General features: G+C 37.1%; 3 protein-coding genes and 1 pseudogene across 4 annotated transcripts; 3 read left to right on the top strand and 1 right to left on the bottom strand.

The window, feature by feature from the left end:
• Positions 1–20130: 20130 nt before the first annotated feature.
• LOC113274207 (extensin-3-like) lies at positions 20131–21158 on the top strand. The gene is made up of 2 exons (XM_026523668.1): positions 20131–20189; positions 20347–21158. Exons 1-2 carry the CDS (start codon positions 20133–20135, stop codon positions 20986–20988), a joined length of 699 nt encoding a protein of 232 aa, XP_026379453.1. The 5' UTR covers positions 20131–20132; the 3' UTR covers positions 20989–21158.
• Positions 21159–22748: 1590 nt separating this feature from the next.
• LOC113274206 (pollen-specific leucine-rich repeat extensin-like protein 3) lies at positions 22749–23893 on the top strand. Its single transcript, XM_026523667.1, has 2 exons — positions 22749–22882; positions 23073–23893. The coding sequence occupies exons 1-2, from the start codon at positions 22826–22828 to the stop codon at positions 23808–23810; spliced, it is 795 nt and encodes a 264-aa protein (XP_026379452.1). The 5' UTR covers positions 22749–22825; the 3' UTR covers positions 23811–23893.
• Positions 23894–52574: 28681 nt separating this feature from the next.
• Positions 52575–58788, top strand: LOC113276385 (GPI ethanolamine phosphate transferase 1-like). 2 transcript variants are annotated; one of them, XM_026525983.1, is made up of 18 exons: positions 52575–52863; positions 52964–53158; positions 53253–53408; positions 53501–53794; positions 53972–54189; positions 54310–54384; positions 54548–54614; positions 54949–55265; positions 55428–55661; positions 55780–55967; positions 56178–56319; positions 56414–56522; positions 57000–57102; positions 57202–57376; positions 57577–57675; positions 57786–57844; positions 57946–58051; positions 58274–58788. In XM_026525983.1, the coding sequence occupies exons 1-18, from the start codon at positions 52605–52607 to the stop codon at positions 58436–58438; spliced, it is 2961 nt and encodes a 986-aa protein (XP_026381768.1). In that variant the 5' UTR covers positions 52575–52604; the 3' UTR covers positions 58439–58788. The 2 variants fall into 2 exon arrangements, with proteins under 2 accessions (XP_026381768.1, XP_026381769.1); XM_026525984.1 differs by lacking the exon at positions 52575–52863 and having other exon boundaries at positions 53075–53158; positions 53276–53408.
• A 418-nt stretch (positions 58789–59206) lies between these two features.
• On the bottom strand, positions 59207–60709 carry LOC113274205 (annotated as a pseudogene).
• Positions 60710–62977: the final 2268 nt, after the last annotated feature.

Here is a 62977-nt window from a genome sequence, read left to right as displayed (position 1 = left end):
TCCATTACCACATCATTGCCCCTATGAGAATGCGCCATGTGTCAGGACAACATAAAATCCTCAAATAAGAATGAGCCACGTGTCAAATAAAATCTCATCATGAAGTCACCATTTTCTTTATTTGGAAAATATATTATCCTTTATCTCCTTCTTTATTTTGTTTATTTTCTTCATTAAATAAAATATATTCAAATATCTTTTATCATAATTAATCTCTTATAATGGTCTCCACACTTCTACACACGCCGTGACACACTTTTACTTGGCATGCTTACCACACTTCCATATTCAAACAATTGACCCAATAAATCTCCATGTTTCCTTTTGGTCCTATCTTATTAAATTACTTCATTCCTCCATTTTTCCCGCAGAATTTCGCATTTCAGTCCATCGAGCTTTATTTCCTTCAAAATACTTAAAACAAGTTTATTAGCAATAAAATGAGTCCTAGCTAATATAATTATGGGTGAAAAATTGTTGCACTTATGTGCTTATCACTTGGCACGGTAGCTACGAAGATGATGTTGGTCAATACTAAGGGTTCTGCCGTGGAACATGACACATGTACATAAAAAAAGGTACCCTGGTAATTCTTACGTAGGTATGTTGAATGATTCAATAAATGCGCTAGTGGTTGTACCGACGTCATGTCATATGTAAGGTTTTACGATTTTAACCCTAAGGTAAAAACCACCATCAACAATAACAAAATATAATGCGGAAAATAAATAACACAAACACCATAAATCTTGTTAACGAGGAAACCGCAAATGCAGAAAACCCTCGGGACCTAGTCCATATTTGAACACCACACTGTATTAAGCCGCTACAGAATACTAGCCTACTCCAAATTAACTTCGGACTGGAATGTAGTTGAGCCCTAACCAGTCTCACACTGATCAAGATACAATTGCGCTCCTTACGTCTTTGAATCCCAGCAGGATTCTACGCACTTGATTCCCTTAGATGGTCTCACCCACAACTAAGAGTTGCTATGGCCCAAAGTCGAAGACTTGATAAACAAATCTGTCTCACACAGAAAAGTCTATTGAATAGATAAATCTGTCTCCCACAGATAAACCTATGAGTTTTGTTCCGTATTTTGATAAATCAAGGTGAACATGAATCAATTGATATACCAGACTTATGTTCCCGAAGAAAAACCTATAAATATCAATCACCTCACAATAATCTTAATCGTATGGTAGGGAAAGAAAATATTGTGGAATCACAAACGATGAGACAAAGATGTTTGTGACTATTTTTTATCTTGCGTATCGGAGATTAAATATCGAGACAATCTTAGAGAAGATAGTACTCAATCACGATAGAAAACAACAAGATCAGATCACGCAACTACAAAGAAAATAGTTGGGTCTGGCTTCACAATCCCAATGAAGTCTTCAAGTTGTTAACCTACAGGGTTTCGTGAAAAACCTAAGGTTAAAGGAGAATCGACTCTAGCCGCAAATAATATCACACATGAGGTGTGGGGATTAGGTTTCCCAGTTTCTAGAGCTCTCCTTTATATAGTCTTCAAATCAGGGTTTGCAATCAATGTTACCTTCGTAACAAAGCATTCAATATTCACCGTCAGATGAAAACATGATTAGACTCAATCTAATATCTTTCAACCGTTAGATCGAACTTAGCTTGTTATACACAAATGAAATGTATCTTCATTTAGATGTGAGTAACCATACCTAAACGTGTACACCTTGTTGGCTCAACAATAATTAACCGAAGTTAGCCATATGAACACTTTCATATCAACCATATTCATCTTAACCATAACTAGTTCAAATGACTCAAATGAAACTAGTTCTAGAGTTGTTCAATTGTTTATATTCTCATAGAATTATACAGGACACAATTGAAGCAAAATCGATTTTGATTCAATCGAATCAAGTCATGAACATTATAGCCACGGTTTGCAAAAGATTGCATTCCTTATTATATAAATGTATTAGTTCATGAACAAACCGATTATAGAACATTATCCACTCAGGTATGCAAACGGGTACAAATACCTCCAAACTTAGCAGAAATTCCCGGACCGGAACCTTATGCCAGTACGTGTACCGGTATGTGTACAAGGTTCACGGACTTTCTCAAACCAACCAGTACGCATACATGTATGCATACTATGGTTCTCGGACATGGATTACATATATGAAGGTACACATACTATGCTTAAATCCAATTGTTCTAAACTCTCATTTCAACCATTGAAACATTCTCGGAAGACGGGAATAACTGTCTCACACAAACTATTAGCTTCAAAGCAATTTGCAAGTGATCGAATGATCAATACGAAACATTCCGAGTCTACATCAAATGACTGTCTCATACAAATCATGCAAGATGTTACCAAGAGATTTTCACATGATCATCTTTTGACTTTCGTCAAGAATATAAGATGAACTTGGTTACAGCGAAAGTTTACCAACACATATTTCGAGAAATATGTAAGCGAGTTGAACTCAGCTCGAAATATCAAATGTGCATGATTGAAGTCTATATAGCTATATGACTTTTGTCTCAAATAGGAGATAAAGTAGATAGAATTTTGAGTGATATATGAGTTCAAGTCTCCACATACCTTTTGTTGATGAAGTTCCACAAGCTCCTCTTAGTAGTTCTTCGTCTTCGATAGATGAACCCCGTGAATTCTTGGCTCAACTATACTTTCTATCCTAATCCGAGACTTAGCTATAAGTAGACTAGAAATCAAGACTTATAGTTTTGGAAACTAAACTTGACAAACAAGCTTGAGATAGCAACACTTGCGAGTTCGACCGAGCAGTGCTCTAACATCTCCAAAATATCTTCCATGAAAAGTTTTCATTGTTTCTTCCATATGTAGAGGATTTGAAGTCTTGTAATGTTCATGAAATGATTTCTATAAGAGTCTGTCTTTGGTATCTTCGTTTTCATCACTTGGTTACATATTTTAACTGACACAACCTCCCAATTAAATATGATACTGCCTACAAGGACCAAGTGAAAAATATCTTCATTAGAAGACCAGAGAGTAGAAGAGGATATTATATCAGTTATGACATCTGATCTAGGTTTTAGCCTTCCTCCAAAATCAACATTGTTTCTCCCCTTCCATATTTTCCAAATGATTGCATATGGAATCAAATTCCAAATCTTCTTATTTCTGTCTTGTAATGGACAATTTGTCCAAGCCTCCATGTTTTCCAATACAATTTTGGAAAATATTATAAGATTTGAATGATCTGATAAAGTGGGACCAAATCTTTTTAAAAAATTGATAATGGAAAAATAAGTGTTCAGCATCTTCGTCTTCGACAATGCAGTGTTTGTATGTTGTATTAGGTATCTGTATTCCTATATGTTACAGATTTATAAGTGACGGCAGTGGGTTATGGAATGTTGACCAGACAATACATTAACCTCCGTTGGAATCTGTATCTTCCATAAGTGTTTTGAGAACGAAAAAGTTGGAGTTATACAACCTTGATTCATGTTCTTAAAAGTTCCATAACTTCTTTTAATTGGAAGGTCACTGCTGAACTTCCAAACCATGGCACTGAATCCTCACCTCTTTCAAACCATGACATCTTTAAACAACGTAAGTATTTGGCGTCCACCAACTTCCTTGTTTGTCCAAATACAAACATTAATTAAGAATGTCGTAGCAGTCCAGCTTATTTCACTAGGGGATAAACCAATTGCTCTTTTTGCATTCTTCTTAAAATGGTCCCTCAATTTCTGTTATCCTATAAAATTTCAATTTCTTCTCTTTATTCTTAGGTTTTCCAACCGGGTTATCTGTAGGCAATTTTGCATCAGACTTGAATTGAACCTCTATTTCGGCTTCATCCCCGACTCTTTCAAGGGCTTCCAATTAGTTTTGGAGTCGTAACCGGCCAACTTGACATTGTTTCATGTAGATTGTGGAGCTTCAAAATTCCAACGTCGTGTTTAGGATTCTCCAAAGTGTGAAAATACGTTGGTGAATACGTGTAATATATCTACACAAATTTTACCAAAAACTACAACTTACCTACTACCCAGCGACGCCAAACTTCGGCAGTGATGTGGTCTTCGTATCCAAATAAAACTTCACTATTAATCCCTGGATAACCCATGACTGACTTCTTCAATTGGTAACAACTGGTTAACAATGTTTTTCTTAGTCTTTTTTATTAATTTTCTTGTTTTCAGACCCTTATATTGAATCTGGTTCCTCAGTCAGTTCCTCATGAACTTGGTAACCAAAATTTTATGACTGTTGTTCCTCGTCAAATGCATCAGTTTCACCAACATTAAGCCGTGAAGGTTGAACATCATCCGGTGAACCGGAAGGTTCTGCACTTGATTCCATGATAACATTTTCTTCCTCATTTGAAATAATTTCTCCCTCATTTGAAACAGTCTCTTCTCCGCGATTGCTAGTTTTACCACCAGATTCTTCGGTTATATTCCTTTGCTCCATATTTTGAAATTGGAATTAAAAGATTTGATTTTTTTTTTAATTTACTACTAATAGGTTAGGAAAAGTCAAAAATTAAAATTAACTGCTATAAAAATACTACAACTCAATGGAGGGAGTGGTAGTGACTTGGTTCAAGTGGCGAAGTGGGAGGCTTCAAATGATTTGGGTGGTACTATCAAGTTGAAATCACAGAAATACATGTCGTAGATTTTATATCCCTTTTAGAGTGGAGATAAATTCGTTTGTTCTAGAAGAAATCATGGCCGAAACTCAACCACGACCATCACCTTAGATCAATCAACACATATTCTTTTTAAACATTTCGAATGAATCGACAACTTGGGAGTTGGGATGCACAAGTTCTAAATATTCATGTTGTCTCTTTTAACTCTGTTGACCAGTCAAACTTATGGGTCGAATATGATCGAAAACCTAATTGGGCGAACACAACATTGGAAATAATTTCAGAAAACAAATGTTTTTCATGTTTTGTGGCGTTCTTCACTAAATGAATGAACTACATCCACTATTCATGGTCGCCCTTAACCAAATTTTGAAGAAATTTTACAAAATCACTGAACACATAACAAAAAAAAAAAAATGAAGTAAAATCACCTCGGGCTTCATATCGGTGCCATTTATTCCTTTTATCTGCTCGCCAAATATGGTGTTTCTCCTAATCTTTTTCGGATCGACTATAAAACCAGAATGAACTACTACTCATTATCAATCTGGATCGTTTTTTTCATGATTTTAATAACAAACAGAAGGATGGTTCGGATTATTTTTGATCAACACTATTCTTCGAATCAAAGATAAGTTACAAAAAATTTGATTTCTCCTACACTGGAAAGGTTTAAGTTGTGGAGAATTATGTGCAATGAAATTCAAAGTAAATATGTACTATTTCATGATAAAGCATAAAATCGGTATTTTATTTCCTACATAACACCCCTTAACATAATTTTTGGCGGGAATTAGTAGGTTTAAGCGCAAACCATGTTTTCATGTAGCGCAAACCATTTGTCAGTATAATGAATGACAAAATACGGATCTTTTTTAAACCTAGGTTAGTCCCTTACCAAGTCCGTCCCCGCTCATATTTGTTTAGGAAGAAAAACAGGAAAACATACCAGCAGGTATGGTGGAAGGAGGAAAGTCGAGTAAGCTTCAAGCATTTTCTTGGGGGGATACATCAGAAAAGATGGCGGTGACAGGCGAGTAAGGATATTTTACTCGGACCACCATGTTGTGTCCAATTTCTGTTTGTGGGTCTTAATAGAAGATACTTTGCCTTATTTACGGTCACAGGATATTCTCCTTAATTGACCAAAACCATAATAATATATATGGCCATTTTTATTACTCTGACTTGGTTTTTGTTCGTAAATTCACCACTGATAATCATGTGTCTGTTGAATTTGATCCGTCTGGATTTTCTGTGAAGGATTTGAATTCGAGGAAGATTCTCCTTCGATGTAACAGTTCCGGGGAGCTTTACCCTATTACTGCTTCTGCCGTATCACCTTCAACATCGTCTCTGTCTCGTCCTATATCCCTTGCCGTGTGCTCTCATGATATTTGGCACAGCCGCCTTGGCCACCCAGGGAAAGCTATCTTAGATAATTTACGTGCAAACTCTTCAATTCAATGTAATAAAAATCAGTCTACCAAACTTTGTCATTCCTGTCAAGTTAGTAAACATGTTCGTCTGCCATTTTTTGAATCAAATTTTGTTACTTTTTCTCCTTTTGATATCATTCATAGCGACTTATGGACCTCACCATTGATGAGTGCCAAATATTGTATATATTTATCCTTTTTTTGTTGGCATTTAACTCATCTTTTATGCATTAATTCTACATTTTATCCCATATTCTGTATTTTCATTGTTTTCAAGAATAAATATTTTTATTAATTAATTTTGCATTTTTAGGTAATAAATAAAGTTCGGATGAGTCGCGGAGCGAAAAGAGCAGAAAAGTAGTGAAAAGCCGGGAGAAATTACGCAAGGAAACCGCGAAGAATGGTGCGCACAACCTCATTTTCTACACACAAAAGCGCCTCCGTTCTCAGCCATCAGATCAGTTCTCAGAAGCATCCGACGGTCGCTCCTTCATAGATCATCAAAATATGATGTCTCTGCCGAGCACCACAGCGCTGAAATTCCAAGCCTTCAGATTAGATGGTAGTTGAATCCAACGGTCGCTACCTTGCTGTGCATCAAAGTTTGATATCTCCGCCTAACACTACATTACCTAACTCCATCAAGTACCGTTTATTTGGTTGTATCATATAATCCAACGGTCTCTCATCGCTTACCTCCGTATCACCGTCCGATCTACCTACCATCTCCGCATCTCGCAGCTCAGAGTCACAGATCATCAAGACTCGATGCATTCGCCTTACACCCTAGTACCCGAGCCCATCCACCTAACCCAAACACACCCCCTACCCAAACACAGTCGAGCCATACCCTCTCCACCATCTTCTCCACAGCGACGCTGTCGCCATCACCACCACCATGTCCGTCTCCATCACCACCACCTCATCCCAAATCACTCCACTATCTTCTCCTCAAATCACTCTACCTATACCCATCATCTCTATCACGTTTTACATCAACTAATCTCCTCAATTTCTCATCTCTGCTCACTGAAACCCTAGGTGAGAAATTGAAGATATAAGTTGATGTTAGAGCAGCAATTGGAGCGGGAGATGACTCAGGAAGAGAAATAGAAGATTGGGTCGACGAGATGGAGCGAGAATTTCATCAACAGTAGGTAATTGGCAAAACCTAATTTTACTGACTTTGGGGAAAATTGGGGGAAAACCTAATTTTGTGTAATGGGTATAAATTGGTGTTGGGGGAAGCATTAGGAAGACACTATTACCTCTCTGGACTAGCCAGTAGAGAAATTGCTACAAATTTGTATGAACTTAAAATTTCAGTGCTTGTATGTTAACAGTTGCAAATTGCTTCTGTTGTAGTTATTTGTTATGCTGCAATTTGTGTTTAACTTATCTCATATGATGTATGTGTGTTGCCATAGCATGGTTAGCATGAGCTAATCAGCATCAGGCCAAGGCTCAGTGAAGCCTTGTGCACTGTCAAGTGTAAGTGAGCTAGGATAGTTCTTCCCTGTATGTTTTTGATTGTGCAAATGAGAGATGCCAATGCTCATAGAGCCTGTGATTGGCTGTACTGTCAAAAGACAGCCAATGCTAGGGGTAGACTAGTGAGCAAGTTGGTGTTCTTCCATTTCTAGTTGTATGCTTAGGAATGAACACAACCTAGAAACATGTCACTTGATTAGGACACAAGGTGGATCATAAGCCTTGGCTTACCCACCAATTCCCTCTCTGTCACTTTTATTTTTCAGTCCTGTATGCTTGTATTTCAGTTACTTTTCTTGCCTTTCATTTTCTTGCACTTTGTAGCTACTTTGCACTGAAGTCAGTGCACTGAACTCACTCTGCCCTTGGCTTCCAAGCCTTGGTTATTTGCTGCTTCTCTTAGCTGTTTCTTTGTTGCTTTACTTTCCAAGCCTTGGTTCTTTGCTTATCTTTCCCTGCTGTGGTTCTAGTCTGTTTTTCATTACTTAGCTTGGTTCTTTGCTGATTTGCCCTGCTTTGCTCTCTGCCATAGTACATTGTCACCATTGTTAGCCTAGGAAAACTTCTCATATGCTCCTCTCCCTGTGGACAAACCCCTACTCACCATTTTATTACAAATCTTGACCTTGTATACTTGCAAGTGTTTTGTGTGCATCTTAATCATCACACCAAGTTTTTGGCGCCGCTGCCGGGGAGCTGGCTGCCATATTTTTGAAGTTTTCATAGCTGTTGTGGCCTTGTTGTGCTTGCATAGTTGTGTGTGTTCATTGCTATCTTGTTCACTTGCTAACTGCTGCTGGAGCTGTGCATTATTTGTTGTTGCTGCCAAGCCTGCTGCAAAGCCTGCTGCTGCTGTTGCTGCTGCTGCTGCTGTTTGCCAAGCTTGCTGCCAACTGAAGCTGCCTAGCTGCTGCTGCTGCTGTTGCTTCTGTTGCTGCTGCTGTTGCTGCTGTTGCTGCTGGTGAACCAAAGCACTGCTGCTGCCAAGTGCTGCTGCTGCCAAGTGTGCTGTTGCCGCTTTGCCAACTTGCTGCCAACTCTGCCCCCCCTGCCAACCTCTTCTGCTGGGCTTGTGCAACAATCTCTGAACTGGGCTTGAACCAACTGAGCTGGGCTCAGTAACCTCAACTTCTGCTGGGCTTGTCAACTGGATCCTTCTCTGTGGGCTGGCTTGCGAACTTCAGCTGGGCTCCGTTGCTGCTGCTGCTGGGCTTGCTCCACCTGTTCTGCTGGGCTTGGACTGAGCTGCTAGGACGATCCTAAAGCCCAACTGGGCCTTGCAACTAAAAGGGGACTAAAAGCCTATTTTTGGGCTTCCCTCCAAAAACAAGTAAGCCTAACCCATGAGTTAACCCACTTGGGCCTCATTTAAATTCAAATTTGGGCTTGTAATAATTTATTTAATTATTTATTTGGGATTGTAATAATTTTTATTTTCTTTTTCTTTTTTTTATTATTTGGGATTGTAATAATTTTTTATTTTCTTTTTGTTTTTCTTTATTTTTCTTTTATTTTTCTTTTTCTTTTATGGGTTTGTTTAATTATTATTATTGTTTTTTTTTCTTTTATGAGTTGTGATAATTTATGAGGTTTAGTTCAAAAATTTTCAAAAACCCAAAATTTTTAAACCAAAAACAAAACCCTTCTTTAAACCAAAACCCATTCAAAACCAAATCTTCATAACCCTTGGGCCAAATTGTTTCCGATTGCTCTGTCTGACCAACATGTTAGTTAAGGTACCTACTAGGACATGATTGTGACCTACAGAGACCAGACAAACAGACTTGTTAGAATTAACCCAGACGAACCTATCGAAATTCTAAGTTCTGAGGGAGACAGTCCAGATCAACCAGAAACAATGGGAGAACCACGTACCCTCAAGGATTATATGTACCCAACTAGAGCCAGTCAACCTTCTTGTATTGTGCTACCCGAGGCTAATGGCCATTATGAGCTGAAATCAGCACAATACAGATGCTTCCTATTTTTAGAGGTGTTGAGAATGAAAACCCGTACCACCACGTGAGAGAATTCGAGGAAATTTGTGGAACTCTGCGTTTCACTCAAATGACCGACGAAACCCTGAAGTTAAGGCTTTTTCCTTTTTCCCTGAAAGATAAGGCAAAGGCCTGGCTCTATGCTTTACAGCCTCAATCCATCATGACATGGGATGACCTCATAAAGGAGTTTTTCAAAAAGTTTTTCCCGAACCACAAGACTGCGACAATTCGTCAAAGTCTGAATAGCTTTGTGCAATTAGAAGGTGAGACCTTAGCTAGATACCTGGAGAGATTCAATGAATTATTGCTCCAATGTCCCCATCATGGTTTTGAAAAATGGAGACTTGTGCAAATTTTGTATGAAGGTCTAGATGTGTCCACCCGAACAACGGTTGAGTCGATGTGTAATGGTCTATTCGTAGATAAAACTGCTGACGCGTCTTGGGACTTCTTATTGAAGTAGCTGAAAAGACGCAACAGTGGGAATCCATCCGTGAAACCAGAAAGACTACATCCGAAGCAAAGGCTTTTAGGATTGAAGCGGATTTTGAGGGTAGAGCAAACATGGCATCAATAGTTAGGAGATTAGAAGAGTTAGAACTACATAAAAATTCAAAACCTTCCACCACTACTCTCCGAGAACATGTCGCTTCATCTCTGTTTGTGCTGCTTGTAACGACCCCAACCATCAATTCCAAAATTGTCCAGATTTGCTTGCAGTCCAGGAGTCTAGGCTTGAACAGGCACATGCCATGTTTCAAAACCAGAGCATAACCCTTATTCACAGACCTACAATCCAGGATGGAGAAACCACCCTAACTTTTCATGGTCAAAAGGACCCACTCAAGGAGGACCATCTCAACCCAATCAGAGCTATCAAAACAATCAGGGATATCAGAACAATCAAGGTTATCAACACCCGAGAAACCCTCAACAACAATCAAACTCTCAACAATCATATCCTCAACACAATACCGACAAGAGATTCCACCTAGAGGAAATGTTCCAGAGTTTGATGCAAAGTCAGAAAAATCTAGATCAAAAGATGGATCAAATATGTGAGAGAGAAAAGGGTAAACTTCCGAGCCAACCCCAACAAAATCCAAAGAGGATATTTCAAACAGGCACAACATCCTGCACTGAAACCTCACCTGATCAAATCCATGCCATTACCACCCTCCGAAGTGGTAAAGTCATCGAGAACAACGTGGCGAACCTAATGAGTCTGATACAAATTCCACGTTCTCCACAACCCCAGAAAACCAAAGAATCTGAGCAAGTTGGAAAATCTGACAATTCTACTGCTGTGAATGTCCCTTTGCCAACTCATCTTCCTGTTGCTCCATTTCCTCAAAGATTGATCTATCAACAGAAAAGTACCCATTACAATGAGATGTTAGATCTGTTCAAGAGAGTCAACATCAACATTCCTTTTCTTGAAGCAATCAAGCAAATCCCTGCTTATGCCAAATTCCTCAAAGACTTGTGTACTCAAAAGCGCAAGCTCAATGTGCAAAAACGTGCTTTCTTAGCTGAGCAGGTGAGTTCCATCATTCTGAACAAAACTCCACCCAAGTTTAGGGATCCAGGATGTCCAACAATTTCTTGCACTATAGGAGAACACACGGTCAATAAAGCGTTATTAGACCTAGGTGCAAGTGTTAACCTACTGCCATATTCTGTTTATGAGCAGTTAGGTCTTGGGGAGTTGAAACCAACATCTATCACTCTACAACTGGCAGACCGATCTGTCAAGATTCCTCGTGGAGTGGTGGAAGATGTTTTGATCAAGGTTGACAAATTCTATTTTCCCGTAGACTTCATTGTCTTAGACACTCAACCTGTACAAAACCCAGACTGTCACATTCCTGTCATCTTAGGACGTCCTTTCTTGGCTACGTCCAACGCGATCATCAACTGTCGGAATGGAGTGTTGAAACTGTCTTTTGGTAACATGACGGTAGAATTGAATGTGTTCGATATTAGTCAACAACCTGTGAATCTTGATGATGATGATGCATGAAGTTAATATGATTGAAGGATTAATGCAAGATTCGTTGACTAACATTCTATCCGTTGACCCCTTTCAAGCATGTATGGAGAACTTTAACCCTGATTTCTATGATGATGCATACTGTAGTGACGTCCTATCTCTGCTCGAATCTGTACCTCAAATGGACGTCACTGAAAGGAAATATGAAGTGGAACAACCCCTATTCTCTGATTCCAAGCTTATTCCATCCATTGTTGAGCCACCCAAGCTTGAATTGAAACCATTGCCTAGTACGTTGAAGTACGCATTCCTAGGTTCTTCTGATACTTTACCTGTCATTATTTCATCATGTTTAGACACGGAACAGGAAAGTAAGCTTTTAGAAGTACTTAAGGAACACAAAGAGGCCTTAGGATGGACCATCTCAGATCTCAAAGGAATTAGTCCCACCATTTGCATGCACCACATTAACCTTGAAGAGAATGCCAAACCATCGAGGGAAATGCAAAGGAGACTTAACCTAACATGAGAGATGTAGTCAAAGGAGAATCCTGAAACTACTTGATGCGGGTATCATATACCCAATTCCCGATAGCAAATGGGTTAGTCCCATTCAAGTTGTGCCTAAGAAGTCAGGCATTACTGTTGTTCAGAACGACAAGAATGAATTAGTCCCTACTCGTACAACACAGGATGGCGAGTATGCATCGACTACAGGAAGTTGAACACAGTAACAAGGAAGGATCACTTCCCGCTCCCTTTCATTGACCAAATGCTAGAACGTGTGTCTGGACACAGTCACTACTGTTTTCTAGATGGCTTTTCCGGTTATAACCCCATTTTGATTGTGGAGATTTTTGATGTTTGGGGGATAGACTTCATGGGTCCATTTCCCATGTCTGACAGCAAGTTGTACATCCTAGTCGCAGTTGATTACGTTTCTAAGTGGGTAGAAGCCATAGCAACCAGAACAAATGACCACAAGGTGGTACTTTCATTTCTAAAGAGAACATATTTTCACGTTTTGGTACCCCTAGAGCTATCATCAGTGACGGCGGTTCACATTTTCGTAACAAGTACTTTGAGTCTTTAGTACGCAAGTATGGCATAACTCACAAGGTTGCTACTCACCCTCACCACCCTCAGACTAGTGGACAAGTGGAAGTGTCTAATAGGGAAATTAAGCACATTCTGGAGAAGACGGTCAACCCGTCCAGGAAAGATTGGTCATTGAGATTGAATGATGCTTTGTGGGCCTATAGAACAGCTTATAAGACACCAATTGGCATGTCCCCCTATCGTCTAGTGTATGGAAAGCCGTGCCATCTACCTGTGGAATTAGAACATCGTGCCTACTGGGCAATCAAAGAGCTGAACTTTCTCTGGACGAAGCTGGAATTCAAAGGAAACTTCAACTCAACGAGTTGGAAGAATTGAGAAATGAGGCTTATGACAGTGCCAAGCTGTACAAGCAGAAGATGAAGATATTTCATGACAAGCGTATTCTACGCAAATCCTTCACTCCTGGTCAGAAAGTCTTGCTGTATGACTCCCGATTACATCTTTTTCCAGGAAAACTGCGTTCCAGATGGAAGGGTCCGTACCTAGTACGCACAGTTTTTCCTCATGGAGCTGTAGAGTGGAGGATGTCTCCAACAAGAACGTTTTCAAAGTCAACGGGCAGAGATTAAAGCCATTCCTTGAGCCATTTCCACCCGACATTGAAACAACCGACCTGGAGGACCCAGTCTATGTGGACTAAACTGGTCCACTCTTTCCCTAAATAACCAAAAGTTTTCCAAATCCCTAAAAACCAAAATTTTTCTTTTCCCAACAAAACCAAATTTTTCCAAAGAGTCCAATCCCATTAAAAACCAAAATTTTCTTGTAGATAATGTGTTAGTTAAATTTCCTTTTGTATATATTTTGTGCTCATCCATTGTGACTGCTAATATGATGGATTTTTGCCTTGAAATAACGGAGTTTTAATCGAGCTACCACCGTCCAATCGGGTATTCTCTCTCCTTTTACTCTACTCAACATGTTCCTCTTCATATATTGTTTTATAATTCTTTCCATATTTTGAAACATTGAGGACAATGTTTAGTTTAGGTTTGGGGGTATAGAGTAGATACCATGATAATTTGCTATAATTGAAAACGAACTCCTTCTTTTTTTGAAAAAATTGAAAAATTCCAAAAAAAAATTGAAAAATCGAAATTCAAAAAAAATTAAAAAATGAAAAAATCATAAAAATGGAGCTCATTTACCTTGAAATGTTGACTCTTGTGCAAATATGTATTTTTATTAGGAGTCTTAGTCTAGATATTTAGGCACCCTGATTCTAGCACAATTCACATAGTGATAAGAAATTTGCACGCGCACGATCTACCAATACATGTATGGCCTCGATCTTCAAGGTGTTGGATAGGAAGTTACGATTGCCAATCACTTTAGAATACTGAACGAAACTTGACTAGCTTGTTCTTTGGTTGGTTGGGATAGAAGGTGGAGGTTACATTAAGAAAGACAACCATCGAATTTAACTGGGTGCATCAAAAAGGGCTACCTCTTGCAAAGTGTCATGTAATCTTTTGTTTCTTTTTGTTATGTATCAAAATGTGTTCTGAAAAAAAAAAAAAAAAAAAAAAAAAAAAAAACGATGTATATATTCAAAAAAAAAAAAAAAAAAAAAAAAAAAAAAATCAAAAAAAAAAAAAAAATCAAGTATTTATCAATTCCATCATCTCTTGTTCCAAAAATAAAAAGAGATTTGTCAATGTAAATAAGAGTCATGTAAATAGTCATCTTTTGTTGTTTCGTTGTAATAAGCAAGGAGGGTGTATGCCATTGATGTACAACGCGAGAAATTGTGAAATACCTCCAACTCATTCACAATTCTCGTAAAGTCCGGACAGTTAGCTAGATTTCGACCTCAGTTCTTAGCCTGAGAAACTATCTCTTGGTGATTAGTAGTCATGACTTCAGATCTTTCTTTACACATGTGTAGATACACTTTACACTCTTATCACATGTCCCTATTTGTTATCAGTGCTAGGATTGTGCCTTCGATAGCTAGATTGACATCTCCATTTTGCTGTGAGCTTAACTGTTTTGCACATGTCACGTTTGATGGAATATGAGCTTATATTTTGACCTAGAACTTTGTAGGTACGTTCTAAGCAAACCTTCACGAGACTTCAACTCGTCCACTAGGGACACTTAGTGGTTTAAAAGGCTTAGTGCATACGCTAAATGCATTCGAGAGACCAGCGACAGTGGTATAGTTAGGATTTCTTAGTTTTGTTTTACTTGAGGACAAGTAAAATTCAGGTTTGGGGGTATTTGATGAGTGCCAAATATTGTATATATTTATCCTTTTTTTGTTGGCATTTAACTCATCTTTTATGCATTAATTCTACATTTTATCCCATATTCTGTATTTTCATTTGTTTTCAAGAATAAATATTTTTATTAATTTTTTGCATTTTAGGTAATAAATAAAGTTCGGATGAGTCGCGGAGCGAAAAGAGCAGAAAAGTAGTGAAAAGCCGGGAGAAATTACGCAAGGAAACCGCGAAGAATGGTGCGCACAACCTCATTTTCTACACACAAAAGCGCCTCCGTTCTCAGCCATCAGATCAGTTCTCAGAAGCATCCGACGGTCGCTCCTTCATAGATCATCAAAATATGATGTCTCTGCCGAGCACCACAGCGCTGAAATTCCAAGCCTTCAGATTAGATGGTAGTTGAATCCAACGGTCGCTACCTTGCTGTGCATCAAAGTTTGATATCTCCGCCTAACACTACATTACCTAACTCCATCAAGTACCGTTTATTTGGTTGTATCATATAATCCAACGGTCTCTCATCGCTTACCTCCGTATCACCGTCCGATCTACCTACCATCTCCGCATCTCGCAGCTCAGAGTCACAGAGCATCAAGACTCGATGCATTCGCCTTACACCCTAGTACCCGAGCCCATCCACCTAACCCAAACACACCCCCTACCCAAACACAGTCGAGCCATACCCTCTCCACCATCTTCTCCACAGCGACGCTGTCGCCATCACCACCACCATGTCCGTCTCCATCACCACCACCTCATCCCAAATCACTCCACTATCTTCTCCTCAAATCACTCTACCTATACCCATCATCTCTATCACGTTTTACATCAACTAATCTCCTCAATTTCTCATCTCTGCTCACTGAAACCCTAGGTGAGAAATTGAAGATATAAGTTGATGTTAGAGCAGCAATTGGAGCGGGAGATGACTCAGGAAGAGAAATAGAAGATTGGGTCGACGAGATGGAGCGAGAATTTCATCAACAGTAGGTAATTGGCAAAACCTAATTTTACTGACTTTGGGGAAAATTGGGGGAAAACCTAATTTTGTGTAATGGGTATAAATTGGTGTTGGGGGAAGCATTAGGAAGACACTATTTACCTCTCTGGACTAGCCAGTAGAGAAATTGCTACAAATTTGTATGAACTTAAAATTTCAGTGCTTGTATGTTAACAGTTGCAAATTGCTTCTGTTGTAGTTATTTGTTATGCTGCAATTTGTGTTTAACTTATCTCATATGATGTATGTGTGTTGCCATAGCATGGTTAGCATGAGCTAATCAGCATCAGGCCAAGGCTCAGTGAAGCCTTGTGCACTGTCAAGTGTAAGTGAGCTAGGATAGTTCTTCCCTGTATGTTTTTGATTGTGCAAATGAGAGATGCCAATGCTCATAGAGCCTGTGATTGGCTGTACTGTCAAAAGACAGCCAATGCTAGGGGTAGACTAGTGAGCAAGTTGGTGTTCTTCCATTTCTAGTTGTATGCTTAGGAATGAACACAACCTAGAAACATGTCACTTGATTAGGACACAAGGTGGATCATAAGCCTTGGCTTACCCACCAATTCCCTCTCTGTCACTTTTATTTTTCAGTCCTGTATGCTTGTATTTCAGTTACTTTTCTTGCCTTTCATTTTCTTGCACTTTGTAGCTACTTTGCACTGAAGTCAGTGCACTGAACTCACTCTGCCCTTGGCTTCCAAGCCTTGGTTATTTGCTGCTTCTCTTAGCTGTTTCTTTGTTGCTTTACTTTCCAAGCCTTGGTTCTTTGCTTATCTTTCCCTGCTGTGGTTCTAGTCTGTTTTTCATTACTTAGCTTGGTTCTTTGCTGATTTGCCCTGCTTTGCTCTCTGCCATAGTACATTGTCACCATTGTTAGCCTAGGAAAACTTCTCATATGCTCCTCTCCCTGTGGACAAACCCCTACTCACCATTTTATTACAAATCTTGACCTTGTATACTTGCAAGTGTTTTGTGTGCATCTTAATCATCACACCAACCATTACATATTGAGACTGGTTTTAATTACTATCTTATATTGTTAGACGACTTCACAAATTATCTATGGATTTATCCTCTCAAATTAAAATCCCAAGTTTATACCAAGTTCTTGGAATTTCGTTTTTTCGTTAAAACTCAGTTTGAACGAGAAATCAAATCTTTTCAGTGTGACATGGGTTGTGAATCCGACAACTCATCTTTTCATGATTTTGCTCACAAAAATGGGTTAGTTTTCCGTTTCTCATGCCCTCATACCTCCTCTCAAAACGGCAAAGCTGAGAGAATGATTCGTCGTGTCAATGACATCACTCACACGCTTATGTCTCATGCATCGGTCCCTCCCAAATATTGGGCCGACTCCCTACATATGGCCGTCTACCTCCACAACATTCTTCCTTCCAAAATCCTAAATTTCTCTTCTGGTGTCCATTCTCTATCAACGTCAACCAACGTACTCTCATATTCGTACTTTTGGTTGCCTTTGCTATCCCAATCTTTCCTCTACCTATACTCATAAGCTTTCTCCTCGTTCCACTAGGTGTGTTTTTCTTGGTTTTCCAACACATCACCGTGGCTATCGATGTCTCGACTTAGCCACTAACAAAATCATCTTGTCTCGTCATGTGACGTTTGATGAAAACGTTTTTCCATTCAAGGACAATGTATCTATTCCATCAAACTGTCAAGACTCTCCTTCCGCACCATCTTCCACTCTTCTTCCCATTCGCTTCCGTTACCCAACATCTCCTCATCCTTCGCTCCTAATCCCTCCTGTCCAGCCACCTTCCGCCACTACGTCAGTTTCTTCTTCCGCTACACAGCAACGCCCAGTCGTTGCTCCGCCATCTTCCTCCACTGCACATGCACCTTCTCCTGCAGTGCATACCTACACACCTCCTCATCGTCGTTCTCCTACAGCACCTCACCTCCACATTCCCCCACAGCAGCAGTCAGCTCCCACAGCTCCTGACAGCAACACTTCAGTGCGTACTGTCACTGCAACAACGCCTGACTGCACTATCCAGGCGGTCACGCCTCCATATTCCGCTCCGCCTGGCACTCCGGACAACTCCTCTCGCCCTGTTACTCGTGCCTCCCGTGGCATATTCCGTCTCATTCACCGATTGAATCTCAATGTTCAGACACAACAACATATCTCCAATCTTCCAAAATCTCACTTTTATGCTCTTAAGGATCCCAACTGGACCAAGGCCATGCTAGATGAGTTTATTGCTATGTTAAAAACTAAAACTTGGGACTTAGTACCACGACCTATTGGATCTCATTTTATTCGTTCCATGTGGTTATTTCGTCACAAGTTTAATGCAGATGGTACATTGCAGCGACACAAAGCCCGTCTTGTTGCCAATGGTAAATCACAACAGGTTGGAGTTGATTGTTTTGATACTTTCAGTCCGGTTGTTAAGCCTTCCACCATTCGTACCGTTCTCAGCATTGCCACATCAAGATCTTGGCCGATTCACCAATTGGACGTCAAGAATGCTTTTCTACATGGGGACTTGTCTGAGACAGTTTATATGCATCAACCTCCGGGATTTGTTGACCCTGCTCGACCTGATTATGTTTGTCGTCTTCTCCGATCTCTTTATGGTCTCAAACAGGCGCCTCGGGCGTGGTTCCAGAGGTTTGCGACTTTCATCACAGGTTGTGGTTTTCGGGGTAGTGTTTGTGATCCATCTCTTTTTATTTACCGGTCCCGCCGGGACACTGCGTATTTATTACTATATGTTGATGATATCATACTCACTACCTCTACTGATGCTCTCCTAGCCCGCTTTATCGACCTGATGAAACTGGAATTTTCTATGACTGATCTTGGCCCGTTACATCATTTTTTGGGTATTACTGCTTCTCGTTCTTCCCCAGGGTTGTTTTTATCTCAGTCACTCTACACAAAGGACATCATTGCTCGTGCATCCATGAAGAACTGCAATCCAGTAGCAACTCCGGTCGACACACACTCTAAGCTCAGTGCTACTTCTAGACCAGCACTTTCGGATCCTACTTTATACCGCAGTCTGGCCGGAGCGTTACAATACCTCACTTTCACTCGACCGGATATATCTTATGCGGTTCAGCAGGTATGTTTATTTATGCATGACCCTCGGGAGCCACACATGCAAGCCATTAAGCGCATTATTCGATACCTTCAGGGCACTATTGATCATGGTTTGTCTCTATCGGTTTCGAATATTTCTGGCCTCACCGCCTATTCTGATGCTGATTGGGCGGGCTGTCCTGACTTACGCCGATCAACATCTGGTTACTGCATTTTTCTTGGAGACAATCTTGTCTCTTGGTCTTCCAAACGTCAAGCAACGGTGTCCCGCTCCAGCGCTGAAGCAGAATACAGGGGTGTCGCTAATGCTGTGGCTGAAACAACCTGGCTACGGAATTTACTTCTTGAGTTACATATGCCATTACAGCGGGCTACTCTGGTGTATTGTGACAATGTGAGTGTTGTCTACATGTCTGGTGATCCGTTTCAACATCAACACACAAAACATGTAGAGATTGACATTCATTTTGTTCGTGAACGGGTTCGTATTGGTGATATTCGTGTCTTGCACATCCCTTCCGAACATCAATATGGTGATATCTTCACTAAGGGTCTTCCAAGACAATTATTTATTAATTTTCGTTCTAGTCTTAGCGTTTGTTCCTCTCCTGCTCAGACTAAGGGGATGTAATAGAAGATACTTTGCCTTATTTACGGTCACAGGATATTCTCCTTAATTGACCAAAACCATAATAATATATATGGCTATTATCTCTCGAAAGGGGTAAGGGTGTTTTACCAAAACTCTGACAGGTCTGTTTTCATGCACAAAGACAGAGCCTACTTTAAGCTGCACAGCTACATACGAATAACCCCAATGAGAGTATTTGGAGACATAAGCCTCGAGGCAAGACAGAGTAGAAGGAATAGGTTTAAGTTAAAACTAACAACAATTAATAACTCGTAAACTCAGGGCTCAAGCAATAGCTGTCACTATTTTGCTATTTGATATACTAATAACTTGCTTTTTTTATCGCACTAATTAATTCGTGCACATGAACATGTTAAGTAATCACCCTCTCTGACTATCTCAAGTATCTAGTCTCTTCTTAGTTCTTACTCCCTCTATAAATACTAACACTGGTTTTCTTTAGTTCCTCACAAATTAAGTTATACAGTATAACAATGGCTTTGAAAGCTTTAGTCTTTTTCTTAGTCTCTCTTTTTGTTGTTGTATCACAGGTAATAATTTCAAGATCTATTTTTGGTTTTCATTTAATGAATGCTCCTTTTCTTGTTTTAGATCATTTTCGCTAACAATGTGTTGATGCACATAACTTCGACTAGCAAGTACTTATATCTGTAGCTAATGATATTGAATCTTGCTCTAATTTGACAGGCATCACATGGGCCTCCACGACCCCCGAAGGTTCCTGCGGTAGCTCCGGTGAGAGCTCCGTATGTGCCTCCTATCGTTAGAGCCCCACATCCACCAACTCCAGTCATAGTACGAGCTCCACCACCACCTCCTATCAGAAGAAGAACACCACTACCTCCTGTCAGAGTAAGAGCTCCACCACCTCCTGTCAGAAGAAGAGCACCACCACCTCCTGTCACAAGACGAGCCCCACCACCTCCTTACAGATCACGAGCACCATCACCTCCTTTAACAGTACGAGCTCCACCACCTCCAGTCAAAGCACGAACTCCACCGCCTCCTTATACAACACGAACTCCACCACCACCTGGTAGAGGAAGGACACCACCGCCTCCAGCCAAAGTCACATACCCACCACCGCCACCAGCCGTAGTGAAAAGCCCTCCAGCGAAGGTGCAGCCTCCAGTTCCTCTTTCAGCTTGTCGTGGACTATGTTTGACCAGATGTGGAAAACATTCAAGACCGAACCGTTGTATGAGAACCTGTGAGTCATGTTGTAAAGAATGCAGGTGTGTTCCAACCGGTACTCATGGTAACTACAAAACATGTCCACCATGTTACCATCAAAAGAGAACCAAAGACAGCAAACACAAGTGCCCTTAAATTTACCAAATGTAACAATAGCTAGATCGATCACCAGCTATTTCTTTGTACTTGGGTATATTTCCTTATTTTCCTTTTCTATTTCTTTATGTTCAACTGGTCGAGAGAGATTGATCTTGGTCCTCTATTAATAAGTTATGAATCTGATAAACTACGAATTTAAGACTGTAACCTGAATCAAGTTTTGCGTTTTGTGTTTTGCTAAAAGATTAGCATGAACCATTTAACTATGAGATGAAGAGATTGAAATGTGCGCGTTAACATCTGACACGAACTAACTTGAAATATTAACTGTGGTTGTCAGTGAGACAAAAAAAATGGGTTCCTCTGGTTCTGGACAACAGAGTGTCCAGAACCAATGAAAACACAACTTTATTGGAAGGATACGCTGTTGCCAATTGCTCGTTAGAATGGGCAGTAAACTAAATTTCCTGTACCAAACACGAAATTAACCGGTCTGTTTGCTTACAAGAAGATTCATATCGGAAGTTTGTTCATGCAATTGTGATAAGAGAATGATACTGACATTTTTGCTGCAATAACATCATATTGATAGAATAGGGACATACCTCTCTGCCCGAAAGTTCAATAACAATATATAATTATAGGCTTTTGTTAACTTGTATACTCGTATACATGTTAAGGTTTAATAAATAATTATTTTATTTTTTTGGAAATTGTGTTTTTTGTCTTATTCTATTAGAAATTGGTTTTTCTTGCACTAAAAACAATATTTTTTGTTCTCAATGCAAAGAATTATTGTTTTCAATATAATAAAACAAACAAATCTTGTTTCCAATGCAAAAAATTGTTGTTTTAATGAACCTTAACATGTATACGGGTATACAAGTTAACAAGACCCATAATTATACATCAATTACTCAAAACCAAGCTGGTTTTCCCTTTCGAGTACCTCAAAAACTGATGCGAAGTACTGAATGCTGCGAAGCTACTAAGACATTTCCTGGAAACCTATGCTAGGAAACAGAGTTGTTGTGTACATTAAATAGAAGAAGAAAATGCCAACTTCTCCTCCAAAAAGCACATACAGTACACAAAAACATAACTAGTTTAAATGGCTGTATCTTATAGGAAGCTCTTAAATTACTCCGGTAGGTCATACATGACTCGTACGCGCGCGCAATTGGATTTCACAAGCTAAGTTAGCTCATACAGTATATTTTTAGGAAGAAAAACGTAGAGGGTGCCAGGTTGGTTAAGATGGAAGGAGGGAAACCATAGGTTTTCCCAAGATGTATAAGGAGAAACCGAGAAAGTGTGGATTAGTTGGAGTGAACTTCAAGCATTTCCTTGGGCAGATATATGAGATAAGATGGATGAGCTAGCGACCACCGGTGAGGACGGGTATATGAGCGTGTCCGGTTGCCTTTTTTGGTGGTGTATTTTTCATATTTGGTGATATGGGATTGAAAAGCGTGTCGCATTGCTTGTTTAGTTTCAACGAAACAGGGAAGAATAATCCCAAAACCTCTACATTAACTTGGGCCGGCAGATCTTCTGCATACTGCTCAGTTCATTAATAAATAACCCTTTACACATAATGTCAATGGATTCAATATATAATTGGAGACAGAAATCTCGAGGCAAGAGAGAGTTGAAAGACGGTGTAAGTCGGATTCTCGCAATAACTTATGAACTCAAGCAAGCTGTCACTGATTTTTACTTATTCATTGCACTAATAAATTCATGCACATGAACATGTTAAACTAATTACTCTTTCTGGCTCTCTAGTCTCTTTGTGCTCCCTCTATAAATACCAACACTGGGATGGCTTAATTCATCAGTCAGTAGTAATATCACTACTTAAGTTGTAGATATGGCTTCAAAAGCTTTAATCTTTTTGTTAGTCTCTCTTCTTGTAGTTGCATCACAGGTAATTCAATTCCCTTGATTTATTTTCATTTCCACCTTGTAATGTTATTTTTCTTCTTCCGGCGCTAGTTTAATGTCTAGAACCCGGTTTTCGTATAAATGCAGTCATTAGAATAAGCTAACAATGTAGTAATGCACTTATCTTCGACTATCAATTATGTAAACTTATATCATTATATTCAATCTTGCAGGCATCACATTTGATTCCACCACCACCAAAGGTTCCTGCTGTATCTCCAGTGAAAGCTCCTCTAAAACCCTCATATCCACCAACTCCCGTCACAGTACGATCTCCACCACCACCTCCTATCCAAGTCCTAACTCCACCAAAAACTCCACCTGCCCCAGTCCAATCAAGAACGCCAGTACCCCCTGTCAGAACCCCATCACCTCCATTCAGAGCACGAGCTCCACCACCTCCTATCAAAGCACGAGCTCCACCATCTCCTTACACAGCAAGAACCACACCACCTCCTGCTAGAACACGAACTCCACCACCTCCTGTCAGAACTCGAGCTCCACCACCTCCTTACATCGCAATAACCCCACCACCTCCTGTTAGAACACGAACTCCACCGCCTCCTGTCAGAACTCGAGATCCACCACCTCCTTACACAGCACGAACTCCACCACCTCCTATTAGATCCATAGCTCCACCACCTCCTGTCACATCCATATACCCACCACCACCTGCCGTAGTAGAGAGCCCTCCATTCAAGGTGCAGCATCCTGTCCCTTTGTCAGCTTGCCATGGGCTATGTGTGACTAGATGTGCAAAGTCTAAAAGAAAGAAGTATTGTATGAGATCTTGTAAGACGTGTTGTAAACGATGCAGATGTGTTCCATTCGGTACTCATGGTCATTTCGAAACTTGTCCAAAATGTTACCGTGCACAGAGGACCAGAGGCAACAAACACAAGTGCCCTTAAATTTATTCAATGTAACCATAGCTAGATCACCAGGAATTTCTTTGTATTTGGGTACTTCCGCTTTGTATTAATTTGTTTTCCATTTGTTTATGATCTATCAATAAAGATCTATTTTGATTAACGTGAACTAATAAATTATGAATCTAATACAGTAAATTTGAATGAGGGAGGATCCATGTACACTCTTAGATGGACAATGTCAGACAAGATTTGTACCATTTTCTCCGTAAATCCCAAACGACAATGAATTTAAGTGTAATATTTTGATGATATGTTCCTCTTATAAGACTCTACATTCCTATAAAAAATGATCACAATTCGAGATGTATAAAATGACCATCTATCCCTTTGAATATCAACCGTTCAAATTTAACGGTTGAAATTAAAATTGGTAGATGGTGAGGTTTGCTATCTCGAATTGCGTTAGTTTTTTGTAAGAATGTAGAGTCTTATTATAAGAAAAACATATCATCAAAATATTACACTTAAGTTTGTCGTTTGGGTTTTACAGAAAAAATGGCGTAAATCTTGTCTGGCGTTGTCCATCTAAGAGTGTCCATGAGTCCTACCTCACTTTAAATTATCAAGTCTTTATTTTAACATGAACTTTTTAGAGATGAGACAAAGATATTGCAAATCACGTGCCATTGAGAGTTTAAAAGTTTGACACACGCTTTCTTGAGAAAAGGTTAATGGTTGTCCATGTTGAAAAGAAGTTGTGGGGTTCTTGAACAACAATGACCAAGGAAAAGAAAACACGAACTCGTTGCGACGATACTTTGTTGTCTTGCTGCCCGCATGTCCATTGCTGACTAGAATATATGCACAGAACTGAAAGTTTCCTATAGCTAAGGCCTTGGCTTTGCTGTAAACTCTAAAGTGTCATGTAGAGAATTTCTATCTCCATAAAAAAGAACCACAGTGCTTGCTCTAGCACGAAAGAATGAGTTTGTTTGTTAAAAAAAGAGTTCTGTTTCTCTTGCAATTGTGATAAGCGAATTGAAGTACCGCATCAACATTTGTGACTAGGTGACATTCTTTTGATCTAAGAGTAGTTGTTTGGGTCATACATATTTTAGTAGTTGTTTGGGTCATACATATTTTTGTGTGAGGGAGAGATCTAGGCAATGGACTAGTTGGTGCAATCACACATTTCATCACCACACGTGCGATGCTTCTGTGCGAAGCATGCACGTTGTCCGTCCGGTCGGATGGGCCGGGCTCGGGTATGGGTCAACCAAGACCTAAGACTTATCTTTAATGTGGAGGGCGTTTGACCCGGCGGGAATTTATTTTCTTGCTGTTTTTATGCTTATGTCAACATAATGTGCAGTTAATTTCCTAGCTATGTTTTACGCTTCTGGAAAATCTTGAATTAATTCGAATTTTATTTTGTCTTCAATTCTGATTTATTCTCTCATTAATTCACACTTAATGCACCATATTCTCGACCTTCTCTCTTCTTCCCTTTTCCAACCACTCGAATTCTTCATTCCAAAATGTTTCCAGAAGAAGCTATTATCCTTCTTCTTTTCGTCTTTTTCCCTTCGTGTGGCTTTATTATGTGCTTTGTTGTTGAGTTCGTAAGAGTGGGAAAGTGTTGTAGTGCTTATAGGACTTGCAACATGCGGTTTTATCCAGACAGTTTTATCCTGGATACGACTTCAGCACAGGGTATTAGCATCAGTTATTTTTGAGGCGTACCGATGAACTATTATGTTAAGGACAGCTTGATGATCAAGTGACTCTGTCCTTAATGTGTTGTTCAATTGAGTGTTTGTTTCAATTTCAGAAATTTAATTTTAATATCCTTTTTCAGTATTTTATTGGTGCAGTCCCAACAATCTTAACATGATATTTGTTTTCTGTAACAATGGAAAGAATGATGCTGATAAGCCTGCAAAATTCTGCGGGAAAGATTTTAAGAGGTGACAGTCAAAAATGTTATTTTCCTGAGCTGCCATTTGCTGGATTTTTATGTTTTGAAGACCTTTGATGAGACTTTGAATGAAGACGGTCATGAGTCTGAATTAGATAAATGGAAGAGGGAAAACTACATGGCTAAAATTCACATATTTAATTGTTTAGAGGATGCTCTGTACGTTTTTCTCGACGATAAGGAATTTTTTTTTCTTTTCATTTATGGGTTGTTATAGAGGCAAAATACCAAGTTGAAAACGCTGGAAGCAAGAAATTCTTGGTAGCTAGGTTCTTGGAATATAAAATGTCGAATGACAAATCTGTGTTTGATCAATTCCGTGAACTTCAGCAAATTGTCAATGAAATTCCTGCGGAAGGTATGGTGATTGATGAGAATTTTTAAGTGTCTACTGTAATTGAGAAATTTCCTTCTTCCTGGTCGGAGAACAAACGCAAACTGAGACATGAAATTGGTGAGGTCACTATGGTTGGTTTGGGTAAGAAGATTCAAGTAGAAGAATTATTATGTTCCAAGGACAAAAATGCGTCTTCTGCAAGGGACATGTCTAACAAAGATCATATGATTGAACACAAAGTCTCCAACGCTGAAAAAAGTGAGAAGAACAAACACAACTCCAAGAATGGTTCTCACAAGAAAGGTACATTTCAGAAACCTAAATCTAGCGTATTGTCCATACGGCGGTTCATTGTAGAAACCTAAGAACCTTAATAAAAAGAAAAATAATGTTACTTTGGTTGAAAACAACAAGGACGAGTTTTCTGGTATGGTGTCTAAAGTTAATTTGGTAACCAATGTGAGAGACTGGTGGGTAGACTCTAGAGCTACCAAACATGTTTGTGGAAGCAGAGATGTGTTCACCTCCTATCAGAAGGTACGGGAAGGCGAGAAACTATATGTGGGTAAACTCATCTGCAGCAGAGGTTTGTAAGAAAAGGAAAAGTTGGGTTTAATTAAGATCACTTCTGGCAAAACTCTCACATTGAATGAAGTTCTTGATATTCCCTACATTTGCAAAAATCTTGTTTCTTGTGGTATTTTAGATGATAAGTGTTTTAAAATTGTAATTGAATCTGGAAAATTGTTGTCACTAAGGGGGATTATGTAGGTCAGGGTTATAAGACCGAGGCTCTATATAAGCTTTATGTAAACTCTGTTATAATAAATAAGATTGGTTTTTCTGCTTATGTTTATGTGTTTTTAAATGTTTGGCATTATAGACTTGGACATGTAAATTACAAGTCAATGCATAAACTGGCTAACGTAGGCTATATGCCAAAATTTAGTATGGAAAAAGAACACAATTGTAAAATTTGTGTATAATCAAAATATGCTAGAAACCTTTTAGCAAAAAAGTTCAGAGAAATTCTAAACCCTTAGAATAATTCACTCAGACCTAGTTGACATGAAGTCGGTTCAAACTAGAGGTGGTAAGAAATGGTTTGTCACTTTTATAGACGACTGTACCAGGTACTGTCATATATACTTGCTTAGGGGTGAGGATGATGCCTTAGAAGCCTTCAACATATATAAACTAGAAATTGAAAACCAATTGAATGATATCATTAAAACAGTTAGCTCTGACCATTGTGGCGAGTATAAAATTCCTATCGGAGAATTTTGTGTAGAACATGGCATAATACACGAGGTCACACCTCCTTATTCACCTCAGTTTAATGGTGTAGTTGAACGTAAAAATCGTACCATTAAGGATATGATGAATTCCATGATATTTAGTTCAGGATTACCTATCAGCTTGATATGTCCTGAATAAAGTACCCTTTGGAGGATCAGATAAAACTCCATATGAATTGTGGAAAGATATACAACCTTCTTATGCATACTTCAACTTGTGGGGGTGCTTGGCTAAAGTTTCCATCTCTCCTCCAAAGAGAACCAAAATAGGACCCAAAACTGTTTGACCGTGTCTTCATAGGGTATTTTGAGCATACTACTGCATATAGATTTATAGTTGTGAGTTATGAAATTTCTAAAATTGGTATGAATACAATTATGGAGTCTAGGGATGTTGTCTTTAAAAATGTTTTTAATTGAAATTTAACTCTCGTGAGAGAGGCGTTGACCCCCTAGATGTCCCTTCAACCAGTCAGACTTTACCTTTAAAGGAAGATGAAGTAGATATTGAGCCTAGGAGAAGTAAAAGAGTTAGAACCAAAACCTCCTTTGAATCTAACTTCATAACATGCCTAGCTGAGACTGATACACGGTGAAAAGACGAGGGTACCCAAACATACCTCAATCTAAAACTTTTCCACCTATAAGTCCTTTCTCCGAAATATTTCTCCGAAAGTGATTGTCTATGGACTGAGTCGAGACAATACAACTAATCGGTTCACTTCGTGTGATCGTCTATGGATACGAGATCGAGACAATATGACAACAAGATAACTTGTGTGATTGACTATGGATACAAGATCGAGAAAACACAACAACGAAGTATGATTACTTGATAATAGGTTCAGACTCAACCAAACACAACAGGATTGCTATCAAGTAAATAGGAATAAACGTTTGTGTATTTTACTTCTAATTATAATAAAACAATTATAATTGCAAAAATAGAAAAGTAAAAGACACAACAAGATTTTGTTAACGAGGAAACCGCAAATGCAGAAAAACCCCCGGGACCTTGTCCAGAACTGAATACTCTCAGAATTAAGCCGCTATACAAAATCTAAACCAACTTCGTATAGTTGAGACCAAGCAACTAAACCTATAGTTCACCTAGTTCCCTCAGTATCCTTGCGCCTCCAACTTGTAATAAGTTACGCACTTGGAACAATTCCTTTGGTTCGTATTCCAAAAAGCAAAGGAACAACAAATCTGTTCGGTACAACTCTTTTCAAACAAGTGATATGAGTTTGACAAAAGGCTCTTCCGTTTATCCTAATAAACTCCTTTGTCAGGTTCTTAGATCTAACTCTTAACAATTACCAAAGTAATTGTCTAGACTATGCAATCAATACTCTTTATCACGAAGAAATGTATTGATGCCGATCTACTCAACTAATCAATCAAGGTTATCACAAAGATAAACCGATTATAGTTGGATCCACAGCCGATCAAGTTTTGTGCACACCAAATATTATGAACTCAAATAAGAAATCTTTTTTGTCTTCAAATATTCTTAGATCTTCAATAAACACCTGCACACAAACAAATTGAATCTCTTGTAATCAATCACACACAAAACGGAGTCTGTTAATGATGGATTATCACAAAACGTCTTTAGATCTACAAATAATTCTAAAGATCCCCGTCGATACTTCGATCTAGTTTGGGTGAATCTTATATCAGAAGAGAAGATTCTCAAGCTGAAAAAGCGGGGGTCTAACAACCACACTCAATCTTTTGCTTAGCAATCTGTATAGACAAACTCCAATATACTTTCTAGAGAATCAACTAGACAGTTAGTCTCAATCTAGATAAAAGTACATCAAAGAGTTTATATCTCAATCTCTCGATTTGATCTATACTCAAGCAAATAGAAATCTGTGAGTCTTTATCAAAGAGAGATAACTTGGATGGTACCAAAGACCAATATCCAAGTGTCAATCAATTTAAATCAACAACCAAAAGGTTGGATATTTTAATTGATTGAAAAACGCACAACCTGTATTATTTCAATTATATAAACAAATATAATGCGGAAAAGAAATAACACAGACACCGGAAATTTTGTTAACGAGGAAACCGCAAATGCAGAAAAACCCCGGGACCTAGTCCAGATTGAACATACATTGTATTAAGCCGCTACATACACTAGCATACTCCAAACTAACTTCGGTCTGGACTGTAGTTGAACCCCGACAAATCTCACACTGATCCAAGGTACAGTTTTGCTCCCAGGTCTCTGATCCTAGCAGGATACTACGTGCTTGATTCCCTTAGCTGATCTCACCCACAACTAAGAGTTGCTACGACCCAAAGTCGAAGACTTTAATAAACAAATCTGTATCACACAGAAAAGTGTACGATAATAGATAAATCCGTCTCCCACGAATATACCTACGAGTTTTGTTCCTTTTTTTGATGAATCAAGGTGAACAGGAACCAATTGATAAACCGGACTTATATTCCCGAAGAACATCCTAGTATTATCAATCACCTCACAATAGTCTTAATCGACGTAGCGAAAAAAGATATTGTGGAATCACAAACTATGAGACGAATATGTTTGTGATTACTTTTTATCTTGCCTATTGGAGATAGAAATCTCAAGCCAATTATTACAATTGTACTCGTACGATAGAAACAGCAAGATCAGATCACACAACTACAATAAAAGTAGTATCGGTCTGGTTTCACAATCCAAATGAAGTATTTAAGTCGTTAACCTGGTTTAGAAGAAGAAACCAAAGGTTAAAGGAGAATCGACTCTAGCTTAGCACAACTAGTATCACACAGAATGTGCGGGGATTAGTTTTCCCAGTTGCTAGAGTTCTCCCTTATATAGTCTTTCAAATCAGGGTTTGCAATCAATGTTATCTTGGTAACAAAGTATTCAATATTCACCGTTAGATGAAAACCTGATTAGATTCAAGCTAATATTTATCAACCGTTAGATCAAAAACATTTCTTGTTATACACAAATGAAATGCACGTTCCTGGGCTTGTGTCACCGTACCCAAACTTGTACATTAGTTGGTTCAACAATAGTTAACCAAATAGTTAGCCATATGATCACTTTCATATCAACCATATTCTTCTTCACCATAACTAGTTCAAATGACTCAAATGAACTAGTTAGGGAGCTTTTCAATTGCAAGGAAATATCATGTACTACACAAGATACAATTGAAGCAAAAACGATTTGATTCAAATGAATCGGCTCATGAACTCTATAGCAACGGTTTGCAATTGCATTCCTTAGTTTATAAAGATAAGTTCATTAAACATCGTTTTAAGACATAACCTACTCAAGTTCGCGGACTTAAGTTCCCGGATGGAGTTTACAAACTCCAACAGAAATTCTCGGGTTTGAGAACTTCGCGGACTGAGTTCGCGGACTTATCTCACACACTACTCCGGTTCACTTGATCAACAAAGTTCGCAAACTTCGGTTCAAGCAATAAGGAGTTGTACATATATGTGTTTCCACAATAATGCTTATATCCTCCAAATGGTTATATAGTCTAAACTCTCATTTCAATCATTGAAACATTCTCAGAGGACGTTATATAGTTGTTATTCACAATACATTTTTCGTCAGAGCAATTTTCAAAGTGATTGAAACATAACATGACTTTCATCACTAGGTAAAGATGAACTTAGATAAAGCTAAAGCTTTACCAACACATATTTCGAGAAATAGGTAGGCGAGGTAAACTCGACTCGAAATACCAAATGTGTATAATCTAAGTCTATATAGCAAAACAACTTTTGTCTCAAGATAGGAGATAAATAGACTTTTGAGTGATAGATAAGTTCAAGTCTCCACATACCTTTTAGTCGATGAAGATCCACTAGTTCCTTGAGTAGTCCTTCGTCTTGTATGATGATTGCCATGGAGTTCTTGAGATCAACTACACTTTCTATCCTAGTCCGAGACCTTAGCTGTAGTAGACTAGAAATCAAGACTTACAGTTTTGATCACTAACATTGAAAAACATGCTTGAGATAGCAACGCATGCGAGTTCGACCGATCAATGCTCTAACAATCTCCCCCTTTGTCAATTTTAGTGACAAAACTATCAATACATATGGAATACAAAAAATATATAAATAAACTTTTGTAGATCCTATTCCACATGCCTAATCTTGAACATTACTCGAAATCTTCGTCACTTCCAAGTACTCCAATGATCCCAAAGGTTATAAGTTTAGCATCATCGTTGTTGAAAATCCGTAGCTATAACAACGAGAAAACAAGAATTCTCAATCATTGTTATACAGTGTCATAGTATCATTACACAGCGTCAAGGTTCAATTGTATCACAACTTTAACAACAATACTATGGTGATATGTCACTCCCCCTTAGTCAATACTCCATCTCACATGGAAATTACTCCCCCTTACATAATGATCCGAAAACCATATGTATTTGTAGTGTGAACTACATATTAATTCTCCTCCTTTTTATCAATAAAATTGGCAAAGATACAAGAACGAGATCCTAATGAAATTTCCAAAAGATACATTTCATGACCAAAAGAAAGCATATATCATCTTATTTAGATGCAATCATAAAGCCGAAGCTAAATGCATTCATCAAGGAGTTTAAAGATACAAGATAACCCATATAATATTCCACAGCCGCACTCCCCACAAAGATTTGGTAATTAAGCACAAGTTCAAAAAAACTCTCCCCCATAATATGTCATTCCCGAAATAACAACAAGAGCGACCTTAATTTCAAAAAGAAAATAAGGATTTATTTGGATATAACATACTAAACAACCTGACAGAAAATCAACCTATGTAAACAAATGCAAACCTGAAGCAAACACTTACTGGAGTTCCAACTCAATTTCCCAAAATATAGAGATAAGCACAAGGGCAAGAGTCATGGAAACAACTAATGAACTAGAACAACACCAATAGACTGCCTCAAGTGTTGAAACGAAGCAGTGTCTAATGGTTTGGTGAGAATGTCAGCCAGTTGTTGTTCGGAAGGCACGAATTCCATATTTATGATACCATTCTCATAGATATATCGAATAAAATGGTACCTTATGTCAATGTGCTTTGTTCTTGAGTGCTCAACGGGATTTTCAATGATTCGAATCGCGTTAGAGTTATCACAAAAGATCTTCATTATTCCAGTATCAACTCCATAGTCATCCAGCATTTGTTTCATCCATAGAATTTGAGTATAACATGACCCAGCAGCAATATACTCTGCTTCACATGTAGACAAGGATTGTGCATTTTGTTTCTTGCTATGACAAGCCACGAGATTCAATCCTATATAGTAGAATCCCCCTAATGTACTTTTTCTGTCTTTTACACATCTTGCCCAATCATCATCTGAATAGGCAGAAAGGTCAGTGTTAGTATCAAAAGTGTAGGAAAGACCATACCCGACAGTGTGATTGACATATCGTATGATCCTCTTTGAAGATGCAAGATGAGATTCCTTTGGATTAGCCTGAAATCTAGCACAACAACCAACACTAAAATAAATATCAGGTCTAATAGATGTAAGATATAAAAGGCTACCAATAATAGATCGATACAATTTTGATCTACTTTTACTCCTTTCTCATCTCTATGAAGTTTACCAGTAGTGGGCATAGGTGTTAATTTTGGAGATGACTTATCCAGGCCGAATCTTGTCACAAGATCCCTTGCATACTTTTCGTGAGATAAGTAAATTCCATCCTTATGTTGTTGAATTTGTAATCCTAAGAAGAACATTAATTCACCAACATTGCTCATTTCAAATTCTTTAGCAAGTGAGACTTGGAAATCCTTTGCAAGTTTCTCAGAAGTTGAACCATAGATAATATCATCTACGTAGACTTGAGCAATGACAACATCTTTCCCACTCCATATGGTAAACAAGGTTTTATCAGCTCCGCCTCTTGAAAAACCTTTCCTAATAAGAGAAGTGATAAGTTTTTCAAACCAGGCTCTAGGTGCTTGTTTTAACCCATATAATGCCTTTTTGAGCTTAAGGACATGATCTTGGAAATCAAGGTTTTTAAATCCTTTAGGTTGAGCAACATAGACTTCCTCCTTTAAGATTCCGTTTAGGAACGCAGTTTAATTTGGAAAAGTTTGACCTTGAGAAAACAAGCATGAGCTAACAAAATTCTAATGGACTCAAGGCGTGCCGCAGGAGCAAAGGTTTCGTCAAAGTCGATACCTTCAATTTGTGAGTATCCTTGAGCGACAAGTCTGGCTCTATTTCTGACAATTGTGCCAAATTCATCAGACTTGTTCTTGAATATCCATTTTGTACCAACAATATTAATATTGGAGAGACAAGGTACAAGTTCCCATACGTCTTGTCTCTGAAATTGATTTAAATATTCATGCATTTCATTCAACCAGAAGGGATCGCTAAGAGCTTCATCAATATTTCTTGGTTCTACTTGTGACAGATAACAACCAAAATTGCACATATTTTGAAGTTGTCCTCTAGTTTTAGCTGTAGAATCTCTTCCTCCAATAATATTGTTGGGATCATGATTCCATTGGACCCAGAGGTTTCGTGGAGGGACACGTTCTTGTTCGTCAGGAGTAGCCTGATCAGTGCTCTACTCCTTGTCACCAGATATATTAGGATCAGTAACAGTTGGGATGACTTCAATTTAATCTGGTATTTCTTTGACTTTCTCAATTGTCTCAGTTGGAGGCAATTCAGCGAGAGGTTTATCATGATGAAAGTTACTAATATCATCAATGATAACATTAGCAGACTCCATCATGACCTGGGTTCTGAAATTAAATACTAGGAAACCGCGAGTATCAAAAGCATAGCCAAGGAAGATACCTTCATCAATTTTGGTATCAGATTTCCCTCTCAGTTCTCGATCTTTTAGAATGTAGCACTTACTACCAAACACTCTAAGACAGTGCAAGTTGGGTTTTCTACCGTACCACAACTCATAAGGAGTATTGAGGGTTTTAGACCGTAAGTAGACACGGTTGATCAAATAGCATGTTGTAAAGACAACTTCTCCCCAAAACCTTAAAGGTAAGTTTTTTTTTATGGAGCATTACCCTGGCCATTTCCTGAATGTTTCTGTTTTTTCTTTCTGCAACTCCATTGGCTTGAGGAGTAATGGGTGGAGAATATTGTTGAATAATTCCCAGTTCGTCACAAAATTCAAACACCTTGGTATCCTTGAGTTCAGTTCCACGGTCGCTTATAATCTTCTTTAGTTTGCGACCTTGTTCTATCTAGATTCTATTAACAATAATCTTGAATTCATCAAGGGTTTCATTCTTTTGAGATAGGAATGCAACCCAAGTGAACCTGGTGTAATCATCTACCATAACCAAAGCATACTTATTACCAGTAACCGTGGGTTGTTTAATTGGTCCGAAGAGATCCATATGAATTAAATCAAGTGGAGCTTTAGTGAGAATATCTCGAGATGATTTATTGTGAACTTTCGTTTGTTTACCCTTTTGACAGGCACCACATACACCTTCAATCTTTGCATTGATTTTGGGAACGCCTCTAACAAGTTCTTTGTTAATGATCTTAGTTAGAAGACGATAGCTGATGTGACCAAAATGCTCATGCCAAAAATGTGTAGATTCCACTTTAGTCAAATTGCAACAATTGCTGAACTGAGTATCCTGAAGATAACAGTTATTTTTTCCACGAATTCCCTGAAAATTTACTTTCCCAGTTTTGTCTTCAATGTCACATCCATTTGCATTGAAGACAATTCGATGGCCTTTGTCACATATTTGACTAATAGAAAGAAGATTTACGGTCATACCTTTTACGTAGACTAAATCATGAATTTCAGGTACGCCTGGTAATTTGCTCGTTCCCTTCTTGCTTATGTAGCAACAACTCCCATCTCCGGATGTTACTGGTCCGCCTTCATAGTCATCTAAAGAAATAAACCAAGTGAAATCACCTGTCATATGTTTGCTACATCCACTGTCAAGAAACCATTGAAAGGGTGATGTTGATTTTAAAGCAAGAGCTCTCATGCTATTAGTACTATTCTGTTTAGAATTTCCTGATAGTTTTGTGTGTCTTTTTAGAGATGCAACGAGTTTTTTAGTTTTCTTGTGAAGATTACTTGCAACTTTTAATCTCTTTTGGAAAGACACACAAACATGTTGAAAGTGATTAGAGGAATCACAACACAAACATGGGCCAACACCTTTTAGTTTGGTAGAGTAGTTCTGAGTCATATCAGTTTTCACAACATTTATTCGTTGTTTATCACCTGATATATGATCATTCTTCATAGAAGAGCGTCTGGAGTTACTCGCATACATTAAAGGATTTATAATGGGTTTCAAATCCTTAAGTATTGCAATTTCCGCAACAAGATCAGAATTGATCCGGATTTGTTCATCCAACCTTTTCTGGAGAATAATCAGTTTATCAGAACATCTTCTACGATTGGTTTTTAAACCTGGTGAAGCCTTACAAGAGACTTTATTGTCCATAGAGTCAGATCGATACAAACACAGACTTGTAAGGTCTTAAACGTGTTTGCCAGCTCTGATACCAATTGAAAAAGCGGGGGTCTAACAACCACACCCAATCTTTCGCTTAGCAATCTGTATGGACAAACTCCAATATACTTTCTAGAGAATCAACTAGATAGTTAAACTCAATCCAGATAAAAGTACATCAAAGATTTATATCTCAATCTCTCGATTTGATCTATACTCAAGCAAATAGAAATCTGCGAGTCTTTATCAAAGAGAGATAACTTGGATGGTACCAAAGACCAATATCCAAGTGTCAATCAATTTAAATCAACAACCAAAAGGTCGGATATTCTAATTGATTGAACAATGCGCAACCTGTATTATTTCAATTATATAAAAAAATATAATGCGAAAAAGAAATAACACAGACACCAGAAATTTTGTTAACGAGGAAACCGCAAATGCAGAAAAACCCGGGACCTAGTCCAAATTGAAAACGCACTGTATTATGCCGATACAGACACTAGCCTAATCCAAACTAACTTCGGTCTGGACTGTAGTTGAACCCCGACCAATCTCACACTGATCCAATGTACAGTTATGATCCTACGTCTCTGATCCCAGCAGGATACTACGTACTTGACTCCCTTAGATGATCTCACCCACAACTAAGAGGTGCTACGATCAAAAGTCGAAGACTTTAATAAACAAATCTGTATCACACAGAAAAGTCTACGATAATGATAAATCCGTCTCCCACTAATATACCTACGAGTTTTGTTCCGTCTTTTGATAAATCAAGGTGAACATGAACCAGTTGATAAACCAGACTTATATTCCCGACGAACATCCTAGTATTATCAATCACCTCACAATAGTCTTAATCGACGCAGCGAAAAAAGATATTGTGGAATCACAAACGATGAGACGAAGATGTTTGTGATTACTTTTTATCTTGCCTATAGAGATAGAAATCTCAAGCCAATTATTACAATTATACTCGTACGATTGAAACAGCAAGATCAGATCACACAACTACAAGAAAAATAGTATCGGTCTGGCTTCACAATCCCGATGAAGTCTTTAAGTCGTTAACCTGGTTTAGAAGAAGAAACCAAAGGTTAAAGGAGAATCGACTCTAGCTTAGCACAACAAGTATCACACAGAATGTGTGGGGATTAGTTTTCCCAGTTGCTAGAGTTCTCCCTTATATAGTCTTTCAAATAAGGGTTTGAAATCAATGTTAGCTTGGTAACAGAGCATTCAATATTCACCGTTAGATGAAAACCTGATTAGATTCAAGCTAATATTTATCAACCATTAGATCGAAAACATAGCTTGTTATACACAAATGAAATGCACGTTCCTGGGCTTGTGTCACCGTATCCAAACTTGTACATTAGTTGGTTCAACAATAGTTAACCAAATGGTTAGCCATATGATCACTTTCATATCAAACATATTCTTCTTCACCATAACTAGTTCAAATGACTCAAATGAACTAGTTAGAGAGTTTTTCAATTGCAAGAAAATCTCATGAACTACACAAGACACCATTGAAGAAAAAACGATTTGATTCACATGAATCGGTTCATGAACTCTATAGCAACGGTTTGCAATTGCATTCCTTAGTTTATAAAGATAAGTTCACTAAACATCGTTTTTAGACATAACCTACTCAAGTCCGCGGACTTAAGTTCCAGGATGGAGTTTACAAATTCCAGCAGAAATTCTCGGGTTTGAGAACTTCGCGGACTGAGTTCGCGTACTTAGCTCACGCACTACTCCGGTTCACTTGATCAACAAAGTTCGCAACCTTCGGTTCAAGAAATAAGGACTTGTACATATATGTGTTTCCACAACAATGCGTATATCCTCCAAATGGTTATATAGTCTAAACTCTCATTTCAATCATTGAAACATTCTCAGAGGACGTTATATAGTTGTTATTCACAATCCATTTCTCGTCAGAACAATTTTCAAAGTGATTGAAACATAACATGACTTTCTTCACTAGGTAAAGATGAACTTGGCTGAAGCGACGGCTTTACCAACACATATTTCAAGAAATAGATAGGCGAGGTAAACTCGGCTCGAAATATCAAGTGTGTATAATATAATCTATATAGCAAAATGACTTTTGTCTCAAGATAGGAGATAAATAGACTTTTGAGTGATAGATAAGTTCAAGTCTCCACATACCTTTTAGTCGATGAAGATCCACCAGTTCCTTGAGTAGTCCTTCGTCTTGTATGATGATTGTCATGGAGTTCTTGAGCTCAACTACACTTTCTATCCTAGTCTGAGACCTTAGCTATAGTAGACTAGAAATCAAGACTTATAGTTTTGATCACTAACATTAACAAACATGCTTGAGATAGCAACGCATGCGAGTTCGACCGAGCAATGTTCTAACACAAGCATAAACAAACTAGGTGCAATTAAATTTCAACAACCGTTAGTCTCAATCAAATCAGTCGAAAACTAATAATAAACTACAATTATCTAGTTTCCCACCAACGGTACTCGTAGAGCTTCCCAATCTCAATGAAGTCTTTAAAACGAGCGGTCATAAGAGATTCCGCCTAATTAGGGTACTTTCCTCTCCGAATAGACGACTCCACCAGTAACAACACAACTAGGTAGTTTTGGTGGCTCTGAGGATTAGTTTTCTCGAAATGCAAACTTCAATATTTATAGACCAACGAAGTTTGGACACCAAGGAATTTCCAAAACCGGATATTCTCAAAGATATGCAATAAAGGCAAATACAGTTTTCATAATTCCTGGAAATGCTCTGTCCAAATATTGACTGAAATCTCAGTAGAAAATCTCCAATTAGTAAATGCACATTACCAATTTTTATTTTCTAAAGAAATATATTTAATTGTTGGAAATTAAAAGCATATAAGAACTAAAAACCTTAATTAAAAGATTCTCAATTTATTTCGATCCGGGATTCTCCTTTAGTTATTAAGGAATATCTTTAAACAATAAAAGATAAGAGTTACTGCACATGTTCAAAGTATGTCGACATCTTTACTTTGTAAATCTTTTTTCATATTTACAATCTTGGAACCGATTTACCACACTTCCAAACGAGTTTAGAATTGGTTCATCTGACTTCCAAGAACTATGTGATTGATTATCCTATCAAATCAACATTAATGGGTTTAACGATTCTACCAAAACACAAAGCTTCGGTTCTAACTCCATGTGGGTACTAGGATCGGTCACACTAGCTTTCCAAAAATTGGTTGACTAGGTACTAGGATCGGTTACCACATATTTATGGTATTTTACTTGTGATCGGTTGCACAAGTCATAAAATCAGTTAACAATTATTAAGACTTGTTGCACCTCTTACAAGGATCGATTCCACATACTTGTTTTCGGTTGCACCTCTTACTAGGATCGGTTCCCCAATGTCTAGATTTGGTCATACCAATTACAACATATCGATCATACCATCTCAGGTGATTACTTAAGATCGTTTTCACTAATAAAAGTCATACCAATACAAAAGTCAGGCATTGTTAATAGTTTTACCAAGATACATAAACAAGTTATGAGCGGCTATACTAAACACACATATTGGTAATCTAAAGATTTGCAATGAATAACAATACCAATAAGCCTAGTGATTTCCCTTGTGATTCACAAAACAGGTTTATGAATTGTACTTCCTTTAAACAAATGTAAAACATTGTTTCCTAGGACGAAATATTCACCCATACTCATACATAATCACAATAGCATTCATACGACTATGTCGATGTCCTATATACTAAGTTCAAAAGATAGACGTTATACTTTGTATTATAATTCCTTAATACTATGTCTAACTAGAGTATAATCATTTAACTAGAGTATAATCATTCACAACTTCGAAGTTATATTTTCAATATGCACGACTTGAAAGATACGTTAGGAATGAAACAGTTCAAGTCAAATATTACTAACCTCAAGTGGAAGGATGATATCGTATTTGTAGCCCTTTACTTCTTCACATTCTTCAAGTCTTCACGTAATACTTGTGAGTATCATCTCCTAGTAAATTTCTAGCTAACCTATACTAAGTTGACTCTAGTAAATAATAAAGCGACTCTTTAAATGAGTTTTGATTCACTAAAATATGACAACCAAACTTGACATACCAACGCTTGGTGGGTTCAACCGAGCAATGCTCTAACACACAGTCTTATAGAGAATCCATGACTTCTTCTGAAACTCCATGATGGAAAGAATATACTATTAATGAAACGGGTTTTATCAAACAAAATGGTAAATGGGAGATTATAGATTTACCTCTAGGGTGTAAATGCATAGGATGTAAATGGGCCGGGTCTTCAAGAGGAAACGTAATGTGGATGGAACTGTTTAAAATACAAGGATAGGTTAGTAGCTAAATGCTATAAACAAAAAGAAGGTGTAGATTTATTTGATACTTATTCACCTTTTACAAGAATTACTTCCATTAGGATGTTAATTGCTATAGGTGTGGTTCATAACCTATAGATACATCAAATGGATGTTAAGGCAACTTTTTCTAAATGGTGAATTAGATGAATAAATTTACATGGAATAACCCGAGGGATTTGTAGTGAAAGGTTGTGAAAATAAAGTTAAATAGCTTCTTCTGAACACATTTTGGAATGAAGTATTCGAGTGGTTTAAAAAGGGTAGAAGACAGAAAGTCGAGAATAATGTGTATCAAGTGTGAACTAATGAGAGAATAATCATAATTGAAGACACAATTAAATTCGAATTAATTCAAGATTTTCCAAAATGATAAAAAGCAGCTAGGCAATTAACTGCACATTATGTCGACATAAGTATAAAAATGACAAGAAAATAAATTCCCGCCGGGTCAGACACCCTCCACATTAAAGATAAAATTTATTTGATTTTAAATTCGTTAAGGAAATAATTCAAAAGTATTTTGTATAAAAAGATAAGTCTTGGTTGACCCACACCCACACCCAAGCCCGATCCCGGAGATGGAGGCGTGCGTGCTTCGAAGCAAAGCACCACGTGTGTGTGAAATGTGTGGTTGTACTAACTATCCCATTGCCCAAGTCCTCTCCCTCACACAAAACTGTGTATGACCCAAAAGGCCACTCTTACATCAAAAAATTCTATACTTATGAAGAGGTATCATCTCTAGTTTTCCATATGTGGGACTAAAGGTTCATTCACAAATAGTGAAAATGAGCTGGTGTTCTTAGTGACCAACTGGTCCTAAGTTCCAATACCACCAAGACCATAAAACAAACATTAATTAAACTCATTTTTATAACAATCCCCCACATGAATGAAATATCGTTAAAAATAAATAAATCAGAAAATGGAAAGCGAGAAATGCCACTATAGGCAAGAGGTGTCCATGAGGTCCTGAACCTTTGCTTAGTGAGTCATTGCCGGAACTACTTGATGGACATTGAACGCGATTTCTTGAACTTCCATCGTTTAGTATGATTCACGATAACAGCCACGCGTGATATCTCTCTAGGTGTTGTCAAGTTCGTGTCGTTGTATCCATTTTGGCCCTGAACATATCTCGTTTCTCATAATACTCTAGATAATCATCTTCATTCTCATAGGAAGCAACCCACTTCCTCATATAAGTTCCATCAAGAATGTTTATTACTACACCCCAATTCAATCTTAAATTGAAACTGTATAACTCAATAAGACTTAATTAAAAGTTATCATCTACATGCAGTCACACTATCACGTCTAAACCATAGGGAAGGTACAAAGAATGAAACTATATGTAATGTTTACCTTAATCCACCACAAGTTAGTTGTCTCATCCAAAACCTTGATCTTGGGATCTCCAGTCATCAAAGTCGAGTATCCTTCATGGAAAATTTATTTAATGAGCCTAAGACCCATCCCTCTCTATGCATTACTAATTATCTCCTTGGACAAAACTTTCTCAAAGGTTCAGCGGAAATAACGCTAGTTGAGATTAGGTTTTTCAGGGTATTATGTCGTCTATGAATGTGTATAGACTTCCCATTATAGTTGATATTTTTAGCATTAGCTATTGCAACTTGACTGTCACAATGTATAATATGGCTGGTACAAGCCTATGACAGAGAGGAATGTCTTCTAAAAAGCATCTTAGCCATGCGGATTCTTCTCCTGCTTTATCTAATGCAATAAACTCCGATTCCTTAGTGGACCGATCTATACATCTATTTTGGAACTTTTCTAAGAAACAAACCCACCTGCTAGAGTGAAAACATACCCACTCGTAAACTTGACTCCTCTGAGGCAGATATCCAGTTTGCAGCACAAAATCCCTCAAGGACGGCAAGGTACCTTTCATAATTCAAACAAAAGGTCAAATTGTACTTCAAGTACCTTAACACTCTAGAAAGTGCATCCCAATGTTCTTGCCATGGATTACAGGTATACCTACTTAACCTACTCACGACATAAGCAATGGCTGGTCTCGTATAGTTCATCAAATACATCAGACTTCCTATAACTCGTGAGTATTCAAGTTGTAAAACTCCATTACTCTTATTATTTTTGAGTCTACAACAAGGATTATACAGAGTATAAGCAGGTTTACAATTAAAATGATTAAATTTTCTAAGCACAGATTCAACATAATGAGATTGACTAAGACTATATTTGCTAGAATTTCTTCTAATTTTCATCCCTAAGACCACATCCGTGGGGCCTAAGTATTTCATGTTAAATTTCTCATTTAACATGCTCTTAGTGGAATTAATTACATCCATGTTTGTACCAAGTATAAGCATATCATCAACATACAAGCATACAATCAGACAGGCATCGTTCACAAGTTTGGTGTAAACACACTTGTTAGATTCATAAATTTTAAAACCACTAGAAAAGATTACACGATCAAATTTTTCATTCCATTGTTTAGGTGCATGTTTCAATCCATACAAATATTTTTTCAGTTTTTTGTTTTCGTCTTTCTCTCTGTATGTGGATTTTATTTTTGTGCTTTGTTATTGAGTTCGTAAGAGTAGGAAAGTTCTGTTGTGCTTACATTACTTGCAGCGGGTAGTTTTATCCTGGATACGACTTCACCACAGGGTATTAACATCACTCATTTTTTAGGCGTACCAGTGAACCATCGTGTTAAGGACAACTTGATGATCAAGTGAATCTGTCCTCAGTGTGTTGTTCAATTGAGTGTTTATTTCAATTTCATAAATATAATTTTAAAATCATTTTTTTAGTATTTTATTGGTGAAGTTCTAACAATACCTCATTTGCTCCTCTCTATCTTCCCTTTTCAATCAAATTAAAAAATTCTGCAGGAATATCTATTGAGTTAAAACAAATAAGGTTTCTCCCTTTTGCGTACTGTAAAACTGGATGGTACCAGTGACCTGAGTTCAAAACTCGTCAACACCATATTCTTTACCGATTAGAAAAAAATCAACAACCTGATCAAGTGTGCAGACATAAAAAAATATCTGGTGTCTTAAACTGTGTTATTTCCCTCATGATAATCAATGTGAATTTTTGAATTCTATGTAGGATTAAAATAGACAAAGATATAGACAATGTTATCACAACCCAACCTTGGAATTGAAGGCAAAGAAAAGTGTAATCCTATAAAAAAATCTGCTCGGTCAAACTCGTAAATTTTACTATCTCATGCTTGCTGTCAATGTTAGATGCACAAAACTATATCTTGATTTCTATTCTACTAAAGTCAAGACTCAGACGAGGATCAGAGTATGGTGGTTGAGTATCAGACATCACTGAATAACTATCGAAGATTGAAGACCGAAGATCAAACAAAGACATTTGAAGAACTTCATCGATAAACAAAAACCTTAAAGAGACCAATGGCATCTCCAATGGTGTATGCATATTTATCTTATGAATATCTTATAACGTGAAAGAAAAATAAAAAATTTTCTTTCAAAAGCATTTTCGATGGTTGTTGTATCCATATCTATTTTAATATACTCTCTTCTAAACTCAAACTTCCATATCATATAAATTTTAATTATCCAATAACCACTTGAGAGGTTTTTTTCATTGAGAGTTTCTAAAATATTATATGATACCAATATATTTAGAATCCATACTCCACTGTAGTAAGATTACATTTAGAGTACATTTTGTATTGGGCATCTTTTATGGTTGCTTGCAGTTATTTTCTGTGTGTAGTTAGATATAGCTGTCGGTAACAACTTTTCTGTTACAGGTCACAGTCGGTTTGTGACCTCCTGTAACTTTTGCAGTTGTAGCGTTCCATATAAGACATTGTACTCCCCTTATTTGTTTAATGTGAACTTTATTTTTTTATTACCGTTTTTTTATGGTAAGATAGCCACTTCTTTTCCTGATAACCTATGTCCTTTATTTCTTTTAGCTTCCGCCATTAAAACTCTGCATATTTTCTTGTTTTTGTTCTTTGTTTTTCATCACATAATCTAGCATCACTAAGGTTCCTCTAAACATAATCTCTAATATTGTTACTTCAAAGCTTCAAGATCACAACTACATCACTTGGAAAGCTTTATTCTTCTTCTATTCAAACATTACAATGATTTAGGTTACTTTGATGGTTCAAAACCTTGTTCTATCAAGTATGATTATGCAACACGAGGTGTTAATGTTGAGGAAACCATTAATCCTGATTATTTTCGCTGGTGTGAAGAAGATCAACGTTAATTCTTTGGATCCGATCTACAATTTCTGAAAGTGTTATCTCATATGTTGTTGGTCAATCTATATCGTATGAATTGTGGAAATTAATTGAAGAAAGGTTTCCTGAAACCTCATCAACTCATGTGATTCAATTGCGTACTAAGTTGTCAAACACCAAACAAGGTAATTCATCGATTATATTTTTTCTTAATGAGATCAAGAAGATTTCAGATCTACTCTATGTTACTGGATCTCCTGTAAATGATAGTGAAATGGTTGTTAGTGTTCTTAATAATCTAGAACCATCTTTTGTTTCTTTTTCCACTTTTATTAGAATTAGGAATCCTTCAGTCTCTTTAGGAGAATTTCATAAATCTTTTACTTAGTGAAGAAATCATACACTCTGAGAAATCTAAGCAAAATTATTCAATACGAGAGGCAAAAGCTTTTGATGCTTTCAGATCTCAATATAAACCACCTTTGTTTAACTCATCTGGTAGATACAATCATTTCCTCAAAATTTTCCATCAAGAAACAATAATTCATATAGACCTTAATATCAACAATATCCATCTACACCTCAGTTTCAACTTTTCCTATGAGGAATGCTTCATCAAAGTTCTATTAATTCATCTAATACTTCTAAGTTCAAGTTTTCAAGGCTTCTTTGTCAGATCTGTTTCAAGGTAGGTCATACTGCTTTAGACTGCAATCAGAAGATGAATTTCTCCTGCCAAGGAAGACTAATACCACAAACTATAATGCAAATTTCAATGGTGAAAATCCTCGGTATGCTAAATTGGGTGCTACTCAATATATCACTACAGATGTTTCAGATCTTTCAAATTATCAATCCTATAATGGTAATGGGAAAATTCAGACAACAAATGGTGAAGGTAGAAAAATATATGATATAGATAACTCTACTAAGTACTTGGTGCATAATCAAGTCTTGTTGCCTAGAATACTTCATGTTCCTTATGCTTCACAAAAGTTACTTTCAGTGCATAAGCTTACAAGTGATAATAATTTTAGTATTACATTTGAAAGTGATAAGTTTTTTGTAAAGTATCTTTATTCTGGGTGGAAAATTTTCCAAGGGCAGAGTAAAGATGGACTAAATCCTCTCAATTTCACACCTATATAAACTCAACTGCTTTTATTGGATCTACTTCTTTTTTTTCCGCCAAACAAGTAAATGCTCATCTACTTCATCATAGGCTAGGGCATCCTTCTTTTCAATCTCTCCAAAGGATTTGTCACTCTTTGTCTTTAAATTCGTCTAATAGACCACTTTTCTGTAATGAGTGTCACTTAGAAATATCTCATAAGCTTCCTTTTAGTTTATCTAGTTCAGCGTCAAATAAACCATTGCAATTGTTGCATATGAGTTTTTGGGGACCTTGTCATGTAATATCCAATAGTGGATACTCTTATTATTGTAACATCATACATGACTATAGTAAGTATTGTTGGATCTTTGTTTTAGTGAGAAAATCATACTTCATCATTGTCTTTCAGTCTTTCAAACTTCAAGTAGAGAACTTCTTTGAACACAATATATCAAGATTATTAGAACCGATGGTATTGGTGAGTTTATAGGCAATGAATTTAGTTCATTTTTGGATACTTGTGGTGTTTCATATCAATATACATGTCCATATTCACCTGAGAAGAATGGTGTAGCTGAATCAAAACATAAGCATCTTGTTAATCTAAGTAGAACCCTCCTTCTTCAATCTAACTTAGATGATTCATTATGGGTGGATGCAATTAAGACTGCAAACTATTTGGTGAAGAAATTAATAGTTTATTCTTTGTCATTTGTTTCTTCTTATGAAAAACTATACGGTGTCAGACCAAATTATCAGGTCTGATAGTGTTTGGTTGTGCTTGTTATCCATGGTTGAAGCCTTATACTCATTCTAAGATTGAGCCTAGAAGTAAGCTATATATTTTTTGTTATTGTTATGTTTCATCTCAGAAAGGTTATATATGTTATAATCCTTATTCAAAGAAAGTCTACATCTCTATACATGTTACTTTTGATGAAGATCATTTTCCTGCTCTTGCATGCACATTGTTTCATACTTCCAAGGTGGATTTTTAGCAGTCTCTATGTCACTAGGACAAGTGTAAATCATCATATTCTCCAACTATATCTGCATTTCAATCTCTATCTACTACTTCAGCCGATGTCTCAAATGCTGCTTCTGCTTCTACTTCAGTTTCTTATTTAGACTCTATTGTTTCCGTTGTATCATCTCCACCACCTATAGTTACTGTTGATACTAGTCTTGCACCACATGATAATCTTCCACCACCTCCTCAGCCTTTTATATCTTTACACTCCATGTAGACCAGGGTTGAAAGGGGAATTTTCAAACCAAAAGCTTATTTTTTCCACAAGATACCCTTTATCTATTGCTTTGCTTTCTCAACTTACTGAGACCATTACTACCTCTTACAAACAAGCTCTCAAGAGTCCAATATGGATTGGCACAGGTGCAAGAACATACTACTTTCGAATCTGCTGGAACTTGGACATTGGTTGATCCCCCTGAAGCTCATAACTTGGTTGGTTTTAAATGGGTGTTTGAAATTAAACACAACCCAGATGGCAGTGTGGAAAGGTACAAGTCTAGATTACTTGCTATGGGATATCATCAGTAAGAAGGTTTGGACTATATAGAAACCTATAGTCCAGTTGCCAAACCTACCATAATAAGACTTGTGTTATCTCTTATAGTCCATAATGATTGAATGGTCAAGCAACTTGATATCAAACAATATGTGTAAAAACAACTTGATATTTAACGTTCAAAATCCGTGTTTATACATTTGCCCATAATTAAACAATATGTGTAAAAACATGCTTATCCTTCACTCTCATATGTTACCCTATACTGCACCATAAAATCTTCATTAACTACCGGTCTACGCCATTGTTGTGTATGTTGCACACCGCCGAAATAGCAAAATAACTACATGAGTATGAAGTTAATTTTTAGTTTACAAAATTCACTATTGTTCTACTCTGGATTTTTCGTCTTCGCTAGGATGTACAAGTCTCAAGCTTTTTAAAAAATGAACAAATTTTAGTGCAGGAACTTGAATCATCTCAAGTCGACTCATATATTGGGGGGGATTTTAATAAAGTGCCGCACTTTCAATTTCATATTTAAGAAAGTGCCACCGTTTTTTTCCAGAATTTATTTAATGCCACACGTTTAACCTTTTCCATCCTGTTTTTTTCAAAATACAGTTGACATCCGTTAATGTATGGGTCGCAGTTATTCAGCTTAGTAAAAGACATCTACGCCCTCGAATCGTCTCACTACATTCATTTAAATCAATTCATCACGGCAGCAACATTCAAGTTCAATGGCAGCAACAATATCAAGTTCTCTCTTTATCTCAGGAAACACCATTTCTTTTAATACCCAAAGTCGCATTGAATCTTACCCATTCTGCCAATTCAAACATAAAATTCTCACATGTTTCAAAAGCAATCCATGAGTCCAAAATCAGCAGAGGAAAATTGTGGAAAAAAGAACTAAATTGTCTGTTGGAGATTAGAATGGAGATTTTCAAAGCAAAAATTGGAAATAAAAAAAAATAATCACGTTCTTCCCTAAATTGACGAGCCGTAATTGATCTCATTGCAGCAACATCACTATCTGTAATACCAGCAACATCACCACCAAGATTGATTTGTCAATCTCATTCAAACCACTCTAGCAGATCAACTATTTATCCTACAAATTCCTCCACCATTATTAATTATACCTGCAGGTTTACTCATACAAATCTCCATTCATACAAAACAGCAGTTGCAATCCTCTATTGAGTCTATCAACTGCAATTTATGTCAAACCCTATCTATGATTCTTACCGGTTCTTCAAAACCCATAATTACATCTATAACAACAATTTATCTTCTTTCCATATTCCAATTTCATGAACCCTAATTCTCGAATCTTCACTAAAATTTGCAAATCATCTGTTAATTATCTTCTCGTGGTTCTTACATTAGAAAACCCATCATTTATGGATCAATAACACTACCAATTTTACATGAACCCAAAGTAGAACAGAAACCCTCATTTTAATGTCTGATTTACCTTTAATTTGAGGTTAAATCGTCGTTTTTTCTCAAATCAACTTCACCCAATCAATCATTACTGGATTCTCTTCCGCTTCTCTCGATTTAAGCCTCATAATCATCATCTCCATCCTCGATTCTCAGAGAGACCCTAACCCCAATTTACTGTTCTTCAATTAACACAAACTCTGACCAAGAACAACTCTACAATCTCATCAACACTCTCTTTAATTCACTAGATTATAAAGTTCTTGCGCAAATTACAGTTCAATTCTCTGGATATTGAAATCAGAAAAAAAGGAGATAAAGAGCGTGTGAAGAAGAAGACAAATAAAGAAGAAGAGAGTTGATTTTCTCTTCGATGGGAATTTGATAATAGCAAAATGTATTTTGCCGAGGCACCCGTACATTCAGATCGATATGGACAGTCGAAGGAACAACGAAGGATAGTTAAGTAATTGCATCGTGAAAAGCTTTCCAAGTCAACCATAAATGACCAATCATATGAGCCTTGACGGAACTGATAAAAAAATTTTGAAAAAAAATGGTGGCACTTTATTAAACAGGAAAACCAAAGTGTGGCATTTTGTTATATAGATGTTAGAGTAGTTCCCATGGAATGAAAAAATCAAAGATTTGTTCATTTTTCTCCCATTATAGACTCAACAAACTTGAAAACGGATGAGAAAACCAATAAATTTGAGGGTTTGTTGAGTGTGGTCCCCCAAACATGCTGGCGTATGATCCAAAACCTGGTGGTTTTTCTACAAACGCCAGCGGCTCTAGTAAATCCTCTAGTGTGTGACCCAAAACCGCCAACGACTAAATCTAGACGACTGAAAAATCTTATCATCCAACGAATAGAATTTTAAGTTCTATAAATACTCCTCATTTAAACTCCAAAATCACACATTCTAAATCTCTTCACTCTCAAATCATCTACCAAAATGCCTCACAGAGTTCGTGGTGTTAGATTCACTCAACAAGAGGACTTAGCTATTTGTAGATCTTTTGTTTTTCACATACAAGATGCTATCAATGAAAATGTAGCCAAATCGAAGTTGTGTTTCTGGGAAAAAGTTTATAAAATGTTCACCGCTGAAACGGGAAACATTTATGGGCGTGATTCTGGCGGACTGTCGTATCGTTTTACTGTAATTAGTCGTCATGTATCGGCATTCGTAGCTCAACTAGTGCACAATCACAAAAATAAACTCGACGGTGAAGATGAAGTGGAACCCGGAACATTAGCGATGTGGGAAGTATCTCACGTCGCACCTTTCGAGTTCCAAGCTTGTTTCAACATTTTTAGGGTGCTCAATGGATTCGATCCCTACATTCCCCTAGGAATTCCACCACCCAGCCATTAAATGAGGACGAGAATTGGCGCCTATATAGTAGTTATTTTAATCTAATGTATTTCCTTTATTCTCATGTATGATGTAGTTGTTTAATCCAATTAGTATGCTTTTATTTATAAGAAAGATTTAAATTAGTTATGATATTGATGGTGCAAATGTGAAGACATCCACATGTTTGGTTTAGATAATCGTAACACAAAATAAACACCAAACTAAATAACACAATACCGTAGTGAATCGATTTGTCCATCAATTTTAATCATCCCACTCCACCAAAAAAACACCTAGGACATCGCTAGTGTCCATCAACTTCAGATAATCGATTTCTTCTTCTTTAACCTTCATAATATCATCTAGCATATGTAGTTCTTATGGACATTTGGGATCTTTACATTGAAAATACCTGAGCTTTTCCGGTTGTGAATCAATCACCATTCTGATGCGTGAACAACCTTCACGCGGAAACTTTGAATACATCCAAGGGCATTACATAAGACTGTGGTTATCCATGAAACATAATGGACAAACCACTTTTGCTTTGACGTATAATATTTGTTTCACTTTGCCTTTAGAAAACATGGTGGACGTTGTTGGCTAAGAAAGAATCCGTTGGTTTGTTTGACAATCAAACCTGGTGCTGTATTTATAACAAAAAAAAATGGTCGTTGGTAATTCAAATGGGTGGTCATGGTAAAGCCGCGCAGTTTTACTTTGAACGCCAACGACTACATTTCCAACTGCTCGATTTTCTTTCTCACCCTATGAATTCCATTCTCACCATCTCCAAATTCACATCTTCTTCGTTCTTTCTAAAACTCTTAATCTCTCTCACCCTGAAGAAATGTCTACTAGAATTCGTGGTCCTAAGGTTACTGAAGAAGAGGATTTGACTATATGCATAGCATATTTTTTTCATAGGGTAATCGTTGGTATGGTCTATGAAGACAGTTCTTTTTGGGAGAACATTTTTACAATGTTCGTCTCACTGACGGGGAACCCGGGAAACCGAGATGCTCGTAGATTGTATGCTCGTTTTCAATCTAATAAGCTTGCAGTCAAGCCGTTTCTTGCCCTGGTTAGGGAAATTGATCGAGAAAAGTTCATCGGTGTAACTGAAGATGAAGTGATCCAAACAGCTCTTGATAATTGGGAGGAAGATCATGGTAAACCTTTTCTTTTCGAAGCTTGTTTCAACATTCTTAAAGATGGTCCATCTCAAACACGTCTTTACTGCACTCGAATGCCTCTCCCAGTATTTACAATGGACGAAGATGTTACTCTTGTTCGAAGTTGGTTACATCGTATGATGAGACCAATGAACAATGACTATTTATGGGAATGGGTATTGAACCATTTTGTAGCGTCGCGAAACGAAACCATAAGAAACAGTAAGAGCCTAGAACTAAGATTTTCATTCATCATTAATGATGTCAAACATTATACAGAAGTTTTATGGATGGTTCACCGTAGCAATTCTGGATTATCCAACGAAGAACTGGTGAGTATCTTAATACCTTTGTCCTCACTGATCAACTGCATCATAATATCTTAACTTGTTGTTTATATGTTTTACAGAAAATCATCGCTCAGACCAAGTAAACTGAAGATACCTGAGGAGAGTTTAAATATTTTGAATGCTACGAACCCTATAAAGATAATTTCACTAGATTTCATGTAATATGATGTTGTTGTTGTCGTTTATTAAAATGTAGTTTGATGTTATATACAAGTTTAAAATGTAATAAGTATCGCTTAATATGAAGTGGGAATCTATTTTAAAATCTAAATATTTTCATTCATTGATATTACTGCCAATTATTTTATAAGATATAAACTTAGACAATAATAAAAAGTACTAAACAACTTCAACAAAAATCAAGTACAAGCTCTGGCCTTCTGTTTATCTTCATTTGACGTATCTTCCATTCAGCGCACTCTTAAACAGTTTCGCCTATGTTTTTTAATTTTCTGTTGTTAACTTTCAAAACTGGAGCTCTTCTCCGCCTTTTAGCGGAACATTTTCTTGGAGCCGCTTTAAAAACTTGCACTTCCCTTTTACAATTTTCAATCTTTTTAAAACTTCAACATATCTTAGAAACAACAGCTTCAAGTTTTGCATCGCAAAAAAGTGTGATCACCTTTTCAGCCATTTCACAAACAAGAAAGCTAAAAGAAGAGAAAATTGAAGAGAAGTTTTGGTATGAGTGAATTATTTGAAGATGATGGTAATTTATAGAGGGGAAAAAAAAGACCGTGTTTTACATTTGAAAAACTAACCATTGGCGGTTGTACATCACACGCCAGCCTGTTTAGATCGTCCGCCAGCTTTTACTTCTACGGCCAGTGTTTTACATTGACACGTGCATTTGATGATTAGCGGTCCGCTACTTTTATCATAGTGCAAAATTCAGTTTAACCACCCACCCGGTAAACAGATTTTATGCTTTGTTAATTGCCCTTAGTTCGTGTAGCGTTTGTTGGTTGCCGATGTGTTGATGTGGTCCGAGTCCGACAGACCAACCTCAGGCGCGCTCTCACTCTTTCCTTTTGAAATCAGTGTCGTATTAATTATTCCTCCTTGTTGAGTCGAGTCCCACACAACGAGAGTATCGAAATTTGACAAAACCCAGAGATGAGAGGAAGCATTGATGGGATCTTAGGAACTAAAGAAGAAATCTCCAAAGAAAGAAAACTAAATTCATCATCAACAAGAACAAAAAAATGGTTGAAAAGAAGAGAAATGTGGCTTGTCATACTTGGTGTTTTACTTCATGCTGTTTATATGTTAAGTATTTTCGACATTTATTTCAAATCACCAATTGTTCATGGTTCGGATCTTGTTTCTCCTCGATTCAAATCACCTCCTGCTAAACGTCTCGTTCTCCTCATAGGTAAAGTTGTGAAAATTAGGTCTAACAATTCTCTTTAAAATTTATTTTGATTTTGTTATTCAAAATTTGATTAAACATGTCCAAATTTGTATAAGTGCAGCTGATGGATTGAGAGCAGATAAATTCTTTGAACCGGATTTAGAGACAGGTCAATACAGAGCACCATTTTTAAGAAGTGTAATTAAAGAAAAAGGTCGTTGGGGTGTTTCACATGCTCGTCCTCCTACTGAATCTAGACCTGGCCATGTTGCTATTATTGCTGGTTTCTATGAAGATCCTAGCGCCGTTACTAAAGGTATGAATTCTTTTTCGATTTTTTCTTTCTTTTTGAATTTTGGTTGCTTGTGTAGTTGTCTATAATGAGTGAATTTGGTTATGTAATTTTACAGGATGGAAAGCGAATCCAGTTGAGTTTGATTCAGTATTTAATCGAAGTCGGCACACATTTGCTTATGGTAGTCCAGATATTATACCTATATTTTGTAGTGATATACCACATACTACTTGGAATTCATATCCTCACGAGTTTGAGGATTTTGCTACCGGTTAGTCACACTACTCAATATTATGCTGCTTTAATGTTTCATAAAATGATCTTTTTTGTTACTATTTTATTAAATTGTTAGTTTTAATGCAGATGCGTCGTTTCTGGATGAATGGTCGTTTGATGAGTTCAAGAGTCTATTGAATAGGTCTAACTATGATCCTGAATTGAAGAAGTTGCTTCAACAGGATAATTTGGTTGTCTTTCTGCATTTACTTGGTTGTGACTCAAATGGTCATGCTCATCGACCATATTCAAATATCTATCTTAACAATGTTAAAGTTGTTGATAGTATAGCAAAACGGATGTATGATCTTGTTGAAGATTATTTCAAAGACAATCAAACAGCTTATATTTTTACCGCTGATCATGGAATGAGCGACAAAGGTAAGAAACTTGTCTCACTTTCTTTTTCGTCTTGGTATAATGTTTTACTATTTTAATGCTGGGAATGCATGACATAACTGTCATAAATGAACTATTATACTACTTCAAAACCATTCATTTGTAACGATCTGTATGTTGTGTATTTGAGATTGGAAATGACCATGTTCTTACTGGTAGGTAGTCATGGAGATGGGCATCCTGCAAATACTGATACTCCTCTGGTAGCTTGGGGAGCAGGAGTCCAGCAACCTAAACGATCGTCTCGCGGTCGCTATTCCGACGATGGTTTTCGATTTGTTGATGAGCATGTGCATCATATGCCTACGCCTCTTGATTGGGGTATCAGTGGCATAGATAGAGTGGATGTTAATCAAGCAGACATAGCGCCTCTAATGGTTGTACCATGGGCTTGTCTTTCTCGTTATTTTCTTTTTCTTGATTCTTCCATGCGAATTAATTTTAAGTTGTGCAATTGGATAATATTGTGCTGATAAGCTCCATAACTTTTTTCACAGTCTACTCTTCTTGGATTACCATGCCCTGCTAACTCAGTTGGAAATTTGCCTTTGGGTTACATAAACCTAGATGAGGTTAGTTCATAACCATGAGTTTGAAATCATTCTGTTATATTAGGAGTTAGTTCTCTTTGTCATTCTTAAGAGTGAGGTTTATGCATCAAATTGAACGATTAAGTAGGAAAAAGGAAAACAAAAGGTTAGGATACTGATATAGCTTTTATTTTTATATTCTCAGCGAGAAGAAGTTGAAGCTGCTCTGGCTAATACGAAGCAAGTCCTTAATCAGTTTCTCCGCAAATCACGTATCCTTTAGTTCAAGTGGAAGGCCAGATAGTCAAGCTTTATCGTTAATTATTGAAAATGGATTTGTGTTAATTTTTGAAGAAAATTCTATTTAGGTTATTTTAAAGTGCAAGCCGTTTTCATTACGTATTTCAAACTGAAAGTTAGTTTCATCAGTTCATCTGTTACAAAATTAGGCGCGATCAACAATCTTTATTCCTATGGTAAACTCTGATCTAACACTTCTCGAGTCTCTTGACTACTTAATAAATGCTTCTCTGATTCATCTAGTGGGAGGGGTGTGAATTAGATACAAGCTGTCTATTTGTTGATTTGTTTTCTTGACAAGCTTAGAACTGAAGCAGTCAACCTCGTTAAGATTCAAGCCTTTTAAGGCATTGGAAAATCATTCATCTGTGTTGGAACAAATTGAAGCTCTGATATCTGTTGGAATCTACGAGGAAGCTATGAAATTATCCCAAAATCTCAGAACATTGTCTCTGGAAGGACTTAATTATTTTCAAACTTATGATTGGTTGATGCTGATGAGTGTAATTACTCTTGGATACATCGGTTGGATGATCTGTCTTGTTCTCCATGTACTGCAGTCATATACTTCTTTCTCCGGGAGTATAAATCAAATGCTTCAGTTGAGAAATAATAGAAGCCAGGTAAGAATTATTAGCTTAACTTTTTCCAGCAACATAGTTGTGTTAGCTCAATTAAAATCCTCCAATGCTGTATCTCAGTTAGCTTAGTGTTTTGATGTTCTTACCAGTTATGTCTTACTGTCGGTGTATATATTTGTTTTAAGTGTACCATCTATGTGGCAGGTGTATATCTGTGGATTCTTGGTGATGGCAGTGATTTTTGTTCTACTTTCTGTGGAGCGCTCACCTCCTCTTTACCATGTGTACACTGCGATGACTATATTTCTGTGGACACAAATATTCAGTGAATATCGGTTCCTAAAATTGCTCTGGAAAGATTTATCTTCGAGCAACTTTGTTTTCAGTATGAAGCTTTTAGCCACTAGTGCAGTGTCAGTAGTCATTCTTGAATTCCTGGTACTGACTTCTAACTTGATTTTGAGCTTTCAACTTTTCCAAAATAAATAAATTGACTATAACTAGCCTGTAATGGAACACTAAACGTTATCTACATTTTCCATATTATATTCTTCAGGTGAATAGTTTCACTGATAGGAAGCTTTATACATATTGTTTCCTGATTGTGGGGGTACTTGCTGCAATTTATCTCTTTTACGCTATTCCTGGAAGATCCGCAGTACCAGTTTTTATATTGGTTTCCTGTTGGTTCTTGTCCACTTTTACTCTGATGCCAGCGGAAATTCCTGATAACACCCCTTTGGTGTAAGTCTCATGCTAAATTTCGTAACTATTGTTCTTTGTTAGATAGTTCATAGCTTGTCAAATCTTTTTCATACATTCTTTGTTTAAGCATGCTTAAGTATCTAGTTGCTTTAATATTCGTAACTCAGGTTTGTACGAGATGTTTCGTTTCTCAGTTCTCTCCATTTGGTCCAATTATGTGTTTATGAAGGAGTTTCGTTCTCTCTGTAGAATTGCAAGTGGATTAATAATCAGCGGGGTAGCTTTGGCCGTGAGGTGCTTTGATTTGACTACTGGAGGCAGCAAATATTGGCAGTGCATCTTGAATTGTGAAGACCAGAAGCCCATGTCCACACTGCTCTTCTACTTGCAGGTTGTGAACACATGCATTGTCAGAGTCAGAAGTTTTTCGCTCTTTATTTGTGACCGATATGAACATAATAGCTTTCTGTTCTTCTTAAAATTAGGTTTTCTTGGTTGGACTTTCGTCAGTGATGGTGGAGGTAACTACTACTCACAGAACTGAGAAAAAGGAACTTCTTATGCTGCATCAGTTAATAAACTGGTCTGTAGCTGGTGAGTTGCTAACTAACACTTCTCTATACTTAGTTCTTTGCTGGAAGTGGCATTTTGTATCCTATGTCTGGCATAGTGAACTCCTTTCTCTTTTTTCTTGCTCGAATAAGTTTCAATTCTTGACTTTGTTTGTTCTATTTGAGTAAATTAGATGTATCAGTAGATGATGTTACAGATGAATCATGATTCATGGCTATTGTAGGAAAACTAATTTGTGTGTACTATGCGTCTACGTGCTTGTTGTAATTGTAAACTTGCTTTTTGGCTAAAACGAAGACACGATTGTTTATACTAATCAGAGATTCAGAAGAGAATTTAAGTACAGAAGTAGGAATCTAGTCTTAAGAGGAAAAACACAAAATAAAGAAAACAGATAAGTTGAATTATAAATTTTCTCTCGTCTCATTGAAGTCCAAATACCTATACACATTTTGACAGTTCGAGGTCTTATTACTTACTCGTCTTTGTTTTCTGCAGGTGTCTCAATGGTCCTCCCATTGTTTTCGCCTACTAGTCTCTTGTCAAGACTGACATCTATCTTTCTTGGTTTTGCACCTCCTTTTTTACTGCTATCGATTGGGTACTTTTCTTCTACTCCAACGTTCATCTGAGTTGCTTATGACATACGTGAGAAAAGAACTGTAAACTGTGAGTGACCCCTTTTTCTCCTTGACTTTAGGTATGAAGCCGTCTTTTATGGTGCTCTTGCACTTGTACTCATGGCATGGATATTGTTCGAATGTGCAATTCTCTATTTAACTAAAGCATGGACTTCTAGTTACATAAAAGATGCAAGACATGAACAAGAGGAAAGATGGTTGCAGTTGTCTGACATGAGAGTCCCAATAATCTTTGTAAGTCGAATATCCTTATTTTTCTGGTCAGTTATTTGTTTGAGCTTCTGACAGACCCGAAAACGGCATACTCTGTTTAATTAACTATATCTATCTATTGAATGGATTATGTTTAGTATCTAGCATGTCTGTGATGATGCTTGATGCTTCAATTATGCCTCTGTAAGCCCATGGTCTAACGCCAAAATGTGCTTTTTTAGATGGTCTTGTTCAATGTTGCGTTTTTCGGGACTGGTAACTTTGCAAGTATCGCAAGCTTTGAAATTTCATCTGTTTACAGATTCATCACCATCTTCAGTGTAAGTTAACACTGCATGTCTGTTTACCACTGTATCAAGTTGTATGGCTAGTTTTTTTTTCCCCATGGCATACTAGCTACAAAACTGATCTGTCATTTTGTTGGTTGCAGCCGTTTCTTATGTCAGGGTTACTGATTTTCAAGTTATTTATTCCATTCATGCTAGTCATGTAAGTGAACTACACAATAGTTCTTTAGTTGTTTCTTTTTTTTCATTTTCTCTGGTTAGTATCTTACACGGTTCTGCGTCTGCTGCTTTGAACTCGAACAGATGTGTGTTTAGTGCAATAACCAAGCTAATTGGAGTTTCACGTCTGGGTTGCTATTTTCTTGTCATTTTATCTTCGGATGTAATGACTATTCATTTCTTCTTCTTGGTATGCTTCCTTCTCTATCTTTACATTATTCCTCTCTTTTAGACTTAGAATATGTCGCTATTTAGCAATACTGGAATTAAACCTTTGTTTGTTGTTACGGAAATCGATGCTGGTGACTTCAAACTTCGGAACCCTATTTCTGTGGTGGTTTGTTCTGCTACTTATGTTGGATTCTGATTGTTCTTCCTAATTTTTTCTTTTTTTTTCTTATTGTGATTATAGGTCCGAAATACAGGAAGTTGGATGGAAATAGGTAATACTATCAGCCATTTTGGAATCATGAGTGCTCAAGTTGTATTTGTTTTGATGCTATTTGCTCTCACAAATATATACACAAAAGATATCCATATAGGATCACGTCGATCATCTTCTCAAAAAGCTCTGTAGTCTAGTTCTTTTTTCCAGGTGACACAATTAGTCCACAACCATTAGGTTAAACAACTAGAAGTAAACGCGGGTTTCAGGAAATTTTGACATTTACAAAGAGCTCTAGTGTAGGTATTGATATATTTTCAGTTGTGGCCGAGGGCGCTTCTCAACCAAACTACTTTCTGAAAGCTACTAGGCAATGACAAATGATTGAAAATCCAGGTAATGACACCTGCTGACATGATTATATTGTAGTTTAGCTATACCAGTGAGTTTGATTCACCACCTTCTGTACATCAATACCATATCTACTGTAGACAAAATATTTTATGTGATATTGAAATGCTAACCAGTTTCAATTAGCTACAGTATTTGTCTTTATTTTCACTACTTCATGTTCTGGTAAGTGATTTGACTGCATCCTTGTCATTGATAATGAAAGGCCACTTGAAAATTTTGATTGTTTTTCAAGATTAAGACGAGCAAATCCAGAAACTAGGTCTGTGATTTTGTTTCGTAAAACCTACTGCCAGTCGGCCAGTTTGTCATTAAATGATTGATAAACTTTGTAGGTGTATTTTCTCATACAAATCTAAATGAGATTGTGATTGCATTAGTGAGAGCATTCTCGTTATATTCATTTCGAATGCTTGCATCTTGCTACAACTAAAGGTTACAAAATATGAAAGAGTGGTGTATGATAATGCACAACAATGGCGAATTTTTCATCAGCCACGACTAAGAACTGAGATAACTAATTAAGACAAAATTATAATTGAAGGGTGGAAGAATGAACTGTGTAAGAAAATCTAGACCACCAACTCCTCTGTAGATGATAGATTACGACTTCTTAAGCTCAAAATGTAAGAGTGTGCGAAAGCAGCATGAATTGCTGCACCTATTGGTAAGACATCCTCATCGATAGCGAAATGAGGACTATGTGGAGGATGAGTTGATCCAGCTTCTTCACTTCTAGTTCCTACCAACAGAAGCGTACCTGGTATATGATCCAAGTAAAATGCAAAATCTTCACTCCCCATGAAACATGGAGCTGTGTACACATTTTTCTCTCCCAACATGTTGACAGAGACTGGGCGAGCATGTTCAAAAACTTTGTGGTCGTTAACAGTTGGAGGAATCATTGGATAATCCTCTACAAAGAATTCAAACTCAACGGTGCATCGGTGTACTGCTACTTGTGCTCTAATAACCTGAAATCAAGTCAACATGAGCATTTAACTATATATTACTGACCTCTCGTCATTCTCTACTACTGCAGCCAGATTCACTACAATGTACCTCTTTTATTCTTTCTTTCAACGCATTAAAGCTTTTCTTTTTGAAAGCTCTGAAAGTTCCTCCCACAGGGATTCTATTATAAGCAGTTCCACCGTGGACCTTTGTCACTGAAACAACCTATTAAACAAAATTATTCATCACGATATCAGTGGATAAAAATTTGATAATCGTAGAAAGAAGAACATAAGGGTTGAGCTATATTCTTAATCAAGAGATTGTTACTTGAGAATCCAAAGGGTCTGTTTCTCGTGAAATGATACTTTGTAAACAAATTATCGATGCTGATGCAGCTAAAATTGGATGAATGGACGCTTGTGGAATAGCTGCATGACCTCCTTTCCCCCGAATTTTTGCATTAAAGACTCCCATTCCTGCTAGAAACTCTCCAGGTCTTGACGCAATGGTACCGGTAGGGAATTGAGTAGCAGTGTGAAGTGAAAAAATGGCTTCTACATTTTCTAATGCCTTTTCTTCAATCATTTTCTGTGCTCCTTTTCCTTTTTCTTCAGCAGGTTGAAATATAAGAACAACTGTTCCCTTTAGTTTAAGATTATAGTTGTAGTTAATAACTAAATAATAAAATATCTGCAAACTTCAATTTTATTACTAGTCTTTGGCAGAGCAATTGTTGTTTATATTTTGTTCTGCAGTAGTACAGGGATTCCTCATGCATTAACATTTTGCTGACAACTAAGATAAGGCTCTCAATTTTCTTTTAGTGATGATACAATTGGAATTTGATCCCATTGATGGTATATTTGTTCATATTGTTTACTCTTACACATTTGGTCTAAAATCTGGAATGTTGAGAGCTTGATGATCCCTGGTCGAAATCTTTAATGGCATGTAAAATTCAATATTATTATTACCTGTAGTGAAGTTTTGAGTTGTTGAAGTATTTTGCAGCACCAAGAAGCATACTGACATGGCATCATGTCCACATGCATGCATTTTCCCATCTACTTTGCTCTTGTATTCCCAGTCCACCATTTCCTATGTACATTCAACGTACCAAATATACATTTCTTATGTTGCATTATAAACTTAAAGTCTAGCGACAGTACTGCGCCCACTAGTGCCCATGCTGCAAAAACTCGACCTGGCTAATTAATTACCTATCTAATAACTACTACCACTACCACATATCTACTATACGTTCTCATGTATATATAAGCAACATCTTGATTCTAATGGAAGGCAAAAAAAATATGTTAAAACTTAGGAAAGTTTTCTTTAAAAGTTGTTTATGTCTTTATATTTCTTCATCATAATAAAATTACTAGTACTCATAAATGCTGACATGAGATTGATAGTGTTGTATGATGTAACATTTAAAGCACATGCACGCACCGATTTGTTTTGTGCACCACGTTTATTTGAACCCCACCACTATAAATTTTGGGTTCCAAATTGACTCTTTAATCAAAATATCAAATGGACATCGTACAGAAGATTTAGTGTTTTATGCTTTTCTACACCGAAAAATAACTGTGTTTGATGATATAATTTCACTATTACTGACCTGGTGACCTTAGAAATCTACTCTTGCAGTCAGGGACGGACCCAAAATGTATAATTTTCTTTTAAGATCCGGGCTAGAAGTCTTGGTCGAGCAAATTTTTTCTTATTTTAGATTTATGGACTAACAAGATTATCCGGGGTTTAGCCCCCTTTAACCCAAGGGTAGGTCCGTCCCTGCTTGCAGTTGAGATTTCCATCCATCCAGTGTTTGATGGTTATATAGCCATTTTAAAGGAATCCTATTATTGGGGTTCTAAGTTCTTGGTTTTAAGGACGGGGTAATCAAATAGTAATCTTCAAAATCTTACTAACTTTATTATTGATTGTAATATTCTCGATTAATTAGTACTAATGATTAGATTTACTAAACTAAGAGCTTCTCTAATGGAATGTGTATGACGAAAAAAGTCTTCATCCACATAGGATACACAACCATATTTATAAAAGATCATCTCCAACCCGTTGATGTGAGGATGATGTGGCAAAAAAATAATTAGACATCCTCTAGGTGAACCTCTAGTTTTAGACATTCACTTAGAGGATGTCTTCCCGTCCTAGTCACACTTTTATTAATAAAAATCATTGAATACAAAACCAGATATATTTTTAACCAATCATGTACCTACAAATAAGTAAAAGAAATATATAAAACTTTATAGGTTGGAGATAAAGTTTATTTTTTCCTAATATTTAGGATTTTATATCTAGAGGGTGTCTTAAAAGTGATGTCACATATGAAACATCCGCATTCACCATTGGAGAAGCTCTAAGTAAGGTTAATGATTAGATTAATTAGTTAAGGTGAATGATTAGATTAATTAGTGCTAATTAGTAAAGTTAAATTTGATTCATAATTAGTGTTTGAAAATCAAAATCGAATATTTTTGATTTTTTAAAATTTAACCTACATTGGGAAACCCAATCATAAGTACTATATACGGGGTTTCCATCCGTAAGCATATGGTGGAAAATTCCAGATTTTCCAACTGTATACGATCCCAGGGCCATTTATGGTTGGGAAACAAAGGTAGCTATGCTTCCTACGGTTGGAAATATTAGGTTCAAGTTTTCTTTCTTTTAGAAAATTTGACCTCAGTATAGAAACCAAATCGTAAGCTACATATACGGTTGAGAGTTTCCAACCGTAGGCAAACTCAAGGTAACATACGGTTGGGAAACAAGCATTTGCATTGGTTTGAATTTTTATTTGAAGATTTATGTACAGTAGGGAAAGCAAAACTTCCAAAATATAAATCAATTCTACGGTTAAGAATTATATGAATTCCTAATCTTAGAATTGACTTACGGCTCGGAAATCTCGGATTTCCCAATCGCATGCAGTCATGAAACTAAATTCTAAATTTCTAATCTGATCAAATCTATCATATTCCCGCAATAAAAACAAGGAAAATTTGTTGGTTGGTCCAAAGCCCATGTAGTTATTTATAGTAGGGTCCAACCGGATTTTACCTTTATCCTACGGTCCAAAGTTCTTTGAAACATGGAAATGATTAATATACCCTACTGTTTAAATACGTGTGAAATAACTTACTTCTACCAAATCGGGATTTTATATTATCTGGAGGTTCAAATTTAATTAAAACATATAAATGACCACAAATTTGAGTACATATCTGCTATACTGTTTACAAATTTGAGTACATATCTGCTACAGTGCTTACAATTTGAGTACATATCTGTTATACTGCTTACAAATCTGAGTGCATATCTTCTACA

This window comes from Papaver somniferum, chromosome 4 (genome assembly GCF_003573695.1).
Source record: "Papaver somniferum cultivar HN1 chromosome 4, ASM357369v1, whole genome shotgun sequence".
Classification (NCBI taxonomy): Eukaryota; Viridiplantae; Streptophyta; class Magnoliopsida; order Ranunculales; family Papaveraceae; genus Papaver; species Papaver somniferum.
The sequence above is the reverse complement of the archived record's forward strand: the minus strand, read 5'-3'. Positions and strand labels throughout refer to the sequence as shown.

What these genes read in the sequence shown, in the direction of transcription:
- LOC113274206 (XM_026523667.1), top strand. Translation starts at nt 22,826, where the DNA reads ATGGCTTCAAAAGCTTTAATCTTTTTGTTAGTCTCTCTTCTTGTAGTT. An exon ending in TTCTTGTAGTTGCATCACAG is followed by an intron (nt 22,883 to 23,072) that starts GTAATTCAATTC and finishes TCAATCTTGCAG; the next exon opens with GCATCACATTTGATTCCACC.
- LOC113274207 (XM_026523668.1), top strand. Translation starts at nt 20,133, where the DNA reads ATGGCTTTGAAAGCTTTAGTCTTTTTCTTAGTCTCTCTTTTTGTTGTT. An exon ending in TTTTTGTTGTTGTATCACAG is followed by an intron (nt 20,190 to 20,346) that starts GTAATAATTTCA and finishes CTAATTTGACAG; the next exon opens with GCATCACATGGGCCTCCACG.
- LOC113276385 (XM_026525983.1), top strand. Translation starts at nt 52,605, where the DNA reads ATGAGAGGAAGCATTGATGGGATCTTAGGAACTAAAGAAGAAATCTCC. An exon ending in CAGACATAGCGCCTCTAATG is followed by an intron (nt 54,190 to 54,309) that starts GTTGTACCATGG and finishes CTTTTTTCACAG; the next exon opens with TCTACTCTTCTTGGATTACC. An exon ending in ATTCCATTCATGCTAGTCAT is followed by an intron (nt 57,845 to 57,945) that starts GTAAGTGAACTA and finishes GAACTCGAACAG; the next exon opens with ATGTGTGTTTAGTGCAATAA.